The 61,122-nt window shown below is 40.1% G+C and overlaps 6 protein-coding genes across 9 annotated transcripts; 3 read left to right on the top strand and 3 right to left on the bottom strand.

The window, feature by feature from the left end:
* Positions 1–4,597: 4,597 nt before the first annotated feature.
* LOC125556740 (poly(A) polymerase type 3-like) lies at positions 4,598–16,753 on the bottom strand. The gene is made up of 23 exons (XM_048729808.1): positions 16,578–16,753; positions 16,375–16,453; positions 16,151–16,230; positions 16,007–16,073; positions 14,890–14,971; positions 14,544–14,653; positions 14,400–14,453; positions 13,953–14,064; positions 13,562–13,651; positions 13,030–13,168; positions 12,645–12,726; positions 10,739–10,859; positions 10,520–10,604; positions 10,381–10,434; positions 9,695–9,808; positions 9,289–9,338; positions 8,945–8,995; positions 8,049–8,118; positions 7,825–7,882; positions 7,283–7,415; positions 6,568–6,824; positions 5,936–6,052; positions 4,598–5,543 (listed from the first exon to the last, which is right to left on the bottom strand). Exons 1-23 carry the CDS (start codon positions 16,586–16,588, stop codon positions 5,448–5,450), a joined length of 2,112 nt encoding a protein of 703 aa, XP_048585765.1. The 5' UTR covers positions 16,589–16,753; the 3' UTR covers positions 4,598–5,447.
* Positions 16,754–16,854: 101 nt separating this feature from the next.
* Positions 16,855–18,960, top strand: LOC5520856 (N-acylneuraminate-9-phosphatase). Its single transcript, XM_001640624.3, has 2 exons — positions 16,855–17,497; positions 17,921–18,960. Exons 1-2 carry the CDS (start codon positions 16,886–16,888, stop codon positions 17,996–17,998), a joined length of 690 nt encoding a protein of 229 aa, XP_001640674.3. The 5' UTR covers positions 16,855–16,885; the 3' UTR covers positions 17,999–18,960.
* Positions 18,961–19,080: 120 nt separating this feature from the next.
* Positions 19,081–20,548, top strand: LOC116604073. The gene has a single exon (XM_032365940.2). The coding sequence runs from the start codon at positions 19,297–19,299 to the stop codon at positions 20,173–20,175; it is 879 nt and encodes a 292-aa protein (XP_032221831.1). The 5' UTR covers positions 19,081–19,296; the 3' UTR covers positions 20,176–20,548.
* Positions 20,549–24,040: 3,492 nt separating this feature from the next.
* Positions 24,041–40,014, bottom strand: LOC116604069. Of its 2 annotated transcripts, none has more exons than XM_032365930.2 (23): positions 39,826–40,014; positions 39,662–39,715; positions 38,249–38,395; positions 37,461–37,654; positions 36,680–36,795; positions 35,722–35,937; positions 34,581–34,627; positions 34,086–34,138; positions 33,823–33,912; positions 32,992–33,146; positions 31,938–32,083; positions 31,262–31,302; positions 30,505–30,599; positions 29,962–30,384; positions 29,524–29,585; positions 28,532–28,608; positions 27,950–28,015; positions 27,770–27,866; positions 27,237–27,279; positions 26,811–26,890; positions 25,828–25,905; positions 25,439–25,516; positions 24,041–24,863 (listed from the first exon to the last, which is right to left on the bottom strand). In XM_032365930.2, exons 1-23 carry the CDS (start codon positions 39,922–39,924, stop codon positions 24,750–24,752), a joined length of 2,571 nt encoding a protein of 856 aa, XP_032221821.2. In that variant the 5' UTR covers positions 39,925–40,014; the 3' UTR covers positions 24,041–24,749. The 2 variants fall into 2 exon arrangements, with proteins under 2 accessions (XP_032221821.2, XP_048585764.1); XM_048729807.1 differs by having other exon boundaries at positions 39,883–40,013.
* A 445-nt stretch (positions 40,015–40,459) lies between these two features.
* On the top strand, positions 40,460–55,186 carry LOC5520748 (HHIP-like protein 2). Of its 3 annotated transcripts, none has more exons than XM_032365812.2 (6): positions 40,460–41,702; positions 46,239–46,564; positions 47,003–47,132; positions 47,606–47,748; positions 50,286–50,367; positions 53,456–54,090. In XM_032365812.2, exons 1-6 carry the CDS (start codon positions 40,546–40,548, stop codon positions 53,661–53,663), a joined length of 2,046 nt encoding a protein of 681 aa, XP_032221703.1. In that variant the 5' UTR covers positions 40,460–40,545; the 3' UTR covers positions 53,664–54,090. The 3 variants fall into 3 exon arrangements, with proteins under 3 accessions (XP_032221703.1, XP_032221702.1, XP_032221701.1); XM_032365811.2 differs by lacking the exon at positions 53,456–54,090 and adding an exon at positions 54,590–55,186 and having other exon boundaries at positions 40,461–41,702; XM_032365810.2 differs by lacking the exon at positions 53,456–54,090 and adding an exon at positions 51,318–52,018 and having other exon boundaries at positions 40,461–41,702.
* A 613-nt stretch (positions 55,187–55,799) lies between these two features.
* Positions 55,800–59,914, bottom strand: LOC5520747 (ubiquitin-40S ribosomal protein S27a). Its single transcript, XM_001640516.3, has 5 exons — positions 59,815–59,914; positions 59,656–59,722; positions 59,366–59,420; positions 57,247–57,434; positions 55,800–56,009 (listed from the first exon to the last, which is right to left on the bottom strand). The coding sequence occupies exons 2-5, from the start codon at positions 59,701–59,703 to the stop codon at positions 55,827–55,829; spliced, it is 474 nt and encodes a 157-aa protein (XP_001640566.1). The 5' UTR covers positions 59,704–59,722; positions 59,815–59,914; the 3' UTR covers positions 55,800–55,826.
* Between the last annotated feature and the right edge of the window lie 1,208 nt (positions 59,915–61,122).

Raw genomic sequence — 61,122 nt, 5'->3', positions numbered from 1 at the left:
AAAGGTTAGAAATATCGAACAATCATTCCCAAAAGGGGAGATGAATATTGAACAATTATTCCCCAAAGGGAAGATGAATATCCACGAAAATTCCGAGATACAAGAGCCAATCAGAGCGCGTAAAAATCGCTATCCACTGGTTTGGGGAAAACTAATGGTGGATATATCCTGCCGCTGTTCATCGACCCTGAGGCTAAGTTCAAACGTCGTATTATCCATGAGCCGTATTAAATGCAAATGCATGAAGATGAAACAATCGATTCGATTCATTTGCATGCATTTGCATTTAATACGGCTCACTGATAATACGACGTTTGAACTTAGGCTGAGGGGAATAATTGTTTTAGTATTCCCCAACTCAGTTAGATTAAATAAGAATTTGTTTTTAATATTACCGAAAAATGTCTTAGATTGGCATTGAATCTTGCGCGCGACACGAAACTCGGATATCCCAAGATAAAGGAGCAAATCAAAGCTATCTACTGGTTTTGGGAATCCCTAAAGCTGGTTATTTACCGGCTTGAAGGTCCGTATAGTTAAATTGTGACCGAGGTTCTGAATAGGTGCTGACCGAGGCCATTTTGAGAGCAGTGAATTTTCAGAGATGAAAAATACGACAAGCATCCCTATCAGTTCGATTAAAGCTTTGGATTGCCGTGTATAGTGTGGATAGCTGCGTATGGTGTAGATAGTTATGTATGGTGTGGATAGCTGTGGATGATGTGGATTGGTGTAGATAGCTGTAGATAATTGTGTATGGTGTGGATAGCTGTAGATGGTGTAGATAGGTGTGTGCGGTGTACATAATTGTGGATGGTGTGTATGGCTGTGGATGGTGTAGATTGTTGTGGATGGTGTGCATAGCTGTGGATGGTGTAGATAGCTGTGGATGGTGTGGATAGCTGTGTATGGTGTAGATAGCTGTGTATGGCTGTGTATGGTGTGGATAGCTGTGTATGGTGTGGATAGCTGTGTATAGTGTGGATAGCTGTTTGTTGTAGCCTACGACGCTTTGCGTGTTTATCACCAGATCGCTCGGCATCAGCCACACTCCTGGTGCGACCGCAAGACTCAGTCTCACCTTGGCCTCCTGCACGGCTAACTGGTACCTTTGCACGCTTTGAGCGATGTCGTTTTCTATGATCGCGTCTTCAAGCAGCTTCGTGAACTCCGCCTGCGCATCCATGGCCTGCCTACCGGCCCCTGCGATGGAGGAACGGACGTTTACCTGCGCGCCAAGCACTGTGTAGACGAACGCCTCGACCGAGCGGTCGAGTCTTCCTAGCCCTGCTTTTGTCAGCCCCTCACCTTTGGGAGGCGCAAACCAGCTATATTGCACGCCCCCGTGGTCGTCGTTGCGTATGTAACCCACCTGCTTCCCACTATTGTACGTCCCACCTTCGTCGCTAAACAGATTGAGGTGGCTCGGGTACTCGTCCGCCGCCGTGTCGTAGCCACGGATCACGTGCACGTTGCGATACCCCTCCCCCGGGTAGAACACAAACACATCGCCTAGCCCGTGGTTCCGCCCGCCTTTCCATCGGAAGTCCGGCTTACGCGGCAAACCGAACTCTATACATAGACGCTCGAAAGCGGCCTTCTTGTAGGGGTTACCTTTTTGCGTGAACGGGCTTTCGCCAGACAGGGGGGCGCCGAGCTCGTAGAGTATCCTTCGGGTGGTAAAGTAGACGTGAAACCTTAGAAATCCCATGATGACAGAGGGGAGCGTGGCGAAAGTGGGGTCAGTTAGGGACACCCCACATCCGGCGGTTGCGCACCAGACCGCAAAGTTGAGTTGCTGTGGCCAGTACCCATAGGAAGGCTCCGATAGCCACCGGCGAGACTCCTTGGCGGACTTGTGCGTGACTACTGTCTCTTAATAATAATAATAATATATGTTTATTTCTACACCATTGCAGCTATCATGGCTGAATTACAAGTGAGAGGTCGTCACACAGAAACTAACAATAGCGCATAGTCACAAAATCTCTAAACCTACAAGTTTTAGCTTGCGGTCCTATTATTTTCTCATTTCCTGATCTCAAATTATATCCATGTTGGACAGTTGTCATGTTATTAACCACAGATTTTAAGGGTTCAACAGTTTTAGCTCTTGCCATAAATTTCCGACATGCTTCATCCCTTCTCTCAGACAAAAATTGGAGAGACGTTGAGGCAAGGGCACTACTATAGCTCGTATATTCGTGCCTTAGAATGATTTTTAAAGCTCTTTGAATATGTCTCGGACCCTAGTCGTGAATGATTTGTCCTAAGCCACGTGTATCTCTAGCTGCGTGAGTAGTGGGGTGATGTCTGAGGCCGTGCTCTCCACGGGGGTCGCGGGCACGGCGTAGAGCAGCCTTTGGCCGAGGGTTAGAGACCTAGGGAAACCGGATTTTGCGTGTTTGATTTGTTCGGCTATAGCGTGTTTGATATGTTTGGCTATAGAGGCTCCCGCCGCAGTTGCCGCCCTTTTCGTCTCTTCCGCCTCCTCGTTCAGCATCCGCCAGCCTTCCCAATCCATGCTCAGTCCTATTAAACACGAAGGCGGGCTGTGTTCAATACAATGGTGGTCCTACATACTGTGCTCACCAAAGGCGAACAGACGCTCTACTTCGAGCGGCCGATAAGGCGCCCACGCTTCGTGGCGCTCCGGCAGTGCTCGCTGTTTAACAGCTGGTATAATCTCGAGCGGGAGCACCAGATAACGACTATATCCGCCCTCCCGCCCATCGCTACTCTGCCAGCCGGGCACCACACGGCCGAGTCCATCGTGGAAACGATCAACCGCGCTGAAAGCAAGATTCTGACCGCGAAGCTGGATCCCCTCACCGAGAAGATCGCGCTTATGCCCAGTGGCGTTGCGTTCCTGAATGCCGAGCTTTGCGCACTGTTTGGCCTAGAGGCTAAAGACAATCAGTTGGGGGAGCGGGGCCTCGCACTTCCCTTGGGGGGGCCCCACTTAAGGTGGCTTTGCCGAAAATAGAGGCCCTCTACATCTGCTGCGATATCGTAGATCGCACGAAATGCCTCTCCTTAGGCGAGCCTTCAAACGTTCTCGCTTGCCTAGAAACCCTCGGGAGACCGCACGAGAAAGTCGTCTATGGACCCGACATCCCCGTTTGTCTCGCAGCATCTTCCTCTGAGTTTGTCTCGAGTATCCAAATATGGATCAGGGATGACTGCGGTAGACGGGTGGACTTTAAGGGCAAGCCTGTTCGCCTTGTATTAGAGCTAACCTAGCTCCGACGTAACAGACATGGCAAACAGCGACGTTAGCGATGGTGCCATATACCCCTCGCTTCCCAGTATGCACAGCGGCAGCGACGTGCAAAGCTTCCGACTCCAGAAGATATGTGACACTCAGGCGGTTCTAGACAACGAGATAACGCATCATCGACAGGTGCGGAAAAAGTATAAGCGCACCTTTGCCGTTACCCATGCTGTTTCTGTGGCATCCGGCATCGCTGCAGGGGCGCTTTCCAGCGCCGGGGTAGGGATCTCTTTGAGTGGGATAGGGGTTTTGATCGGCGGTCCGCTGGCAGGGGTCGCTCGGCTGGTCGGTGTCGTGGGCGCAGGCAAAGGGGTAGTCTCTAGGGGTCTTCCGAGCAAGGTGGCTAAACACGAAGACACGATGGTTTTAGCGGAGAGTAAGAAAAACTCGATCAGCGAGCTGGTCTCTAAGGCTCTACAAGACGAGCATATCTCAGACGAAGAGTTTCAGCTAATACTTCGGGAACGAGAGATACAACGCGCTCAAGGCCGCTATCAGAGCTCGACACGGCCTCGCATCGCGTGAGAAAAAATGCAAAAAAGGGCCCCCGAGAAAGTCCCTGGAGACACGCGAAAAGATGAAAAAGAGACTGCGAGAAATTCGCGAGGAGTTCGGGAGCGAGGTGTTCGAGTAAAGCTCAGGTTTAAACGCCACGCCAGCGGCTTTGAATTTACGGCCGAAAAACGGTCATTCCGCGCTCCGTAGGGTGGTGGTCCAATCCAACGCTCGGTATACTACAGACGGGGGTCTAATTGCAAGGTTCCCACATGTTATAACACAAGGGGGGCCAGCCATCCCCTAGCGAGGCGCTTTAAGCAAATGCTTTAAGCGACCCCTATAACACACCCCTCTCCCACGAGGCCCCCAGAAGGTATACCCCAGGCGTTGGGCATGCCCTAGGGCATACAAAAAACAACGGAGAACGGGCTGGGAGGGGCGGCGGGGCGCGGCTTATACCCATTTCTATGAAAGCCCCTGCCCGACCCTTTCTACCCGTACCCCGCCCGACGTAGATTGGCAATTGCCATTTTTTTTTTACCCGGCCATGGAAAGCGGGCTGGGGGGCGCGGCGCGGGTCCCTCTCTTTTCTATGAAAGGCCCCAGTCCCGTCGTAGAATAATGATTGCTAATTATTAATCTACGCGATCCTTGATCTGCCGTCTATGAAAAAACCAAGTCCCCCAATTCTAGACTTTGAAATTCCAACTCTTCACTTCAGACGCCCCGCCCGGGCCTTGGCAAAAGTATTGCTGGCACAATACCTTACCAGCCCCTCCTATGGGATTTCTTCACCTCAGCACCCATAAAAAGATTACACTTATAAGGGTTTTAAAAACTTTATTTCCATAAAACAATTCCCCTAAATTTGATGACATGGTACATGAAAATCCTGGTAGACCTAGTAATTTACAAAGTCTAGCAAAGACCAAATATGTAAATGTCTTGATATGTTATTTACACAGCAGCTCCAGCTAACTCATACCATTAACTCGAGTCTTTTCGCACATCACCCATAGCCAATCTTAGCCATCGCCCAAGCAGCAGACTTACAAAATTATCCACCAAGTTATGTTGGAAATAGTTGTCGTAGTCTACCACTAAAAATAGTCTAAACTACATAAAACTACTGAATATTCTACTTTAACTTCGATGGGAGCTACTGTATGGAAAGCAACCGGCCACCAAAATGCCGTTCAGAATCGCAGCTACACAGAAATATTGCTGATGATTTTGATTGCTATTTTTTATATAGCAGTTAGAACCACCAAATAAAACAGGCCAAGAAATCCTTTGGAGGAAAGCAATAATTCTGGACATTGACACCCTACATCATGGAGGATAACAATTTTATCATTAACCGAGACGATGGTTTTATCAGCGACCACAATATCCATGGCTTTGCAAAGAGTACATATAACAGGAACAAAATCATGACTTTTATTTTACACTTTTTTATATATAAAACAGTATAATGTCACCCTTCAAATCCCACCCGAACCACACTTTGTCACATGGCAAGTCAGCCTACACAATATGTCAAAACAGTCTGTGAGACTCTCTGGTTAAAGTGAAAGCGTTGAACATTTTGGCATGCCCCTGCGTTAAACATTTTGCAGATGTAAGCAGGGTAGTTGTTTTTCTCTTTAGAAATCCGCTTGGCTTAATGATATTCTCATTTCAGCTTTAACTTGATGGCGTTCTTCGTAATTGGGAGCTGGAATTGGTGAGGGCGGTCCCCGGGTGCTTCAAGCAGTTCCTTCTCGTCTTCCTGAAAAATCACACACATACACACAGGCGATGGAGGTAAATAGAAAATATTGCTAAGCTAGGAGATGGAGAATTGCCAAATACTTACTAACCGAGAGGGGAGTCATGCCGGGAAATATCAAACTGAGGCTTTGGCATATCGACGGAGGCATTGTGAACCAATTAGCCAATCACAGCGCGCATATTTTCGTTGCCATATAATGAATATTTGAGTGTTGGAGATTGGCAGTTATTATTCGAAATATTTTTTTTGCCCCAATTTTTTTTCCAAAATTGTCTCGCGAATTTTTACGGCCCTTCCCACTGGCGCCCCCCCTCCACGTTCAAATACATAATGGTCCACCATATTTTTTTCCAGATTATGGCACTATAAAATGTAGAAGTAAAGATTACCTCTTTAGCCAGCCCGTCTCTAAATTGCTTGATACCGCTACTCTCCTCGTCTATAGGGTTGGATGGTCTTTTGACCCCTCGGGTTGGGTTATCTGGCTCTGGAATCTTCTGTTCGGCCTTTATACGAAGCAGAATAGCAACAATACTAAATAACAACACACTTGAATACCAGAGGGGGCTATTGCAATGGGCTGGAAGCGACAGCTAAGTTACAGTACGGATTTGCTTTGTTCTTACACCTGGGTTTTCCCAGGTTTAAGAAACCTTTCTCTTTATATTTGGAACTGTAAATCCCTCGTCTACTTGTAAAAGAATTCGAGCAAATTTAGATCACCCACCTTAATGAATATTTCCTTGTCTAACTTTTAATTTCAATCTAAATTCATTTAATGTATTTTGGTGTTTTTATCATTGTAGGTGAAAGATCAACTGGGGCCTAGCCTGTGGACAATTTGTTTTTTTCTTTGGTGCAATTTTTGTCATTTTTGGAAATTACATTTGATAGTAAATAATTATTACTTATTGATACAAACTCAAATACACTAATCAAATCTGTACAGCATACTAGTGAATCACTATCATCTAGGACCAGAAAATTTTTTGGGCTTTTTGATACTATCATCTAGGCATACCACTTTCTCGTCTGGTTCTGTAGGTGGTTTCTCAGGGCTGTCGTCCTTGAGTCGTTTAGAAGCTGGTTGTGCAGAGTTTGGAGATAGCAGTCTTTTACTTCCTTTGCCCTTATCACTGTTCTCTGATATTTTCTCAAAAGAGATGTCAGCGGGCACGGTACAATCAGTGGGGGTAGAGGACGTTACCTCGCCCTGTGTGGCGACTGGGTTGGGTGTGGTACCGTCAGTTTGGGTTGTTGTCTTATTTCCATTGACTCCTGTGTCAACAGAATTATATGAGCTTACTATACAGAAGTTTTTCAATGTACAGTAAATAGACAGAATCGAATCCTCAGAGCCATGTGATTGCCCACAAATAAGTTGGGGTCAATGATCACGTTTGGTTTCTAAGCTGAGATCACTTACTAAACAACTGCACACGGGCTACATTAAGGCAATTATAAATATAAAGTGATACCTGTATTAAGCAGCAATTTTCAAGTCCTGAGATATGTGTCAGTAAATCATTGTTTCTATAGAACCTCTATTAAGAGGCTGTTCGATTGTTTGATTTTTGTCAGTGGGTGACTATTTTATGGAGGTACCAATAGACAACACCATAGACATTCATGTTTTTGGTCTTGGAGTTTGATTGCTTCAATTTTCTTCAGCACCATATGCAGTGTTGTAATCTAGGGTATTACTATTATGGCTGTATTTTAACTATAAAACATACCGGACTCAGCAGTAGTAGGCTTTTCAGTATCTTGCTTGCTGTCAGGAATACTATCTGTGCAGATCTCAAGATTGGAGCTGTCATCCAAACTCAGATCTATCTTGGATGTGTTTGCTTTGTCTTCTGGCTGTTGCTGTTGTAAAAAAGATTTTAAACTGCATTGTCGTTCTATTGCTTATACAGTTACTGCAAATACAGTAACTAGCGTTACAGATCTAATAAGCTCCAGAGGTTATAATGGAGAGGCTTTTTATAGAGCCTTATTTCAAAATATCATTTCTTGTTGTTGAAATAGGGTTTTTGGCCCTTAAAAAGTACAAGATGCAATAAACTACTAGTGCATACTTTGTTTGGATTTGGCGCCCTGTTTATAAAGAATCACAAACTGGGTTGTGATTGTTGTAAATGTGCTTCTTTATTTGGTACCGTATATACCCCATAATACAAAAAAATAATGTACCTTAGCACCATAAAAATAAATATAAAACTATATCCTCATCAAGGGAAAAAAGAATGGAATACAGAAGTTGTACTGTACTTACCAAACTTTTCTTCTTTAACCTGAAAACTCCAGGTGGGAGAAACTGGTTCAACTGTTTTCTAAATAAATAAATTTAGAAAATAAATATTTATTGCTCTTCCAGCCCATTTTTTGAGAAATAATAAATTATCAATTCTTGTAAACAACATCAAATAGAGTACTGATAAAGAGCAGACCAATTGCCATGGTAATTGCATACTTTTATAGCAGTCTTATTTACAGTACCTTCTAACATGCTTAGCCTCTGTAACCATTCCTTCTTTAAACATCATAATTTTCACAGCCTGTGTATGAACTGCATAGGTAATCAATAACGACCATGTGAAAAATACAAATAGAAATATGCTGCACCCTTTAAGCAGTAGACTTGCTTAAAGCTTACTTCTCTTTAGGGCTCTTATCTGCAATTCTGGCAAATAAAGCCAGTTTGCCACCAATTTGCCAGTGAGTTGAGTATGATTAAATGAAACAAAACGTCTTTAAAGGGCTTTGAGAAAGTCTATTTTTTGAGAACGTGACACGGAATTCTCTTTTGCTTGTTTTGACAAATTTACTAGTTAGTATAGTGTAGCATAATATCCCAACAATAATTCCCCCAATTTTCGATACTTGATTTTAACGGAAACCTGATTTTTGATCTTTTTGAAAAATGTGCAATTTTGGCAAATTTTCGCATGAAACCGGTGACATCTGATTATCTTATTTGCATATCACTTGTGACGTCAAGAGTTGTACAAGTGGGTGATAAACATTAGACATTCCCATACAAAATAATACAAAATAGGACGCCCCCCACCCAAAATACACATATAATTGACCGTGGAGCCCAAATCTTCCCCAGAAAATAGCTGAGTGTAACCTGAGCAAAGTATCCATAAGGAATCCTGCAGCAATTGGAGCGGTGATTTTTATTAATATTTTTTATAAGCTTTTAAACAACATTTGTGCGCGAATCACCCAACTTTTCGTCAAACTCACTCCTTTTTCAATCACAATTGTGATCAATGATACTACAAGGCAAAAAGTAATGCATCTTTATTTCTGCAAAGCAGAATGCATATTTTGAAAGCATTTGACTTAGTGTAGGCTAACATTTATACTAAGTAAATGGTTACACTCACCTGTGTTTGTAAACATCTGAATCTCGTACGTCAAATTGATATTGACATTTTCTGTAGGGAAATGACAGCAATCACCATAATAAGCAAGTCACGTAAGTTTTTTTTTCACCAGACACAAGTGCAAGAACACAAGAAATTCTACATGCAAATTACAAAAGGAAGCACAACAAGGAAATGCAACTGCTTATTGTTTCTAGCACTCAACTACTTTTGTTGGCTTTCCTCTCCAGCCTTGGTGAGAACCAGCCTTAGGTTCTTTCTAAAAGGATTTTCTTAAAATTGTGTAACTTTTATCTACACAAAAATTGACTAAAGTTATAGTGCATGAAATGTAAGATGCCCACCTAGCTTTTCAAACATGAGACCAATGAACCATCTTGTTACATGCTTTTCCCTAAAAAATAACAGCATTAATTAATGTTTTATCAACTCAATTAATACTCATAATCTAATTAAAGCCATGATCACCGCTTTCATTAGGGCAATAAAGAAAAAAGTAACCTCCAAATTCAAGGTTGCCCACATACAGTATTGTCAATCATTAAAGCACTTTTGTAATATACTGTACTATGACTAAAACAATCTGAACAACTTTATAGCAAGATATTTACAATGGAATATTGTTATCCCTGTTACTACAGTAACAGTAACTTTTTCCAAAGTATTTGGCAGCAGAAGATGCAATTAAAAGATGCCAAAATGATAGACTGATATTGTACACAGGTTGGTCTGGGAAAACAGTCGACTCACCCTTCTGAATCCAGTGGGCCAAATGACTTGGGATTGACATGTGCCAGTTTGATGTATTCATTGTTCTCCAAAAATGAAATCAGAAGACGCACCTTGGATTCCACTAAACCGATCCTAAAAAAAAACGATAGCCAGACTTCAACAGTCTGCTGCACCTTGAAAATATCTGTTTGGATATTTTTGGGCAGAAATTTTAGGGCTTTGTGCTTGATGCATCCAAATGTGCGAAAAAGGGTTTACTGTAGCTCCAAGGCGAGGTGTCGGGGGGTAGGCACTTATACAGGGAAAATGTTTTTTTAGTTAATCTGTTTATCTCTACAGATTAAAAGAGCTTTATTTACAATGTGTAAGGTGTAAACAATTCCGAAGAGCCACAAAAATACACACTTTTTAATGTTAAAAGTTTGTAGCAGGTAAAATAGTACTCTTTAGTTTTCATTACTCCCTTTTTAAGGGAGTCTGCACTTACTGTATGTACCATTAGTATCATTTGCCTAAATAAATACCATATACTGAGCTCATTTACACATAGATGCTGCAAGCTTATCATTATCATGTTCCAGTTGCAGGGGTTGGGGGAGTGGTGGCTAGAGCTATATTTCAGGGAGGCAGTCTCAATTTCAGATTGAAATTTGTCAATTTTTACCTCTACCATATTACAATGTCTGAGATTTGTTAATTCTTACCATTCTAAATGTTCTTCTTCTGTATTGGAAGAAGCACTGAGAACTATATAATGTCTGTAAAACATAATGAAATATCAGGATAAGTGTTTTAACAGACAAGGGATTGCTAGAAAAGGCATACCCAATCACCATTACTTACCTGTACTTATGAAAGAAATTAGGAGGAGTGAAAAGTCTGTCCCAGTTAGCCTTTCCACTAATCACATCTTCAGTATTCTTCAAACCTATCATAAGTTAAATTATAGCAAAATTATTATTTTGAAATTTAGTGGTAATAATAATGATTTAAAAAAAGGTGATATGGCATAAAATATAACTAAACACATTATGCTTCATTCAAATTTTAAGAAAGCCTCACCGATGAAGAATTCATCACACATAATCTTGCGGGTAGACATGGAGACGTTGAATGTAGAGTTTTGTTGTGGATATGCTGGTGTGATGATAGGCATTAGATGATAACGATCTCCAGGATTGGTCTGTTGACAGGATAAGCATACATTAGGTCATGTACACATTTTCAATAAAATTCTTTTTCATAGATCAAAATAGTGTATAGTATTATAATGATTATCAAATTAATATAAAATAAAATCATGAAATATACTGTTCAATTCTAACCAAGGTATTGCTATACGAGCAGTTCTTCGTTACAGACGTTACATTTGGAACACATTTTTCAATTTTCATCATGTCATATCTTCATTGCATTTAAGTGTTTAAATTATACTTGTGTTTTTTTAGTTAAGGCTTTATCAACCTTAGATGCCCGTGTTAAAAAATTAAGTAAAGCTATATTTTTTGATTTTTAAATTGTAGTTTTGTTAGCGTTACAGACGTTACATCAGAAAAACTGCTTTTTTCAAAAACTCTTTTTTAAATTGAAAAATCTGTGAATCTAAAATCATGTGTGTGTTATCTTTCTAATAAATCTTATGTTAGATGTTAGATGTTTTCTATGTAAGGTTGACTTTCAAGAATGCACCCATAATTCTTGAACTATAAAGGAAAACGTTCTGTTACAGACGTTACATGTTTTGTTACAGACGTTACACGTGTGAAAATGTAAATCTGTAATTAACTTTTTTGATAATATTATTGCATTTTACATATCTTTTGGCAACTTTCTCTTTTAACTACTGGTGAATTTCATGTTTTTATCTATAGATCTAGCTAAATATAATTGTTTAAAAATCCACAGGGAGCCCAATAAGGCAATTTCCATGCAGTTGATAAAACCAAACTAAATGCATATGTTTTAGTAAATTTTAGCTCCAAAATGATTGAGTATCATTCCTCTGTTATTTAACAAACAAACTATATCAGGCTTTTTTCTGATTTTATTATAAATTTTCAGCCTAAACATCAAAAAAAAATTTTTTTTGCATAGTTATCTCTTGAAGAAGTTAATCACTTGTTTTTGCCTTTGCATCTCCCAACCAGTCTAATAAGAAGTGGCCAAATCACTTAACATTTTATTTCATTTTCTTTTATGGAAGTAATAATGCATAAATGCAGCAAATAATACATAGTAATTCTTTGAACTGCTTTCACAGCACAAATTTTGCAATATGTCCTTCACAGATAATTTGGAGAAATTGGAGTGATGTATCAAACAATAAATATTAAATATTTAGTCTTTTTCTTGTTCAACAAAAGGCATTAATGTCTGTAATGTAACAAGATGTAACGTCTGTAACGCTCTTGTGTAACATCATTTTTTTTTCTTATTAAAGTACTTTCACATTTCTTTTGCCATATTTTTGTTATTCATGTTGCTACTACAGAGAATATGAAGTACCACTCAAAAAGGATCTAAATTCTGCTGTACAGTAGTACAAATAAAACCTTGTTTTGTGAGTAATCACATGAAACGTCTGTAACAAAACTCAGACCCCCAAATTAAAATTATTTTTTATGTGTACTTATTTTTTGTTATACTTTTTAAAAAAGTTACATGTATGGGTGTAAATCATTAATAGAATCATGGTTTATGATTGTAATGTTGAGTTTTATGAAAAGAATTCCACATGGTGGTTGTGAGGTCTTTTTCCCAAGTCAATAAACCTTTGGCGGACTAGTTGTTTGGTGCCCCCCCCCCTGAATGTGCATCAGGTAAAAAAAAAAATGATTTCATAAACACTAGACATAAGAGAGTACAAATGTGAAAAAATCTATCCAGAAATGTGAGTTTTGAAATTTCCATTTTTTGGTTTCTCATGTGGAATTGCTCATACATACATAATTTGCTCCAATATAATTACCCTTGGGTCCCAGATCTGAAATCCAAGTTTGTTTTCACTTGGTGTAGGAATATTTTTCAATAACACTGGGTTTGGCCACTCCCTGTTGACAGATGCAGTTAAAGGTACAAATATCAATAAGCATTAAATAAATACATACCAACAGCAGATATAAACAGGCTGGTAAAGGGGGGGGGGTATGGATCACATTTTACGGACTCTGCAAAATGGCTTTTTACTTTTAAATCATTTAATCGTGTTTCACGAACGTCGAAATGGACGATCTCATGTTTCTTGTAGGGTGAAAAATGGCCAAATCTCATTTCATGAAAAAACCCTTTACCACCCTGTATAAAATTAACCATCAATCATCTAGAAAATACAAATGATTCAAAATTGATCATACCATCTAGAAAATACCAGGAAAAACTTCTGTAAAAGTGTGGATGCCGCTGCATTTGGGTATAACTGACAGGTCCTTGCGACCAGCATTGCCCAGGAAACTCCACCCAGAAATCCAAGCACATTTGAGTACACTCCATGTTCTGTTAAAAACAAAGCAAATTGTTATTGTTATGCTCATACTACAGCAATCTGGATGTGTCCTATGCTGTATTAGTATGAATATCACCTTCTACCTTCCTATTTAGGAATCCGATTCAAAGGATTCTGTGCTAGATTTGCCCAAAACCATTACATAAAGTAGCTTGTCACCCTAACTTGCTTTCAATTTGGATAATAGTTAGAAGCAAAGAGATAACAGTATAATCAAGATAACCAGGTGGGTGGGGTAAGAAATCAAACATTGTTCTTGAAAATAGCATATTTCTAAGCATTGCAAACAACATCTTTTAGATAGTGCCAAATGCATGGATAACTAAGGCGTTATGGTACATTAACGCTCAGAATGCTTGTGTTGTATCCTGCACACTACTCACTTTTAGCCCATAATTTAACAGCTCTCAAGGTAAGTCTGAAGCTCTCAATGTTAGGAACTTGTCGGAGGATTTCATCCGTTACCCTACAACCTATCATAAAACAAGAAAACCAGAAGCACATGTGAGACTAAGGGGTTTTAAGTTTTATAGTAGGCAGTGGAAATTGATAAATTGGGGGTGGAAGTTACAGTAGTGGTTCAAATAAAACATTAATCAACTTTTTTTCAAAAAGTAGCCAGCACTCTGAAAAAAATTGCTGGCGGTTCTGCTGGCTGCCGGGCCTAAATGAAACCCCTGAGACTGTCACAATTAGTATAGAGATTAGGGAACAAGAATCCACAACCACAGTTAGTAAAAATAGTAGCCTGAAATCTCACATAATTCTACATACCATTTAAGCTCCTGACACATTTGGGGTCAAGATTTTTTAGAAGGTTTTCATCCAACAGATCCAGGTTATCTGGTATCTCTGGTGAAGCCAGCCGAGCAAACAACAGGTCAACCTGTGTGCAGAAGAATGAAGCATTATTATATTATTAGGGCCATTTAGAAAACCTGTATTCAGAAATAATTCTATACCCCCAAGTACGATGGTGAAAACCTCAGTGCAGTTGCAGTTTTGTAATTTGGTCATATTTATGGATTTTAAAAGTCAGCCAGGTCAGTCCGCCTTAGAGGGAACATGGATTGCCTTCATTTTTCAAACCTCTAAAACAAGGAAGATGGTCAACTTATTCAATTTTACTAGCTACTGTACTGACATGTTAATCTTAACCCTGAATATTATTGTAATATTATTGTATAAGTGTAAAACATACGATATCATAAAATGACATACCTCAATGTCACAAAATATCAGCTTTATCACAGGGACAAAAGCATTCTCAACGGCCTATACAAAAAAAGAAAATGTCAGTTTTTTTTTGCAAACATAAATCCAAGCTTACAGATTTCAATCATTGCATTTTATAATATGGTTTACCCTTAGCTCTCTGACATCAGGATGATTCTTGAGAAGATCATAAAATGATGAAAAGAAGTCGGAACGGTCAATGTGCCGAGGGGCCACAAGAAGAGTATCAATGTCAGCACCTGTGTATTAAGGGACCAGCTTAGAGGGTAAACAGACTGTTTTACAATGTCAGCACCTGTGTATTAAGGGACTAGCTTAGAGGGTAGACAGACTGTTTTACAATGTCAGCACCTGTGTATTAAGGGACTAGCTTCAAACAAATTCAACCTGTTTTACTAGTCCGATGAATCAAAAAGCAACATTGAGCAACATATCATTTTATACGAAAATTCTGTATCAAAATAACAGGACACACCTTTGGTATGCACTCCCAATCTGAAGGATCCAAATGTGAAGATCTTTCCACCCACTGTTTTGGCCACATTTTCTGGCATATTCTAGAATTTATGGTACAAAGACAGTTACAAGTTAAAAAATAATAATTTTTATTTCAGTTAAAGCCGCATTGTCACCAGTTTACTTCCGGTGGTCCGACGGAAACCTCAACCGTTAAAAGACAAAAGAATCTATTAAAACCCGGGATATTAAACAGGCCATCCCCTCTAAATTATCAATCACATCCTCAAAGAAACTTCAAATAAACACAATCCTTTCAATATTTTGAAATATTTTTTTGCGTTTTCCGTTAAAAATCATCGGAGATTGTTACGTAATCGACTGGAAGCAAACTGGTGACAATGCGGCTTTAATCATAAGCATTCCCACAGAGCATTAGCTGGAAATCAGGTTTATATGCATTGTAATTGTACTTTATCAAAAGTGCTTTAAAATTCCAGTCCTCAGTCACAATATCAACTGATCACAGCCAAAATATGTCAAAGTATGTCAAAGTTTCGAAAGCCAGCTTGACTTAAAGCTGAATATTCACCAGTTTATTTCCTGTCGATTACAAAACAATATCCTATGATTTTTAACGGAAAACGCCAAAATTTTTCAAAATATTGAAAGCATTGTGTCTATTGAAAGTTTCTTTGAGGATACGATTGATAATTTAGAGCGGATGGCCTGTTTAATATCTCGGATTCTAATATATTCTTTTGTCTTTTAAGGGTTGAGGTTTCCATCGGACCTCCAGAAGTAAACTGGCGACAATGCGGCTTTAAGAGAGAGTAAGAGATTTTAGAAGTAAAATATGGATGTTGTTGCTTGTAGTGTTAATTTGTGTAATTTGGAACCACAACATAAAATTTATAAACTTGCAATCAAGATAAAAATCTCAATTGTAAAATTAATGGAAGCTTTGTTGTTAACAATTTTAAGCACAGTATTGAAAAATAATACACAATAATAAATAAAAACTAATGCAACACAACTAATGTAATATTACCATTTAAGTAATAGCATCAGTACTAATGAAATTATTTGCAAGATAAAAACAAAGTGTAGGAGATCTGCAATGTTTATATACTAACTTTTTTTATGCTCACTTCTACAATCCATTCCTTTACCAACTCATTCAGCTTAGCAAGAACAATCATCCTAGATACGGTAAAAAAAGATGTAACCCAGAAAGGATTTGACTAAATAACAACTCGACAAGGTTCAAAACAACAAACCGTTGCTGAAGTTCATCCTCGCTTTCGAATACACCATAAGGAATCAAGGCTTCTTCCAGTCGTTTAGTAAGCTCCAAGTCCTGTCGTGAGAAGTTAGATACACGAGAGAATGTTTGATGTATTTACTTAAATTTTAGTATTGTATTGAGTCAAAGATGGCAGTCTTTCAATAAACACGAGCAAATGAAAAGCCACGTGCAGGAAATAACAAAATGAATTCTTACTCTAGGTTTCGGCCCAGCATGACTGATTGCCGAAGTTACACCGAACGACTTCTGAGGTGGATTAGAACCCGCAGTAGAGCTATGGGTAATTCAAAGAAATGAGAAAATGAGTCTTACAAAGTTCTGTCAAAGACTAAGCACGTTGGAGCTAAGCGACGAAAACCAAACGTTTACTTCTAGAATCGGTAAATTGTGGTCGTTACCTGGACATCATAGGGCATCCAGCGGCTATCTATGTCTCAAGTGGGCATCTGTGCGTTGAAGTGGCTATATTATAGCCCTACTGCCAAAATACCGTGAAGTGTATGTGAGAAAAAAGTCTACACACACAAAAAAAACAAAATGGCGGCAACTTCAATCTCGTTCCCAGAGCCCACGTACCTTTGTGGCAGCGGCAAGGTACCTCCGCCAGGTAAGCTGAAGCGCATGCGTATAAGTATCGCACCAGCCTTCCCGGTCAGGGAAATGCGTGACCTAGCGTGACATGTAAACAACAAAGAGAGAAGCGAGAATGGCAGTGAAAGGACTGCTGTTTGACTTCGATAACACTCTTGTACAAACTAATAAGTCGGACTTGGAGGCGCTAGAGAAGGTGAAGCAATGGCTAATGGAGACTCTATCAGAAGAGCAAGCCTTAGCCGCCACTTCTGAGTTCTCAAGGCTTTTGCATGAACATTGGGTAGACCCAGACGGGACGAAAAGTGTACACGAATGGCGGACTAGTTTATGGCTAAAAGCCATCAATATTCTTCCAGAAAACATCACAAACATAACCGCTGGAGAACTCTACTCTTTCTGGAGAGAATCCCGGGTAAAAGGACTTGGTATTCCGACAGGAGTACAGTTCCTTTTGGAGGATCTTGGACATCAATACAAAATGGCTATTATCACAAATAGCGACCCTGTAATCCAAAAAGAGAAACTGGAATTCTGCAAAGTGGAGAAATATTTTGATGCCATTATCATCAGTGGCGAACAACCAGAAGCTAAGCCTTGCGTGTCGATTTTCCAAACAGCATGTGATGCCATTGGCTTGGCCCCTGAAGACTGTGTTATGATTGGGGATAACTTAGTGGATGATATTCAGGGGGGTCGCGATGCTGGAGTCAGGGCTACTGTGTGGGTGAGGGGAGAAGATGCTAAGGGACCCAGCGAAAAGGGAATGAAACCTAACTTTGTGGTTCAATCACTTTTAGAACTGCCAGAAGTTCTCAACAAAATTGTATAACAATGTGAAACAAGTGAACAGGAGAGGGGGGGGGGGGGGGGGGTTCGCCAAACTTGACAGTATCTTGCCCCTAGTTCACCGTTTACAAACCTCTGTGCACCCTTCAAGGCATTTCTAGCATATATTGTGGGTTAAAAAATTAAGCAGTTACAAGAATTGGATGAAATCAGTACTTAGTGGCTTAGCTCACCAGCCTCTAGGCAACCTGCCTTACAAACAGATGTCTGGCAGACAATTATCGCTCCTTGATTTGCTGCAAGGACCTGGGAAGAAGGAGGGGTTATATTCGAGAGATTTGATTATAATTTTGTGTTGTAGGTTTGGTTCTCGTGCGCCGAGAGCGGGACTTCTCAATGGGTCTTTTCCCATATGACTGGTTCTCCTGTTGAACCCTGAGCGCGAAAGCGAGGCTTTGATAGGTTGTATTCACACGTCTTTTTTGTTATTGTTGCCGCTTACTTGTGACATTTCGAGCCATCAGGATGCTTCAAGCCTTATTGTTAAAAGAGCAAAACTAGAAAAATTTGCAAGACGACTGAAATGTAAACAAGCTCCATCTGAAGCCTCGCTAACATAACAAGCGCAGATTCCACAGGACTACCACTCGGATACCACAGGATTCCCATCTTCTGGAAAAGGCTCATTGCACGTGTCGTACGGGAACTTATCAGCTAATCACCCAAAGAGAGCACGCATAGCAAGGTAGCTGTTAGAATAAAGCAACAAATTATTCCCGATAATATTTCACTACAACCCACCGGTAACTTGAAGAGCAGTGACCAGACTTTGCTGATCGATTTGTGACAACAAACTCGCTAACCGGAATATAGAAAATACTACATGGAAAGTGCGCGCGTACGGTTGTTATTCACGAGTTTTTTTTTTATACAAAACGAGTGAATAAAAACTGTACAAAGCACTTTATTTCGTGCTGTATTTGGTTTATTATATACATACTGATAAATTTATATTAAGCTTATTACATAACATTTTATTAGACTTGGCTGCAGAGGCTCCGAGGTTTGTGCTGTTCGACGGTTCATTTGAAGACAGACAGAAACTTACATTGAAATGAATCTGTCTCGCTAATGTCACGCACGAGACTGTAGCTCATGTTACACAAGTGGTGCACTTTTTTGAAATCTCGACATCAATGAAATAGATAAATTACTAAATGGAAAATGCTTGTACGATTTTTTATGCACTCGTTGATGCGTTTGGATTGAAGCCATTCAGGTGCAGTAAAAACAAATTTAATTCGTCCAATCAGAACCGCGGACTTTTCTTCGCGGTGAGCATCTCTCACTATGTATATAATAAATACCTGTACGGACTGAATAAAATGTTCTTCTAACAAATACGAACCCCTTACATGTTGATACATTTTGTACTGACGGAAGTATTTTTGAAAGCGCGCTAGTACTTGTATCTTTGACTGACGGATAAGTCTAGGAAACGCCATGTACTGCGTTTACACAACCTGTGCAATCACTGTGTGTACACAAGTAGTGTCGTTGCGACTAACCTGTCATATAATTTACATTTTAACTCTCTTAGGAGCGCAGCTGGATTAGATTGATTAGGATGATACTGTTTTAGGGCAACTGTTTTATTATGTGAAGGACCGAACGACCGGTAGTTCAATGATGCACGGATACGAGGATTTAGTGTGGAGTACAAGTTAGCTCTTTTAAATGGCGGGTGTCCATCTCCCTGATATTGGAAAACTTGGAATTCGCGTAGCAACAGGGATAAGAGATCGAAAACGCGTGGCTCCAACAAACTTAGTGGAAAGTGCCAGACTAAGGGCGCTATCGAGTAGAATAGAAACCGAGCGACAAGAAAGATACAGGATTTTGAAAAAAGAGGAAAGGAGAATGAAGCGTCGTAAAAAGAGAATTGATGACCGCCTAGATGATATTGATAAATCGAGAGGAACAGACTTGAAACTACACAAAAGCAACTACGATAGAAGAAAGCGTTTTCCGTGTCTTCCTTCTATAAGACAATGTGAACCTAAAAAATCATTGAAAGAAGACTGCGGTAGTAAGTTAACAGTGTCCTCCGCTATTTTCCCGATTCAAGAAGAAATGGCGCCTAGTGATATAAATGCATCGGAATATAAACAAATTCAAGACAATAAGTCAGTACTACGATCTTTGCAAACTAGAAAGTTATCAATAGATAGAGTTTCTTTTAATAATCAAGCAAATCTACAGAAAAGAAGAAAATCTTCCTTGGAAAAAAAAGCTGCGGACAAAAACATAGAGCTCGCCGAAGAGCAATCTACAAATTCCGTTCCTCGGGTTGTTTTGGATAATAACTCCTTCGGAGTAAGCAATACTGGTAGTCGACCCAGTATTGATATATCAGAAGTGTCGGATTCTTCAAGTGAGGTTTACAACGGAAGTCGTCGGCGTAGTTCAGCTTTTCATCAAAGTCTTGAGGATGCAATGCGCGCGATCAGAACTTGCAGATATATCAGGCGACCAAGCAGACGTTCGCCACTTGAAAACGCTTATGATGCCTTTGAAAAAGATTTCTATTGCGTGGATGATGCGCTCGGTTTATAATTAGTTAATACAGCGCACTAAAACTATCAGCAAAGCCAGGTAATGACACTGCAGGCAGTAGTAAAGCTTTGACGTTAGAAATACATGATATATATCGTCAAAAATGTTTTAATGTAACCAAAAAGATAACACAAGAAAATTACCATAGCTTATAACTGCATATCGTTATCATATTAGCGCTAACAAAAAATAGTAATTATGTGAATTGTGTCGTTAGATTTCTTTCTCCAGTTTTCGTTTTCCGAGTAATAATTCGTATTGAATAAGCTTTTGTTTTTGAAAGGCTGAATATAACTGCGTCCCCATTTTGTGAATACCGCAGAAATGCGAGAACATTGAATGAATCGTTCAAATAAATCAAGTGATAGCCGAACTGTTTGTGTAGTCGATGTGAACAAAGGTTTTTAATAAAAAAAAGACAGCTACGTTGCTGTCCTTTGCTTACATTGCTATTGTTGGACACATAGTCCGGTAATGAAGGGACAAATTTGTGAAACGTCGTATTTAACAAGTTTTTCAAGCTCGCAAAATTAAACGCGAAAAAGGTAGAGGAAATGGTTATACCTGGTATAAATACGCGCGCGAACGGTTCTTCTTAGTCATCTAGCAATATAAAACGAAGCTATGACGAATGCTGCTTCCGAGTCAGATTTACCACAGGCTAAACCCATGTAAAGGCCCATTTACACAGGCAATTTTTAGTTGACAACTTTTTGTTGGCAACTGAAGTTGACCGTGTAAATAAGCCGGTAATTTTTTCATGACAATTTTTATTTTAATGCGCCAGCGCTACTTTCTTCTTTTTTGACTGTATTATTCAATTTATACAATGGCGACTTTGTGTCCCAAATGCTCTGCTTGTACTTAACGGCCTCAAGGCAGGGGAGTGGGAAGGTATTTCTCTGATAAAAATCTGACCATGCCTTTGCAGTATCTCTACCGGACGTTTTTTTTTTTGGATTTGGCTACATACCGGAGTGATCTAGCTGATGCTTAAAAGTTTTGTCTACAAATAATAGCACGTCTTATTGAGGACACAGTGGACCTTAGGCCGTTGTGGGGGGGGGGGAGGGGTGCACCCACTGCACCCCCCTGGGTCCGGGCCTGCAAGGAGTGCAGGAACAGCCCTATCAGTCCAAGTTATGGCCGCCATCTTTGTTTACGTCAGGGATACGAGACAGTGGAGACAGGAAACTATGTTATTCGTCAAAAAAATTGACAACTTTTCATTGACGCGCATCAACACGAGAAATTTTCTCGAATTATCGATTTTTTATTGCTGGGAAAAAGCTGACCTACTAGCTTTTTAACGAGCCAAGTTGTCACTTAATTTGTACTATTTACACGAGCAACTAAAAACTGTCAACTTAAAGTTGTCAAGGAAACATTGCCGGCCAATTTACACGGTCAACTTCAGTTGTCAACTAAAAGTTGTCAACTAAAAATTGCTCGCGTATATGGGCCTTAAGAATGCTACGCATGTTGGGCAATCGTACTTGCCTCAATTAACAAGTTGGCATATATTTTCAATTTTGGAAACGCCAAAATAGTGGATGGTTGTCATATCTTGCATGTGGTTTTAATAAAGTTTCTATAATCTCGTCATATCTAGAACTTCTTTCCGCCTGCCAAGTTCGGTTGACATAAGATCTTTCAGAGTAGGAGGAGCTTCTTGTAATTCCCCACCGGCACACTGTCGTAACTGTTGTATCTGTTGTCCAAGGGGTACCCTGCTCGTTTAGATCTAACCTCGTAGCTTGTCATTTGTTCAAACCTTCCCTATATTTATTTACATATGACTACAACCCTTACTCAAGAGGCTTGGGTGCTACGGCCCTAATCATTCCTGTTTGTTGTATCTACCATTCCCAACATTTTTCATAGCCCTGTGCCTTGGTTTCGGTATTTGCAGTATAGGACCACCCCTTCCCCTCACTTTTCACCATATCAACCATTCCATTCATGGTATGTCTTATTTTCTGGATCAATCAAAACACCCAAATAGTGGTGCTTGTTAGCCAGAGTTATGAATATGGTACTCATAAATTGGTACTCGACTCTGAAGATGCACTCCTCTCTTAAAGAGGACAGACTCTTTTCTGGAGTCACAACATGTAGTTGATACTATTGCATGGTATGGATTCTTTTTTTCACAAGTCACATCATGTAGTTGATACCATAGCAAGCACCTTTATTGTCGATTAGTCGTACGGAGACCATACCATAGGCAGGACCGTAGCATGCCTTGAAAGATTTGGGGGGGGAGGCACAATACAGAAACATTAAGACAATATGGGGGCACAGCCACACCCCTACTGGTCATTTCCTTATATTTTTTGGTACATATTGGGGGGCAAATGCCCCCAGTGCACCACCCCCTGCTACAGCCTGTTAGGGGATGGAAAATATTCAATGGATTGTATCACTGGTTCTTTAGCGATGATCGTCACGACAAACCAATCAATTATACGTCCTGCAAATTACAATTCCAGAAAACGACCGCGTTCTATATCAAAGGACTCCCTGTGAAACCATCAGAAGATTCTGACCTTATACGCGGAAAACGAACAAAAGCTTTCATTGTTCCCTGGAGAGAAATAAGCACAGTTAATTACAAAATGTTATCAAAGGCAATGGTGCGAGACATGTTATTTTGGTACAGTTTATTGAACTAAAGAAGTACAGTTTTTAAACAAGCTCTGCCGGCATCTGGACAATCATGGAAATATCATTATCCACAACTCAAGCTTCGAATCTGGTGAAGGGAAATTTAAAAGTCCACAAAGAAAAACTTAAGAAAAACGCCTGCATTGACCAGGAGCGCGCAAAATTTGAGAGGAAACTAAACCATGAAAAACGACTTCTAAAGGAAAAACTATTACAGGCCCAAAGAGCTGGTACACCTAGACCTCCCGATAGAGAGCAACGACTAAAGCTCCCTCCTATCTTAGTGGAAGGCAGTCCCGCCGGCTCGCCTTGCGCGTCACCTCGCCTCGGTCGAAAATCACCGAGTATCGCAGACTTAGCGACCAACAGCCCTTCAGCGAGGCGAAGAGCACAGTCCCTGAGGCCCGAATCACCGAAAATGGCACGGAGAGGGTCGATGAACGAAGCGGATTTAAGAGCTGATTCACCAGTTTCGTCGGCCTTCCTTAACTCACCAATGTCCAACAGACGTGGCACAGTTCCTGCAGTTTTGCCATCACAATTCTCAAGTTCTCTTATGCCAAGGAACTTAGCCATGAGGGACCAGGCAAGGAGAGAAAGCAAAGCGTTTGTTAATGAAGACGAGGATGGAATGAAAAGCCTCAATGAGCAATTTAAGGATCTCGAATCTTGCAGGTATCTACGTAAAGCAGATGGTGTTGACACAAACAATGAGGACAGAGCTAACGAGAAGGGCAACAAAACCCCATGATAAGAATACTTTCTTCTTTAGCACGCGTGGCGACAAAACTTTATACTACCCCAGATTTCTCGTACAAACATAAGGAATAATATACTCAAATAGATTGTTTTTTTTTTACGTAATGGGTAGCAACACTTGTAGGGGATAAGTAAGCAATCTTATATAATCTAAAAACAACTTGTAAATTCGAAATGTTTGTAATCAGATGCATTCAAGGGCCAAACAAGAATAAAGAAGAGGAAAACATTTTTTCAAAACATGACTAGTTGTGATTATAATATCAGATTGAATAAGGGCATAACAGCATGTTCTCAATGGCTGCTATGGGAACGTTAAAGCACCACGATGTTTAATAATCTTTCTTTTGAATTTCCAGATAAGAACATAATCTCGATGCTAAAGATTAAACAATAGAGACTAAAGCATCAAAAAGCATACATAAACCACAAAACCTTCTCCTTGCAATCATAAGTACTTTATTGTTGTTTTCCTTATCAGCAGAGCCGATTGCTAACCATACATTGCCACTTCCTACCATATCATTAAATCTCACTGCTAAAAAGCATAAAATCACAGAACTATATACATAAAATGTTAAAATCTGTCGATGCGTAAATCCTGTAACTAGATTTGGATAGTTATTTTAGTCAAGAGGGTACTAGATAACACCACGATAATGGAAAAAGGGGGGCTATGATGTTTTAGATAATTATTTTAAATCACCATGTGTCCGATTCAAGTCCTGTATGTGGCCGAACACACTTTTATCTTGCACATTCTCCCATAAAAGCGTCACACTGCCAAAAACAGCCTAGGTCCTAGCGGGTTTCCTGTGGTGAATAACAGTTGTGAAGTCAAGGAACCATGTGGGCGAGCTTGACTCATACCCCTCGCCCCCTCAAGGTTTAGCTACAAGCACAGGCAACCCGAAGGGACTAGAAAAAGGCGACGCCAAAGCAATAAAGCATCACTATAATCGAAATTGTAATCGTTAGTTTTCTAACATCAACAGGTATAAATTCGGCCCAATTTATAGATAATAATCTAAAGGTAAAGTCTGCATAGCCTGTGTAGCCTGCATTGCAAGTATAACCTGTATTTCTCGCATAGCTTGCATTGCAAGCTACAGACAGTCCGTAATCCCTTGTACCATAGGAATCCCGGCCTATTCGTCCTCTTTGAATTTCTCCAAATACTCGCGCAAGTAAGCTATGCAAAGCGGCTGTCTTCGCGCCACGTAGTTTACGAGACGAGCTGGCATTATCCCGCCAAAATCAATCTGTACAAAACACAGGGACATAGTTAGCTTCCGGACCATCAGCAGAAAGCTTACGCAAACGGTCAAAAGAGAGTGGAAAGTGAAGACTGAGGACATATTGAATATTTCCCTAGCCTATTAGCCACCATTTGATTCGAGCTTATCCGGAAATGTTTTGGTTTCGAATATTGGGAGTTCTGAGGCGCGCGCGAACGTCAAGGGGCGCTAGATCGTGCCACAGGATTTCCAGAATTCGACAACAATACATAGCCTCGTCCCCAGGCTACTCCCTTGCTGTCAGCTCCATGATGCTTTGCGCGTAGACCAACACTTTCCAATATGGCGGACTTGCGAGAGCAGAAAGGGCCAGTGACGTCATAGCCATGTAGAGCGTGATAGTTCCCGAGAAGCCTAGGGACGAGGCTAAACAATACATTTCCCAATAAGCCCGAATGAGGGCCGGCTAGCAGGCTAATATTTCCGTCATACTGGTCCCTTTTGTACTGCAGCGTGGGTGAAACAATGCAAAATTCTAGCGTGCACACTTGAGTGCTGGTATAAAATAGATTTAATAAATGAATGGTATGATATGCTACCTGCGAGAGATATGAGACCATAGAATACAGCTGACCGTCTTGAAGTACGGGCTCAATCACCCAGCCGCTAGCAAACACCTATTAACATATGTCATAAATAATAACATAAGTCAATTCTTTCGTTAAACAGTTCTTAATTTGTTGCAAATCGTAAGAGTGCAAGTGAAAATGTTGTTTGTTATTTATTTAGTACGGGCTCAATCACCCAGCCACTAGCAAACACCTATTAACATATGTCATAAATAATAACATAAGTCAATTCTTCTTTCGTTAAACAGTTCTTAATTCGTTGCAAATCGTGAGAGTGCAAGTGAAAATGTTGTTTATTATTTATTTTTTCTAGCCTTTGTTAACGTTTCAAACAATGTAGTGGAAAAAATATGTCTCACCTTTCCTCTGACAAGTTCTTTGACTGATGGGCAGTCCGCTGACTCCACAGATACGCCTGCGATAACATACTTTTCAGGCTGTTGAGAGGAAATCAAGCTAAGGTTATTATTTAGCCCATGCAGTAAGGTAATCTCGTGTACTAACGAGACAAGCATCTGTACGACACTACACTTGTGACCGAGCATTTCAGCGGCCAATCTCAGAACTGATTTGCCGCTTGTATGAGGAAAGCCGTTTGATACAGCGGCTCACAAGAAAAGTTACGGAACGGAAAATACAATGGACTCATTGATTTAACGATGTGCCTTGGGAGAAATAAAAACTCGTAAAAAAAATTTGTTATTGTAAAATTATATTGATATTGTTGCAAAAAGGTTATCTGGCTAATTGACGCTATGAAGCTTTACATAAATCTCAAACCCTGCGTTGCTCTAGTTCCCTTTTAGGGATACACCTATTTCACAAAAGGTTGTCAGTGCAAATGGCGAATGGCTTATCAGGCCCGTAGCCAGGGGGGGGAGGGGTTCGGAAGAACCACCTAATACGACTTGAAAATTCTGGCTACGGGCCTGATATGGATACTAATTTATTAGTAAAATTAAAGGTGCTAAATAAAATACAGCAATGTCAGAGCCAAACATTGGTAACCTTTAATGGTTAATTGTTTTGATGTATCAATATTCTTCGAGACGCTAGGTTACTTTCGGTCGTAGAATTTGCCAATCGCCTTTTGCACTGACAACCTTTATTGAAATAGGTGTATATTTAGGGTGTATCCGCCGATGACAAATATACCCTGAAGGGGAATAGATCAACACAGCACTGACAATGCACTTTAAGCATCAGTTTCTCACTAATAAAATTCTTTCACCTGAGAAACCAGAACTGGGAAATAAGGTAAACAGCCATTTGAACCCAGGCCCTAAACAGCCATTTGTACCCCGGCCCTAACAGCCATTTGTACCCAGGCCCTAACACTGACCTCAACACGCTCTACTGTTAGTAGAACGAAGTCCCTGGCTTGCTTGACAAAGCACTGGGCTGTCTCATGGTGCATGTACACTGACAAGAGTAAACCGGTAAAAGCATTACCTCTAGTGAAACAAGGGAGAGCCACGCCCAGGGATTACTGGGAGGCTCTATGTAGGTTTCTCAAGCGACTTTTTAGGGTACAAGAAAAAAATACTGGAGAGGCACACGGGGGGAGGGACAAGGGGATGGTTTGGCTGGGCTGGGCATGTACCCGTGACTATTGCGACATAAGACAACTTATTGCAAATCAGCAATTTTGATGAAGAGGGCGTACACAGATATCCACATAAAAGCCGTCCTCCACATCTCTTTTAATAATAAATTTCCGGCGCTGCCTTTAGATTTACACTTAATTCAACTACTGTTGTTTACTCACGTAGTTTTGAGCTGTCATCTATTTGTTTAATAATCTTTGTTTTCTGTAGAGTAAAACAGCGTGGGTTAGCAGACAGGTCGACAAAATTTGTCAGTGCTGATTTGTCAGTCCTCTATGCGGTGCTTATATGCCTTTAAACACGTTTGTCGATTTGTCAGTCGACAAATCGACAAAATTTGTCAGTGTTGATTTGTCAGTGCTCTGTGCAGTAGTTATATGCCTTTAAACGCGTTTGTCGATTTGTCAGTACTGACAAAGCTGACAAAACAAGACTCCATGTTTGTGCAATCTGGCGACAAACGGCGATAGTGATTTGTGTGGTGCTTTGAGAATTTGTCTGAGAACACCGATTTGGTGCTTTAGCTAGAGGTGATGAACGCCATCTTGGTGCTATGTAACACCGAGAAACTACCACATTGTGTTCATATGACAACTAATAGGTTATACCACATAATCTCTTTTCAGATTCCCCTGATTTTTTCTCATTGATTGTCGCTTTTAACCAAGCGATGGCCTCTCATCCGGGGTCTTACCTTAAGAGTTTTATCGTACACATGTCTGGTCATGTGATTCCTTGCGGCTTCCCAGACTGCAATGGGGGAAACCTTGATGATTCCTCTTCCAAGAAAACTGTGATTATCCATACAAAACACACGTCACTTCCGGTGTGCTTCAGATTTTATAAAAAAAATAAAAACAACATTTTGGGTTACCTGTGGATTTTTTGTCCTGGGCTGACTTTTCGTAAAATGACTACATCTTTTTCTACGCTCTGAAAACTAACGGCATAAAGGGGGAAAAAGTCAATAAACCACTTGTCTCGTAATTTATACATGACACATCACGTGCAACTCATGAGTTTTTATACAAATAGATTCTAGAGCCCGGACAAACAGCCCCGGCCAAAAATCGCCGCCAGCATAAGTGGCACCGCTGCTTCGGCTAAGCACAAGCAAAGAAAGTGCTAGCGAACTATTTCACAACACCTCCTAAAATGGGGCGCAAACAGCGCCAGAATCACTGGCTCAGCAATGCCGAATGTTAGTTAGTACTTCATGTAGCCATCAATATGGTTAGGGTGAGTATCTAGGACACACTACATGAAGTACCAGGCCCGAATGTTTTGGCCATGAATGTTTCACTGTTCCTAGTCTCCTGCGTGCCACAGGAATCCAAATAACCCGAAATCCCTATTTCCAGAAAAAAACTGTAGAGCCTGTATGCAGGCTTATAATGTGGGGAAGTCATTAGAGCCCAATTATTTATGCACTCCAGCTAAATGCACCTCTACTTACCTCCACTCGCCTTCCATGCCCATCTGCTGATTAGGCTCCTCAGTCACAGAAATCTCTACTTTGGAAGCTAGGACAATCTATCAAGAGGCGAACAAGGGCCAATTTAATCACAGGGCTATACGAAATGACGTCTGTCTTGTTTGTGTTGAAAAAAGCACGTATTCCTCCTCAACTGGCCGTATCGCCTTGGTTTCGCTCTTAAGGCGAGCTCTGTTTCTGCGCGCTTTTGACCTTTCAAACGACGCGCTATGTAACTGCCGCCGCCTGGTAAATGAGTTATACGACCCCGAGCGGCGCGTTTTTTTCCTTCTCCATTATAAAATAATTATTTTATAATAATTTTATAATAATAATTTTATTTTATAATGGGCAAGAAAAAAACCCGCGCCGCTGGGGGTCGTGTTACTCGTTTACCAGGTGGCGGTGGTTACATAACGCGTATTCAACACAAACAAGATATTAGACTTCATTTCAGTGTCAGATTATCCTATAGCCCATGATGTAATGATATCAAGTGTGCGAAGAAAGTGACGTCATCTTCTGGGTAATGAATCTAGAAGTAAACGACGGACATGTTGAAAACGTCTAGTTTAGGAAGGAAGTTTGATCATCCATCATGCGTACTGTTTTCCTCGCGCGCAGAGCGCAACATTATACCCTTGGACCAATGATCAAATGTTCTTAACAAATCACGTGACAAACCCCATTATAAAAAAAGAAAAAGAAAAAGGTTATTTTTTGAAATGTGTACTTTTCTGTTGCATCCTTTCGTTAATTGGTTAGGCATTCGGTGCGTTTACACCATTTGAGACACTGCTTAAGTCAAGTCAAGAACTCAAAAACGACCTCACGCTCATAGCGAGGATTTGAATTTTCGGTGATAGAAGCTTACACCATAGACCACCCAGATCGCATCCTCATTACAGATTCCCACTCACGCCTCTCCCAACTATAATTTCTATAGATATAACGGAGAGGTATTATCTACCAACCGCTCCCATAAGTGTGGCAGCGGCTTGGTTGCCTAGCGTCTTATAGTCCACAACATGTCGATCTGAAAACATGAAATTTCAAGAGACCTTTAATCAATGGTAAGGTCATTTTCCTAATAGTTTCCAGGGCCACCTCAACTCCAATAATGCACACTCATACTGGTATGGAATGCCTTTTGTTATCAGTGCAGTGTTTGTAAAGGGGAAAAAAGGAATGGCATAACAAATAAAGTGCCCAGTTTGCGCATTGAGTATGAGTCAAAACGTTTTAATTCTCCTAATATTCCAGGAAAATTACCAAGATGACCGGCGTTTGCCCGGTGTATTTCGCTTTGCGCCGAGTCCTGACCGCCATCTTGTTTTGTTCTGGTCTCGCGCAAGCTGGTGAGAGATTCTGAAAGAAGTCTATGCTGCCACGGGTTATCGGGCTTAACTCACCAAAGGGCAGCTCTATGTTATCTTCGTTGACAGGAAGAACACTACTGGTACTATCCATGCTGGTATCATCAATATCACGCGATTGCTTAACCTCCTCTGATAGAACCTCGCTATCAATAGACGTAGATTCGCTTTCATTGGTCCTTTTTCTCACTTCCGGTGATTTGCGCCTGCGAGACTTTTCTGGTGTCCTTGGCTTGCCCCTCTTCATTTCCGGTGTGTTGTTACCGCTGGCCCGCGATTCCTTGGCCTTCATGAGCTCGACCCACAAATCAACGCCAAAACTCTGCAGGTCCGACATGTTCTCGTCGCCAATTTGCTGCGCCTCTTTGCGATAGCGTGACTCTAACTTGTCACGCAACACAGCCACGGCTTGAGGCTGGGATTGCGTTACCCTATTGACTAGCCTGGGCGGGAGGTTGCCTAAAGGGAGATAAATTGTCATATGGCATGTAGAAAGATGTGGCTAATGTTTGAGAGCACCAAGGAAGTCTTGTCAGAAAAAAAAAACATTTAGTAGGTATGGTTTTTACTGGACTTTACCTTTGAGGTCGACTCTTGAGACGTACGTCACCTGGCAACAAGGTGGATCGGAGCTCATCTCGCGAACCAAAAATCCACCAAGTAATACCTCAGCTCTGAAGCAAAAACAAAAAATACCTATTACCAATTAGGTAATGACGAGCAATTGGCATTCTAATTTAACCCCCCCCCCCCCACCCCCCGTCAAATCTGGTAACACTGAGCCCACTAGGGCGATTCCACAGAAAGTCTCTGGAAGATAAAACTATTATTTTTGTTTGCTTGTTTTCACTTTGGATATAAAATAAAAAAGCTTAATAAACTACGGTCTTGCGCAGTGCACCTAAGACCAGATATCAAGTTGCCTCACGGTTAATCTCCAAGGAAACCCACTAAGAACGCCTGGGTCTAGGCTGGAAATGTACTATTCATTAGACGATAACAGTAAAAACCAGCGAGCAGGAACCCTGGAATTTAACAGCCCGTTAACTTTGTTATACACCATTTACATAAGAACCTGTTTGGCCTAACATTTTTAATAGGTGCAAAATTTTCAATAAATTATTTAAAAAAAACTAGCAACATTACAGAATCTTATGCAATTATACAACTTGATATCCATTGCTGAAGCCATGACATTATTGTCTGGGCCATAAAAAGATGAACCTGTTCGTATAAGAACCTGTAGTCTAACTTGGGAAAATGAAGGTTGTTACTCGCGGGTTTTTACTGTTCTGCAAAGGGCAGCACATATCTCTAAGATATTTGATTTGCATACCTGACAAGGTTTTTGACTGGTGGACAGTCATGGTGCTCAGTCTGTGAACACGAAAACAGGATCATGGTTTGGTTATGAATGGGGGAAACTGGTCCAGACCTTGGACTCTCTTTGCGCTCGACATTCTGGATAACGAGCCAGAATGTCGAGCGCAGAGAGAGTCCAAGGTCTGGACTAGGAGGGGAACGTTAAAGAACAATAAGGCTGAATAATCAAAATTCCTGCGGTTCTCCACCAATTCTCTATGTACTTGTTTTTAATGGTGATTCTACTTACATACACTTTTTTTCCCGTTTATGAGTATTTGGAATGAAATCAGTTTCGAGCATTTCTGTTATCTACAATTTCTTTATCGGATCTCCAAATCTGATCAGTCAAACCCTCTTTTTTTGTGAGGTCCTTTAGAGTGTTGTAGTAATTTTACTTCATTGCTATTGAAAAAAAATTAGCTTCTGACAGTTTTGAAATCGCCACCAAGCCCAACTCGTCATAAAATACTTCAATTCGAGAGTTCCTGGCGCTATCTTTTAGAGCTACCACTATGCATTCGTTTTAAGGCACTTTTTCATATTCAGGTATAATTTCTAAGATTCAACTCGGGTTTTCTGTGGTACGCCGTGATGTCACAGGAAACCTGAAACCACAGGATAACCGAATTGATTGAGCTGTTACTTACAGACTGTGCAGCGACGGCGAATAAGCCTTCAGTGACTTCCCTCATGACGACGTAGTTACAGAAGTCTCTACCGCTGGTCGGCCATATTGCTCTGTACTCCATCCAATTAAAATGGGCCAATGGATGCTTGTATTCGACCATCTTTCCTACAAAGCGGAACTTGTTAGCGCATGTGTAAAACGAAGGTTAGACAAAAGGTTAACTTCTGTCGCTTTACAAAAAGTAACAGCTTGTATCAAAATTAACAAACAACTTGTATTCGAGCATCTTTCCTACAAAGCGGAACTTGTTAGCGCATGTGTAAAACGAAGGTTAGACAGAATGTTAACTTCTGTCGCTTTGCAAAAAGTAACAGGTTTTACTTTGGGTAATAAACAACAAAACCCGAGAAGGAAATATTAGCGTTTTGCTTGATGAAATAGGGCGGATCCAGGAAAAAATTCTGACCTGTACAAACAAAAAGCGCTAAACATTGTCGCCTCAATTGACAGAATGAAGACATCCAGCTCATACTTGTTGTACTACAGTAAAAACCCGCGTATAAAAACAAACAGATTAAGAACACCCAGACCTGATTTTAGGAAATAAAGTACCATTTATATAAAAACACATTCAGCCAGAAAAATGTTATGAAAAAATATCAGAGATCAACACAACTTTTCATTGCACACATAAGACTTCAGTTATACACATTTCCTGAAAAAAGCTTATTCTATTTACTTACAGGCTGATTTTGCAGATTATTACCCTTTATATAAGAACCAAATCAGCCTGAACCGCCAAAATAGGTGTTCTTATAAGCTGGTTTTTACTGCACCTCTAATCAATTCGACCGTAAACAGGTGTAAATAGGTCTGGATCCGTTCAGTCAGTTCACAGATAATACAATGTGCTTCACGTGCAATTGACTAGCTGCTAGTATACTGCTCAATGCAGTCTTCATTCACTAGTCAGTCTGAGCACTGTAACTGAAGATTGCAAAAGAAAAACAAACCCCGATTCACTGCAGCTATTGCAACTCTTGCAGCGGAATTAATACATCCCAGTGACTCACCTTTAAGAAATAAGTCGTCCCACTCGCCTCGGAAGTCAAGGCGGAATATGTACGCCAACACATAGTGGATGGGGACATTCACGAGCCCAACCCCCTTGTACGTGTCGAAAGGCTTCTCTCCGGACTGAGCCGGCCGCTTCATTATCTCCACCTCTCTACAGGAAATCATATGCCTGTATTAGGGAACTTTCACAAGTTACCTGTGTTTTTGTACCGCAAACAAGTCTCTGGCGGATAGAAACTGGGATTGAAGTTTTTCAGAGTTTTTACAGTGACTGATCAAGGATATTTCAAAGGGTTGTTCTATTCATGATAACTGTAACAAAGCCTTTAAAGCTTTGGTCTGCCCTTAAAAAAAGCAGATCACGGACCCTTTTTACGCTCCCGTATATAATGAATCAAACAAAGAATCTTTTTCCATCGGCTAACTCAAGCAATTAGCTCAGATACTCTCAATGAAAAATTGAGAAAAAAAAGTCTTCTTGCAGATAGACCGCTGTTTTCTTTAACAAGGGAGTGATTTATTGGCATTCTGGTTTTATTGGTCCCACAGAACTTCCCCTGGATCCACCACTATCTAAGACCTTGGTCAAACTGGTTTACTGCAATGTAAAGACCTTAGACCATACCATTAATTTCAAAGCAAGTAAATATGCTCACGCCGCAGGAGTACACTATTTAAACTGTGAAAAATGCTGCCAGATAGAAGGCGTTATTCAAACAGCGCCAACATTTGCCAGCATTGGAACAAGACAAAATGTTGGCGACTACATCGAAATGTTTTCACAGAACCTAAATTTCTATAGGAAAACGTATCTAAAATGTACTCACTTGATAGTTCCTATGAGTGTCCATCCGTCTGTACCGGTTTGGGCATTGTAAACTTGCAAAAGTTCCTGCAATAGCGCGTCTGTACGAGAACTGAAAATAACAATAATAACAAAAACAAGAACAACAAGATTAAGAACAAGAACAAGAACAACAACGACAACGACAACAACAACAGACCAAGATAGTGCGCATTATGTCTAATAATGTCGGCTCGGATTAGAGATACTGTAATATCTATCTAAAAAGAAACACTTTTCACATACTTGTCATATACGACATGGCTATCATTTTCTTTTACTTCAAGAAATTCTCCGCCCTTAAAAAAAAAAAAAAGAAAACGTTAGTCTGCAAAGCCAAGGTTGGCTAATCCTCCGCAGGCGTTTTTGGGACAGTGGCTCTCTTGGCTCGCCTAAAAACGCCAATCTCCAACACAATCGGGGTCATTTATCGGGGTCATTCGGGTTGTTTTCCCCAGGGCACACAAACACTTGGCGTTTTGACGTCAACTCTTCTTGTGAACACAAAATTCAGATGCACTCTTAAAAATTAAGAATAAACAAAATAGCCATCAAAGCAGGGATGGGGTGGGGATATTTTTAGTTGTAAATTCTCGGGAATTCTCGTTAATGAACATGAAAGAATTTAAGGAATTTTCTTGAGAATTCTCGGGAACCTCCGACTCATTTTTGAGAATTCTCCGAGAATTCGTGCGTTTATAACAATTCCTATTTATGTGTTAGCATTGATAAGTGACTTACAATTCCTATATGTTCACTGGATGACCCCGATGTCAAGTCTTCTGTTTCTATGTGGAAAGCAAACACGAACCATGGTTTATATGTAACATTAAACTTTTGTTTAATAGAGTCCTTTATATTGTTGGACAATACATGGGCTAGCCATATTGCCAAACATGTGCCTCATACAGTATGTCTTTTAATCCTGTGTTTGATTCACATAAGAGCCAGACACATCTGATGATGTACTCTATACTCATCCTATTGCAACAGGATCAACCTTCCTCATACTCCAGGGGCAAGAAGATATGTCTGCAATTATCTTTCCTCCTTGCCCTGGGGTATACGAGGTTATCTTTCCTCCTTGCCCTGGGGTATACGAGGTTATCTTTCCTCCTTGCCCTGGGGTATACGAGGCTATCTTTCCTCCTTGCAATGGGGTATACGAGGTTATCTTTCCTCCTTGCCCTGGGGTATACGAGGTTATCTTGCCTCCTTGCCCTGGGGTATACGAGGCTATCTTTCCTCCTTGCCCTGGGGTATACGAGGTTATCTTTCCTTCTTGCCCTGGGGTATACGAGGTTATCTTTCCTCCTTGCCCTGGGGTATACGAGGTTATCTTTCCTCCTTGCCCTGGGGTATACGAGGTTATCTTTCCTCCTTGCCCTGGGGTATATGAGGTTATCTTTCCTCCTTGCCCTGGGGTATACAAGGTTATCTTTCCTCCTTGCCCTGGGTTATACGAGTTTATCTTTCCCCCTTGCCCTGGGGTATATAAGGTTATCTTTCCTCCTTGCCCTAGGGTATACGAGGTTATCTTTCCTCCTTGCCCTGGGGTATACGAGGTTATCTTTCCTCCTTGCCCTGGGGTATACCCTGCTGCATGAGAATACTTTATTGGCTTTACAGAAATTTAAAATTTTGTTCTATTTTGCTTAAATATGAAAAAATAAAAGAGTGAATAACAAAAAATGGGATGGGCTCCAGTCACTCTTAAGTCTATCCTCTTTATAAACTTGAAAGTTCTGATTTAAAAGAAGCAGCACCTTTTCAGGAGTGATATGAGTGATTCAACCAATCAAAATTTGCATTTGCTTTAGGTTGCACAGCTCAAAATGTTTGTTATATAGTATCAATATTCCAAAAAGGGGTCTGTTTTTACCTTGATTTCTACTAAAGTCCACAGAATCCAGCATCTCCTCAGTGGAGCACTTAATTGAGTTTGTCGACATGAGACTCTCAAGTTTCACATTGATAAAGTAGTCCTTCAGGCCAGCAAGTCTAGATGCTAGCAACTGAGGAGGACTGGGGCCGAGCAAAGGTGAGCCTGTTGGAGCTGTTGTCATAGTTACTACACATTCAGGATCATCTTGGTTTTCTAAAAAATATGATAAATGTGTTTATAGAAACACTTGTGTGCTTGTTACAAGCATCAGCCCTACTATACTTCCCCCGTTTTTTTCCAAAAAGGACTAGCTTTTAATAGACACGACAGAAAAATGTGACATGACACTTCCACTAAGCCCATTTCACATCTAATAAGGCGGAAAATTTATCTACATACTTAGTAAGTAATAGCAAACAAAAAATGAAAATGACTTTTTGTAAAGTTTCATTGAAAGTTTGAGCTTTTTCATTGAATTTTTCATTTAAATTTTGTGCTTTTTCCCTGAGCCCAGGGTAGGCTAAGGGATGAGTCTCGAGCTTCATTCGTTTACTTTTGTGATGAGGTCCAAAATCTTGTCACATAATGCAGGTGAGTTGACAGCTTTGAAAGCGCAAGGATGATCAAATCTCAGTAGTGCATTCCTTCCTAAGGATATTTGTGTTTTGAAAACCAGTCTTGAATACAAGGCATGGTGGCCATTGTAAGAAATTGTGTCTTCTTTCTCTATCTAGAATTGCGTATTTTCCAGGGTTTTTTTCATCATGTGCTTTTGATATGTCAGAAAAATAACAATGTTTTCAGAAAAGCTTTCAATTCAACATAGAACTTTAACCAACTTTCTTATCAATGGTTGTATAAACCTAAATCTCAATCAAGAATTGAAAAAAAACCCTTCAACTTGCAATTATGTAGCATTCACAGTCAGAGGCACAATGAGGTATCAAAACTTTACCTGAATCTAATTGGGAAATAAGTATGCTGTACCACAGGAACCCCACACAAGGGAAGGCATTCTGCATGCATGTGGCAAACAGCCAGCCCTCATTTGTACCTATTGTTTTCCAATACCTGGAAAAAAGTAACCATAGTAGGGTCAATAAGAGGATTGGTTATATTGGTGCTGTACAGTATATCTCCAAATAGGCACTGAGGATTATGAAATACAGTGTAAGCCTTGGTTTTAGCTTGTAAATATCATAGAGATAGTACAAAATCTATAAGGTTTGGCATTGTTTGATTATTTGAGATCCATAGAATTCTAACTTTTAAAAAAAATTTCTTGACCCTGAGATCTTGTTAAAAATTCTAGACTCCTAGACTGTGTTAAAAAAAAACAAGGCACTAAGACCCCTAAAATTTTGGAAAAAAACAAGACTTAAGAGTAAGAAATGCTGAAATTCCAAGACTTTGCGAAATTTGGAGGTACCCATCGCTACCCCTAATTAAATGGCTTTCCTGCTATCATTGCAGACATTTGCCGTTCAGGAAGCACATAATATAGATCTCACATGCATGTCCCATAAATAGTGCTACACAAGAAATTTTTATTTTTCATTACTGATAGAAAATAGGCAAAGTGTTGATTTTCTATAGAAGGATTTTTTTAAAGCAATTAAAATCGCTAAAAAGTTAGTGAGTAGGAGGGCGGGAGAAGAGGTCCAAAATTTTTATTCTTAGCCCCTTTTTTTTAAAAATAGTTAAGGTTATATTAAAGGAGACAATCATTATTTTACCTTGAATGAATAATACTTGTGTCTTGCTGGAAATACTGAAGAGCTCTTATAAATAGTTCACTTGATGATCCCTGAATTACAGGTGCTGCCGATAAGACGTCATGCCCTTGAGACACAGTAACCATGGAAACATTTTGTATAGTGGGGTCCCATTCTTGTAAGCATTTATGGTCCTCCATTGCACTCATAATATCCTAAACAAAAAGGATGCATTTAATCTATTTTTCTTCTTAATATGCTAAACAATGTGTCCATTTAAGCTGCATGGAAAGGGAATTGATGTACCCTTCTGCGACCTTCTCCCTACCTCTTCCCTCTTTCTCCACATCCAACCACCGTTTGACTTCTAAACCTCTACACAACAACCATCCTCTTACTTGTAAGCCATCTCTTCATCCCAATATATCACTCTTACTTCTAGCCCTCTACGGCCCCCCTCATCCCTCTTCTAGCCCTCGCTACAACCACCATTTTTGTCCTTTTTTAAAGTCCTCTCTACAGCCCCTTTAATCCTTCTTATTGCTAACCCTCTCTTCACCCCTCTTACTTCTAGCCCCTTAATCACTCTTATTTCTAGCTCTCTCTTCAGCCGCCACTTGCCCCACTTTTTTCTAGCCTTCTCCACCACCATACCATCAACCTGCCCTCAACCTGAAGGACCATACAAAATAGTTGAGGGGCTAAGGGATAGAGCAGAGGGAGGGGGTTGTTTGTAGTATATAACTGTACTGATTGTCTTTCCCCCTAACAACCTCTACTAAACATATATTCATATATTCATATTTTACCTGCAATGAAGCTGGAACAGTAACAGAACAGGCATACACCAAACCACTGATATGTGATACTGAGTTGTCAATAACTTTGTTCCATATTCGCACTCCATTAGCTACTGTATTTAGACTCCACCCTCTGTTATGGCATGGAGGAGAGTTCTAAAAATAAAAAGATATCTCTTCTTTTTGTTGATAGATCTATACAACTTACTGAGAATTTTGCGTGAACAATTTGGTTGCTTCCATCAGTAAAGCTTTTTAAGAATTTTAAAATTTACTCATCCATCTAGGTGTTGGCTATAAATTTCCACAATTTGGTTATGAAGAATACACAAAATTGCAGTAATGGCTCCAAAACATTTCATTATATGTACGTAAATAGAGATCCTTTTTTTTATATTTATTTTTCATAATTAAGTGAGATGCTTTGTTTTTATTTTCATATGCCACTTTTTTTTTGATCTCATAAAATTCAGAATGCTATCATTTAGTCCCTATTGCAATAAGCCATAATAGATGATATCTCATGTGCTACAAAATCAATCAAGTGGTTTTATTTTCCAGATGTTGCTTTGAGTGTATGTGAAGATCAAGGACTTTTATTTTTTAGGCGTCATTATAGGTTTGCTTATTCTAAAAATCTTTATATTTTATATTTCATACTTGTAAATTATCATTTCAGTTTAATTGTGAAACCTGCATAATGTAATTACTTGAGATACTGAAAAAAAATGAGTTTCAATTTGAAGGATTTAAAGCCTATTTTCATGATTTCCACCAACTCCTAAATAAATTACTGATTTGAGATTTGCATATCTCCAAGAAAATTGCAAAACCAATGAAAAAATATTCACAAAATTGAATTAGAAGTGGATAATTGATTTGTGAAGGAAATAACACAGACAATATTGAGTTGGTAGAATCCTAATCATTGCACTAATGAAGTTCAAATCTAGAGTATTGTGCTGCCATTGGTCAATCAGTTATGCAAATTAAGATCACTTGTTCTTGAAAACCACAACACATGGTCATTCATGTCAAAACCTCCAACCTTTGAACACAAGTCTGACGTAACTGTTGGATGTTGATCCCAAGTTAAAAAATACACTTTTTAACAGTTTGCAATCTATGCAATTAGAGTGATAGAATATGGATTTTTGCACGACATATTTTTATCGAAACTATAAACATCAATTAGGACACATTTTAAAAGAATCTCTTCTTTATTATTGCGTTTTGCTCGCGTCAGGTGTAAATTTTTAAAGCGCTTACAAATGGTTCATGTCTTTCGATCCGGAGGTCTTATGACTTGCTTTGGTTTGGGGATAGCTCAACAAGATGTTGGAAAATGAACTAATGGAAGAGATAAAATTCCATCAGACATAAGTTATTAAGTTATAAGGATCCGAATAAAACAAAACTTACTTTCTTTATAAGCTTGATTTTTTCAACTGCAGGAACAGAATCGTTGTGTTTTGGCTGTGAAAGAAGAAGAACAAAATTGCTATGCATAAAATATTATTCCGCTAAAAACCAAGCAATATTTGAAGATTTGTTAACAGTCTTCTCTGCGCCAAACCTCCACTTACCGCTTTAGACATGAAATACAGTAATGGAATGAGGAAAGCCATAAATGCCACAGTTACCACAGCTAGGAGGCCAAAGAGCCATAGAAAAGTTGATATCATTGTCTTTCCTCTTGGTGTACGGCCCAGGAAATGCGACAACCTGGATGAAAGGCGAAAGTGAGACTTCGATCTGTTGCCGGAAATAGCGCGCCCGCGATACACTTGCGGCGTTCTGTTTCCGGTTAGTAAAAATAGGAATAGATGGGAGAGTTCGCAAGTATTTTTCCGTTTTTTTTTTTTAGCAATTTTTGACTACTTCAAGGGTGGTTAGTGTGCTTTATTGTTTGGAAAGGATATGCATGGAAATAAAATTGATTCTTTTGCTGAAAGAAAAATCCTATGTCGTGTTATTCCTTTACTCGCGTTTTTTTTATAGCTCGAGAGAGGATTATGATAAATTAAAAAAAAATGTATTCTAATCATATTATCAAAAGAGAATATTTTTTTTTAGCAATTTTTGACTGCTTCAAGGGCGGTTAGTGTGCACGACTTTTGTGATTATTTTTGATAGAGGGCACATAACGAATTATTAATCAAGCTAATACCTCTTTTCCGGAAAGTGCAACCGGTAACATGTCAACAACATCGTTTCAGCACACGCTATTATATTTCTACTATTTGACAAGCGTGGGCAGCGCAATATTGCTGCGTAACTCCCTCTCTCTCTCACCGTTAGGCAACATGAAGGAATTCCAGGCTGTGGCAGTGTTGTGTTTATTGATGTGTTTGCGAGTGTGTTGTCATCCACAGTGCCTGGACTATCGGCCACCATTCAAAGCAAGAGAAGGACTTGCTTTTTGCTCTCAATACAACGCGTTCGGATGCTGCACGCGCGGCCAAGACAGCAAGATCAGTCGTAGGTATCAAAACCTAGTCACCAAGTTCAAGCTACACGCGCGGGTAAAATGCGCAAAACTTCTGGCTCAAGTGTTGTGCCTTGAATGCGATCCCTACGCTGCGCATATATTTGAAGCTGAAGGGAACAGTCGCTTCGACATCAAAACAGCAACACCAGGGTTATGTCATGAGTTTTGTTTGGATTTTCACAACTCGTGCGAGGACGTCGTTACTTTCATGGAAAGAAGGGGGAAATGGGTTCATAGGGGAAGACCTTCGCCAGTTCCTCCACTACCTGTGAATGAGACAGCACCAACACTGGTAACAACCACCTCACAGCCTCCCGCACATCGCTTTTGCCATAACATCCGGTTACAAGACACTGACTATTGCTATCCCGCAGTCAAAACGGTAGAAGAGAGGGTGCTTGCGCGCAAATTCAACAAGGAAAAGAATGAAGGGTGTTTGTGCGCAGAGGAAGTCGCGAGGGGCTTGAGGAACCCTATAGCTGCGGTCCACTCCAAGGACGGGACACATCGACTTTTCATCGCCGAACAACTTGGCGTGATTCGTGTTCTTCTGCACACAGGGCAGCTACTTGCACGGCCTTTCCTCGATATCACAGACAAGGTCTTGACCTCAGAGAACTACGCAGATGAGAGAGGACTTCTCAGCATCGAGTTTCATCCAAACTATGTGCGGAATGGGAAATTCTACGTTTACTATTCGACCTTCAAGGATAATAAGACGAGGCCAGATAATGACGAACCCTTCTGGGGGCACGGGCACAAGACAGTTCTTAGCGAATTTCTTGTCTCAAATTCAGACCCGAATAGAGCGGACGGAGGAAGCGAGCGCGTTATTCTGGAGATCCCGCAGCCTGCGCTAAACCACAATGGAGGCCAGATCATGTTTGACGACAAGGGATATTTGTATCTGAGTCTAGGAGATGGAGGGATGTCTGGAGATCCCTTTGGAACAATTGGGAATGGACAGAATATGTAAGTGCATTTTTAGAATAAAGCTTTTAAGACAAAATGGAGAGAAAGGGGGGGGGGGAGATAAAAGTGGGAGGTCCCGGGGGATGTCTCGATAGTGAAAGACGTGTCGTTTCGAGAATAAAGCTTTTAAGACAAAATGGAGAGACAGGGGGGGGGGGAGATAAAAGTGGGAGGTCCAGGGGGATGTCTAGATAGAGAAAGACGTGTCGTTTCGAGTTCCGCTAAAAACGTTAAAATTTCTGGTTTTATCTTGAAAAAAAGCGGATATACTGTGTTCAATATTGGGAAGTAAGGACATGGGAAAGTCAGCTGAGAGTAAGGAGAAGAGAAAGCGGGTCAGTAGCTCGGGTAAATCGGTAGAAGAAGACGCGGAGCCGCTAATTAGCTTAACGGTAACGGAATACAAGGACCTAATCAAAAGGTTAACTACTTTGGAAGACTCGCTAAAGGAGAGAGATGAAAAGATTCTGGAGTTGGAGGGACAGTTAGATGTGGCCTTCAATAAAATTAAAGTTGTAGAAGGAGAGCTTCAAAGAATAGATAACGACCTCATACAAAACGTAAACGACAGCGACGAGCTCCGGGAACGGACGGAAGAATGTGAACGGCAACAAGCGAACAATACGGACGAGTTGGTGAGATAAAGCTTATATAGTCGAAGGTGGAATTTGATAGTGTACAAATTGACGGAGGCCCCAGGAGAAGACTGCGAAAAATTAGTAAAAGGCGAGCTAGTAAGACATTTGAAGTTGGGAGCGAAAGAAGTTGAAGAGGTGAAGCTGTGTGGTGTTCACTAGGGAAACGAAGCCGCGGAAAGATAAGGCCAATGATAATACGTTTCACCTGCAGGTCAGACCGTGAAAAGGTATGGAAGGCGAGATACAACCTGAAGGGTCAGACGATAAGTATTGGCGAAGATGTTCCAAGGCAAATCCAAGAAATTAAGAAGAATGTTCTGGTCCCAGCATTTAAATTTTGTTAAACAGAAGGAAGGGACGAAAGCGACAATAATCGGCGATAAGCTTCTAGTAGACGGTAAGATGTATAATCACTATGATATACCGCGACACTGGAAATTAAGCCAAGAAGCTTCAGCTAACTGGTCTTTAGATTCTAATACACAAGAGCAAAATAAAGCCCAATCAGTAGATGTTTAGAAAAATTCTAGTGAAGCATTGGAGTTTTGACTTTATGACATTTCATATGTACCGGGCCATCTCATATGGCGGTTGGTCTCGTGAAAACCGTCTTTTAAAAATGTTCTGTGTAAGTTATATGCGTCTTGTGTTATGCGTTGTCAACTGTGTGTATTATCTTGTTTTGTATCATTTCATGAGTTTTGATTCACAGCACATACCCACCCCATACCCCATCCGAATATTAAGCATTTTTGTATATTTAATTGGAAATGGCTAATGAATTTGAATTTAGTGTGCTGTCACTTAACGTTAGAGGCCTAAGAGATTATAAGGAATGCAGAAAAATGTTCAATTGGCTAATTAAACACAACGGAGATTATGGTGTCAGAAACACACAGCTCTCTGGATTTGGAGGAAAATTGGAAGAGGCAATTTAGAGGGGAAATTTTCATGTCTCATCGTAGTACAGAAAGTAAAGGTGTAGCAATATTATTTGGCAAAAATCTACAATATAAAATATTGGAAACAATTGTTGATAGCGGAGGTCGATTCCTTGTTTTGCATTGTGAAATTCAAGATCAAGAATTTATATTGATAAATTTTTATGCACCAAACGAAGAAAAAGACCAAGTGGAGGCAATTAAGAATTTGTATGAAAAGATACAAACAATAAATGCGTCGGTGAATGCGCCAATAATTTGGGGCGGAGATATAATGTTGTTATGAATTTGACGTTGGAAACGTTCGGTGGGAACCCTGTCCTTAAAACTCACACTATAGAAACGCTTGAAACGATATTGGTAGAGTTAGATCTTTGTGACATCTGGCGACTAAGAAATCCAACAAAGAAAAGATATACATGGCGAGGATGTGGACAAGGTAAAGCTAGTAGACCAGGTCAGTACATTCATAGACGATTAGATTATTTTTTCTTTTCTGATGGAATGCAAACCTCAGTGGAATTATGTGACATAATCCCTGCACCATCAACTGATCACTCGAACACCACGTCAGGAGAAAATGCCGTTTTGCCGTTTGGGGTATTTTATTTAAAATTGGCGAAAATGGAGTGACATTAGCTCTATTTTAGCCGAAATCAAGGGATTTTTCTGTTATACTATAAGTAACGAAATTGAAATTTACAATATTAGACAATTTCTGCAATCACAGCCTTTGTGCAGACGTACAGATATTACACAATTTGAGCGTCGGATCCTTTTCAACATAATGGATTTTGTTACTTTTTCACATGTCCGTAACTTACTCCTTTGAGAGCCCTTCAGTATTTTAATTTCCTCTACTTTTACAAAAATTTGATATTCGACCCTAACCATTCATAACAAAATGGCCATACTCGATCCTTCAACGATTCCTAAAGATACAGTAAAAATAACACTAAAGCACGATTAAGTAAAGATACTCCCGCATTTCAAGGACACTTAACACATTTTGTGTCCCTAAGGCTTTTCTTGGCGGTAGTCCTAAATTTTGAGGAGACTTTGGATTTTTTGGGCCTTTTTACATGTAAAAAGGAGCGAAACAACAATTGTCTATAAAAGAGCAAAAATACCCTTCAGTTCCAGGGAAGGTATAAATTTATACAATCCCAAACAGTCCCGGAGTTCAAATAGGAATGTATAAATTTATACAGTCCCGGAGTTCAAATAGGAATGTATAAATTTATACAGTCCCTGAGTTCAAAAAGGAATGTATAAATTTATACAGTCCCCGAGTTCAAAAAGGAATATATAAATTTATACAGTCCCGGAGTTCAAAAAGGAATGTATTATTATCTATTGACTTCTTAACGTAAAAGGACGGGGGATTCATATTTAGTGAAATTAGCAAATTTTTAAGGCGAGTCTTGAGACAATCGTATATTCTTGTCATTTCTTGCTAAACGGCAAAACGGCATTTTCTCCTGACGTGCTGTTTCGGCCATAACCTTGAAATTCAAATCATCTAAAGAAAATGCAAGGGGTCCGTCATTTTGGAAATTTAATAACTCCCTTACAGAAAACCAAGAATATATTGATATGCTAACAACTAAAATAAACGAAATAAAGTGGTATGAATTTGGTGAAAAAAGCAACGCATACTTCCTATCACTATAAAAGCGAAATAAAAATAAGACGCACATTAAGAAGCTATTAATAGATAATGAGGAGATTACGGATTTAAAAAGTATCTTGGCAAAAATTAAATTAATATTAGACACTTTCAATACAAAATTCTAAACAATGTTTTGTTTTTAAATAAGCGGTTACATAAGTTTGGCATTATTCCTGACTCTAGATGTTCTTTTTGCTTATCATTCCCTGAAATAATAGACCATTTCTTTGTAGAATGTATAGAATCCAAGAACTTATACCGAAGCAAGGCAATGGCTTGAACAGTATAATATTTCACTGCCAGAATCTAATCTTGAAAATATTTTACTCGGTATCAAGGATGAAGGCCCAGAAAATTTCATATTCCTCCTTTATAAATTGTGCCTTTTTAAACATAAAAATGACTTTAAAATCCCCTACTTAATGGTCTTCCAAAACTTTTTAAAACAATACGAAAAAATTGAATTCCTAGTTACAAAAAGAAAACGTAAGATGTCAGCACACTACCAGAAATGGGAAAATGTTATAGAGGCTTCAAAAAAGTCAAGTTGTTAATAAAATGATTGGGGATGGATTTGGAATGGGAAGGGTGAGGGCTCGTGGTCTTGTTTGTGTTGTGTTTATGTTTATGTTGTGTATATATTTGTACGAAAAATTATAATAAATGTATTAAAACAGACCGTTTATAAAAAAAATGTAAACAACAACAACAACTCTTGTAAATATTGTAAATAGTAAAAACAAGCAAAAATATAAGAATGTAAATTAAAAAAAAGTATGTAAGGAAAATGTATTAGGTACAAGGGAGTGTTTGTTTTAATAAATAACTATTAAAAAAAGTGGGAGAAAGTGAAATACTTAAGAATAAAAGGAAGAGAAAGACCAACAGCCGAAAATACGAACTACGGGATTCCAGGCTTATACTATATGTACCCAGAAATTCAGCCAATCAGAATACAGGGCAGCTTCTTCCATGATACCCAGGTGTTTCTAATAAAATTCAGCGCAACAATTTCTTCAGAATGTTATTAGTTCCAGCTGCGTGGTAGTTGCAATACAAATGCTTTCTTCCTGGCAAATCGTGGAACACACCTCTTGTGTATTGTATCATTTTTTAAAATGCATTATGCTTAAAAGGGCGCGCACAAAAAGAAAATAGCGCGCGTGGGATACCCCAGATACTAACACCAAATACATAAGTCGTGTTTTAGAATAGTGAAATATAGCCAGTGGAACCCTGTCATTTATCACAAACATTTATAACAAACTGTTTCCCCTTTTTTCAGGAGCAACATTCTTGGTACCATCATCCGCATCGACATCAACACACGTGACGGGTCTGCTTACGACATACCACGTGACAATCCATTCCGTGATATGTTTGGCGTGCGACCAGAGATATGGGCCTATGGGGTGCGCAATATGTGGCGGTGCTCCATGGACAGGGGGGACAAGATCACAGGGTATGGGAGGGGTCGGATGTTCTGTGGTGACGTCGGGCAGTTCAAGTTCGAAGAGATTGATATTATCGAGCGCGGAAGGAACTACGGCTGGAGAGGCTTTGAGGGATTTGATTGTTTTGACAGGGATTTGTGCTATACACCAATGCTAAGTACGTACAGTCTAGCTTGCCATAGTGATTTATATTATTACGACTACCTTTTAAAACAGTCGTACCCCTGGTCACCTATTTGGCGACCACCCTCTTTTAAGCGGCCGCTTTCCAATGTCTCGAATTATTTGTCACTCAATTACTGTATTTTACGACCCCATAAAGCGGCCAAGCTTCTATTTCACAGACTCAATTGTTTTTTTTTACTGTACTTTTTGCCGTCTAGAAAATCCGCATATTGGATCAAAGCACACTGTGTTGAACATTTTCTTGTAAAACACCCTTTAAAGCCAATAACGCGATATCTGATTACTCTTGTTGTAAGACACCAACCTTCACCATGCTCGGTCCCGAAGATAGACCCAGTAATGAGCTTGTCGCGATAGTGTTATCTTTAAAAAAATCCCCATTATAAAATTCACTGTATTTTTGTGACAGGTAATGCAATCTTCCCGATCCACGCGTATAACCACACCGTGGGCAAGTCTGTCCTCGGCGGTTACGTATACCGCGGATGTCAGAGCCCGAACCTGTACGGGCAGTACATATTCGCCGATACTTGGAGCAGGTGAGAGCCGCTTATACCTGCTCTATTTATATTTGTCCTAGGAAATGCCCTAGTATGTGCTTGCATCAGAAATATTACTGTTGTTAACATTAACCGTAGCTAAAAAATGTAATTGTAATTTATTTTTGCGAAAGGGACGAGGCAGGGAGAGATGAAGTTTCACACATTCCTCGGTTATGTTTTGTGGAGTTCCCACCACGGCTTGGTAGAGGAGGGGGGGATACGCCATTTTGTCCCATGTATGTCCCTCGTACAGTGGCGACATAACGTTCATGCTGACATACTACAGCTGCACCATTAACCACCACTGTAATATGAGTCACGAGGGAAGGACCTCCATCATCCATTTTTTCCATAGGCGCATTAGAAGGGGTCTTTGATGTTAGGTTTACACCGAAACGGGCCGGCTACACCTAACCTAACTTTACGGAGTAGCAATTCACATGAGTAACCTTGTCTTTGATTTATTGCAGCCGATTTTTCTCTTTGACGGAAAACAGGCGACGCAGGCGTTGGGATCATCGCGAGATATGTTTCGGAGACGATAAGTACTGCACGGATAGGATGAGAGGCGATTTTGAGCAATTTGTATTGTCTTTCGGCGAGGACGAGGCGGGTGAGTGCAGAGAACCAGTACCATTATATTCATTACCCTTATCCAACATCAAGATTCAGCGTTTATTGGTATTTCTATGCCGTATATACTGTGGGTGTAATCTGTGCCAGACACGATTTCGGACCGCGCAGCGTTTTTTGGAAACTCTTATTGGAGTGGAGCGTGCAGCGTTTCTTTTTAGTAACTCTAATTGGAGTGGAGCGTGCAGCGTTTCTTTTTGGTAACTCTAATTGGAGTGGAGCGTGCAGCGTTTCTTTTTGGTAACTCTTATTGGAGTAGAGCGTGCAGCGTTTCTTTTTAGTAACTCTAATTGGAGTGGAGCGTGCAGCGTTTCTTTTTAGTAACTCTAATTGGAGTGGAGCGTGCAGCGTTTCTTTTTGGTAACTCTTATTGGAGTGGAGCGTGCAGCGTTTCTTTTTAGTAACTCTAATTGGAGTGGAGCGTGCAGCGTTTCTTTTTGGTAACTCTAATTGGAGTGGAGCGTGCAGCGTTTCTTTTTGGTAACTCTTATTGGAGTAGAGCGTGCAGCGTTTCTTTTTAGTAACTCTAATTGGAGTGGAGCGTGCAGCGTTTCTTTTTGGTAACTCTAATTGGAGTGGAGCGTGCAGCGTTTCTTTTTAGTAACTCTAATTGGAGTGGAGCGTGCAGCGTTTCTTTTTGGTAACTCTAATTGGAGTGGAGCGTGCAGCGTTTCTTTTTAGTAACTCTAATTGGAGTGGAGCGTGCAGCGTTTCTTTTTGGTAACTCTAATTGGAGTGGAGCGTGCAGCGTTTCTTTTTGGTAACTCTTATTGGAGTGGAGCGTGCAGCGTTTCTTTTTAGTAACTCTAATTGGAGTGGAGCGTGCAGCGTTTCTTTTTGGTAACTCTAATTGGAGTGGAGCGTGCAGCGTTTCTTTTTAGTAACTCTAATTGGAGTGGAGCGTGCAGCGTTTCTTTTTGGTAACTCTAATTGGAGTGGAGCGTGCAGCGTTTCTTTTTGGTAACTCTTATTGGAGTAGAGCGTGCAGCGTTTCTTTTTAGTAACTCTAATTGGAGTGGAGCGTGCAGCGTTTCTTTTTGGTAACTCTAATTGGAGTGGAGCGTGCAGCGTTTCTTTTTAGTAACTCTAATTGGAGTGGAGCGTGCAGCGTTTCTTTTTGGTAACTCTAATTGGAGTGGAGCGTGCAGCGTTTCTTTTTGGTAACTCTAATTGGAGTGGAGCGTGCAGCGTTTCTTTTTGGTAACTCTAATTGGAGTGGAGCGTGCAGCGTTTCTTTTTGGTAATTCTAATTGGAGTGGAGCGTGCAGCGTTTCTTTTTGGTAATTCTAATTGGAGTTGAGCGTGCAGCGTTTCTTTTTGGTAACTCTAATTGGAGTGGAGCGTGCAGCGTTTCTTTTTAGTAACTCTAATTGGAGTGGAGCGTGCAGCGTTTCTTTTTGGTAACTCTAATTGGAGTGGAGCGTGCAGCGTTTCTTTTTAGTAACTCTAATTGGAGTGGAGCGTGCAGCGTTTCTTTTTGGTAACTCTAATTGGAGTGGAGCGTGCAGCGTTTCTTTTTGGTAACTCTAATTGGAGTGGAGCGTGCAGCGTTTCTTTTTAGTAACTCTAATTGGAGTGGAGCGTGCAGCGTTTCTTTTTGGTAACTCTAATTGGAGTGGAGCGTGCAGCGTTTCTTTTTGGTAACTCTAATTGGAGTGGAGCGTGCAGCGTTTCTTTTTGGTAACTCTAATTGGAGTGGAGCGTGCAGCGTTTCTTTTTGGTAATTCTAATTGGAGTGGAGCGTGCAGCGTTTCTTTTTGGTAACTCTAATTGGAGTGGAGCGTGCAGCGTTTTTTTTTGGTAATTTTTATTGGAGTGGAGCGTGCAGCGTTTCTTTTTGGTAACTCTAATTGGAGTAGAGCGTGCAGCGTTTCTTTTTGGTAACTCTAATTGGAGTGGAGCGTGCAGCGTTTCTTTTTGGTAATTCTAATTGGAGTGGAGCGTGCAGCGTTTCTTTTTGGTAACTCTTATTGGAGTGGAGTGTGAAAGTGTCTGGGTCTAGAGTGGAGCACAGACTGCATGTTCCTGCGTTCCCATCTCGTCGAATTTGAATAAGGGTAGCATCCTGAGGGTGGCAATGGAAAGATATTAAAGGGGCTCCAAATAAATAACCTCCCAGGTTAAGGCGGGGCTACGGAAAAAAAACTGGTCCCTCTAATCGATTATCTTGTGTGTTGTTAGGGGAAGCTGTTTTTAGGGGCTTCGCCCTGTATGGGGTCATCCTGTCGTCGGACGAGTAGGGCCCCCGAATGGTCTTTTGCGAGCACCCCGTTTTTTATGCGAGACCGAGCATTTTTAGGCGTAAAAAAAATTGCGCGAGCATGCGAGCACGGCGGAAACAATTGCGCGAGCATCGAGCCCTACGAGTCATGTAGAAAAAAGTAATAAAAATAATAATAAAAAAGTTCAGCTGTGTGTGGAAGTTCAGGTGTGGGCAAAACTAGACACCCTGGAGAGTTTTTGCCGCGGCGCGCAGCGTTCATTTAATTGCCTCTTTTTTTATTGGCTCCACTGCAGGCGAATTGTACCTGCTGGCGGTCCCTACCCCTAAGGCATATGAACGTGAAGGCAAGATCTACAGGCTGATAGACCCAGAGAGGTAAGGAAACCAGTGGAACCCTGGCAGTTTTACAGGTAACGGGGGTCCTGTAAAAAGTTTTAACTATCAAAGTTTGAAGCTAAGCTAAATGGGCTTGAAATGTGGTAAATTGTTAAAAAGTAAGTTGCAAATTAAGCTGAAAGACAGCAGTGAACAAAGTCCAACCAACCAAACCCTTGCTTTCGCGCATAGAATCTAATAGAATTCCATTATCTACAAAACGGCCAATTGATTTACAGTTGACTCATGATATACGCAAACCCTCAATAACTCGAATTTCCCGCCAACACATTTCGAACTGTTGCAATTATTTAGGTACATATTTAGCATTTTCTATTCAGGAGGAATACACCAGTAACGCTTCATTAGTCCTTAGATACCTCGATCTCATTTTGATTTTCCTTCTTGACATTCCTAGTTATCAACCTGTATATTTTGGGAGAGGTACTTGTTTTAGTTTGGTACGTGAATAAGAAGGGCGTACTTATTGACAAGGAAGAACAGCTCCACATCAGAGTGCATCTAGAGGAGTGTCTCCCTTCTCTAGATGCTATAAAAATAAAGTTCTATTCACGTTTTTTTTCCGTGTTGCAACCCCCTGTTTTCATCTGCAATCCTACCCCACACCCCACCCCTCCCAACTAACACCACCCCCCTGATTGGATCCGCCCCTGCTAATTTATATAACGAACACGCGGGCGCTTTTTAAAGTCCTAAGCAACAAAAATCATATTCTGTGAACCAAAATATTTTCTGGGTAAGGGGGAAGACCCAGTTCCAAGGAGATTGACTTTTGACGGCACTAAATTTCCGCATGAATACACAGTATTTTTTAACGCGTATTTTTAACGTGTTTCCTATTCGTACTGTGGCTTTGACCGATTCAATTTTACCTTTCAAACTGTCGAAAAGTTCATATAATACTTGTAATGTTGGGGTCTGTCTTTCAGGCGCGGGGACCCTGTGGAATGCCAAATATACCCGCAGTATCCCGTTGCACGCCGGGAAAAGAGACGTCCGACATCCGGGCCTCGTGATACAAAACCCAGCATACCTTGCGAAGATCGTTTGAGCAACTCTTATGACATTGATAATAGCATTTGTAAATCGTACAAAGCTAGAAATATGTGCCACCTTCACACATTTTATGAGAAATATTGCCGTAAAACGTGTGGCTTTTGCAACGACAAAGCCTTGCCCCCCACCTCCCCCCCTGTAGTTAAATCTACGCCATGTTTTGATCGTTTGCAAGTGGCTTACAAAGTGCTTAGACGAACCTGTAGGCAGTATAAAGCGAGAAACATGTGCCACAAAGGCGCATACTTTGAAAAATACTGTAGGAAAACTTGCGGGTTTTGCAAATCAAACTAAGATTATCACCAGTGTCACAAACAAACTTTAACTGTAGTAAAATGGTTACATCGATTCTAAGATAGAGTCGCAGCAAAGGAGAGATGACGGGGGTGGGTGTGGTAAGCTCTCCATCCTTTTTACGCAAAGTTCGTATATCTAACTTTTTCAATCCAACAGGCTTTAGGCACACCTTTCAAATCACTGTAGCTTTTCCCAGCAGAGATATAAACTTTGCTGTATATTGCAGGAATGGTGTGGCTGTATATTGCTTATACTCTGATTAAAATGAAAACAAAAATTACTAGCGAAATGTTTTCCCCGTAGGTATATCAACTCTATTGATACTGCTTGCCTCTAGCTGGCTGTCATATGGGGCTATTTGGAAGTTTTTTTTCGTGTTCGGGCACGCGTTTTACCTTATTACACTTTATTTTCGCGTCACTTTAATTTCGCTTATTTCGCGATTTTAAAAGATTGGCGAAAACTAAGTATCGTAGAGTAGATAGGGGTTGAGTCGGACTTGTATTTATAAATTTTTATGAAACTACATTTAGCTTTTACTACAAATTGTTTCAGTTTTGGTGATAACAGCACATTTAAATTCCACTTGTTTTGCTTGATTTTATTATCCCAAAATCCCAAAATCGCGAAATCAAGAAAATAAAGTGATCTGAATTTTACGAAAATAGGAAAGTCGCGAAAATGAAGTGTCGCGAAATATCGCCATCTAAAAATCACGAAATTTTGACGTAACGAGAATTAAGTGTAAGTTATCAGGCGCGTTCGGCTGTCATGGCCGCTTGACTGTTGGGAGACTCAATTCTGATTGGCATATCTTAAAATAACTGTTCCTTGAACTAAATGGACAATTACGAAACTTCCACAGCATTTTGTAATATTGAAAACATATAGTATTTTAAAAAGATCCTTCAATAAAAAAATGACCTATTTTTTTTGGTGGCGAAGGGGGGGGGGGGGGGGGGGGACCATGCGCACCTCCTTGTTGTGTACACGCCTGTACAAAGCGAATTTGTCAACCAGATCCGAAAACGACCACACTTTTCTTTTTCCGAGGTCGTCTAGGTCTTTATTTTTTTGTGGTTTTGCCAGCATGCCTAGCCGAGACATTCTTTCAAGGAGCCTACACCAAAGATCTCTGATATCAAGGAGCCTACAAAAAAGATCTCTAATCTCAAGGTGCCTACACAAAAGATCTCTGATCTCAAGGAGCCTACACAAAAGATCTCTAATCTAAAGGAGCCTACACAAAAGATCTCTGATCTCAAGGAGCCTACACAAAAGATATATCTAATCTCAAGGTGCCTACACAATAGATCTCTGATCTCTAGTTTAATTTTTGGGGTAGTCCATATTAAATAAGCCCAGGCTTTTTTTGGGCTTCCCTACCAGGAATGCCACCTTATTTTTTGTATTCATATTGTATATTAATATAACTTGTTATTATTTTGTTTTTATATGTAAATATTTATTTTCTTTCCTGGTTAAACAAATAAACTGAAACTGAAGAATCGAGGGAAGGGGTCGGGGGTAGGGTTTTGTTCTCAATATTCTAGTCCAAGGGAAAAAGACGAGGACGTGGCGTGTAGATAAAAATTAAAATGTCCAACCACCGAAGCAGTGCCTCGTGGTTACATATCATCTTGGTAATCGAATAATTTGGTGTTTAGGAGAAAATACCATTGCAGCTATATATTGATAATATTTTTTTTTTCAGGCGTGGAAGCCCGAGCGAATGCGCATTCACTCCAGTCCCTCCTCGGCGCCTCAAATTAAAACGCAAGAAGCGCAAGCAATGCCGGGATACCTTGAAGTCCATTTACCCACAATTCACCCGGGGATGCAGACAGTATAGGGCGTACTGCAATGTGTCGTTCATCAAGAAATATTGCAGGAAAAGCTGTCGTTTGTGCGACAAGAGTTAAAACGAAATCCAATCAATTGAATGAATATCAATGTGACACCCTAAGTAGCACACTAAATTATAATTTAAAGTTGATGGGGTGATATGATTTCTGTGGAAAGTTTTTTAAACTTTCTTCATAGTCGGATAACGGTTTTGAAATCGCAAGCGCGGTATAATTTAATTATTAATTTATACTGTAATCACACTTGTAATTATTAATATTAAAAATTATTATCATTTTGTTTTAATAACGATGATTTATTTGTATTTATAAAACAGTATTCTTAATGTAAACTTGCTTTTTTGTTCGCCAATGCAACTTTGGATGGTCGGCCTTCTTACATGCATTGTATACCGCTAGCAGTGATAACTGACAACCGATTGTCCAGTAGTCATGAGTGGAATGAATTAAGTTTAGTATTAAAAATAAAGCAATTTTAAATATGGTTTGTTCGCATGATTCTTTAAGGGGAAGGGGTATACAGTAACACCCAAAAACCGCATCCTTAAAGGTTTCGCGCACCCTTTAGTGTTTGGGGGATCGACACACCAGAGATAAATTACATAAATTTCTTGTCTGCTTTTTCATAAAGATAGCATGGTTCACATCAAAATTTCAAAAAGAATCGCTTTTGCGAACCAGGTTCTCTCGACGGTACAAAGCACAACTGACATATGCACCCAGAGAAAAAAAACCCGCACTCAAACTCGTGACCGAAAGGTGAAATGTTGTCAACAAAAACCTTCAGTGGCCCTCCTGGGATTCCTTAAAGTGCTGACCTGGTTAATACACCTCTTCTCTACCCTATGCTCAACCTCTTAGATAAAAGGCAGTGCCTCGTGGTTACATAACATCTTGATAATCAAATATCGAATAAGTGTGTGTGTTTTTAGAGAATGCAACTAAATCTGTTTAAAAATCATAACTGTTTTTTTTTTTTGCAGGCGTGGAAGCCCGAGCGAATGTTCGTTCACTCCAGTCCCTCCCCGGCGCCTCACAGTAAAACGCAAGAAGCACAAGCCATGCCGGGATACCTTGATGTCCGTTTACCCACAAACCACCTGGGGATGCGGACAGTATAGGGCATACTGCAACCTACCGTTTATCAAGAAGCATTGCAAGAAAAGCTGTCGCTTGTGTGACAAGAGTTAAAACAAGATCCAATCGATTGAATGATTACTTATGTGACCCTAAATAGCAGCCTCAACTAGTTTTTATATGATGGGATAAGGAGGCTATTTAGACGGTTTTGAAATGGAAAGCGCATTCTTTTAAATAAATTAATTTTAATAATTAACCTGCCCCAATGCAGTACGCATATTGTAATTCAATTTGCAATTAAAAATATTTAATGGTTTTATGTTTAGAAATCTTTTTTTTAAATGAAAACTCGAGTCCAGTTGTAACTCCTGTGCTACTTTGAATAAATCAACTCTGGGTGGCCAGGCTCCTGACAACCATTCTATCCCGCTCATCAAAAATGACTGATTAACATTGTCTAGTGGTTATCAGTAGTGTTAAGAAATAAAGCAATCACCTTATTGTTCGCATGAATCTTTATACAGTAAAACCTCTGACTAGCTAATAGGCTCGAGTTTCACTCGTTTAGTCACGCCGGTCTTGGCTATGAGGTGCAAAGACCAGCGTGACAGAAAGCGAGTGAAGCTCGAGCCTGTGGTACCAGGGGTACTGACTAGTACACAGTCGTTATTTATTGGGATATGGAGGAGAGTTGGGATCTAGGGAGGTTATAAGATGATAGTTTACACAAATGTCTGATGTGCCTTTTTGCAAAGATAGTATTATTCACAGCAAAATTTAGCGAGTGAAAAAGGGTGTTTTTTTAGAACTAGGCTCTGGCAAAAGTTCAAAACAAGATCTAATGTGGATATGTACCCAGAGATGAGAATTACATGGCTAGCACAGAGAGTTGTAAGTTGCTCCCTGATTAACACTATGCCCCGCCCCCCCAACAAGTACTATTAATACCATAGTTACAAAGACCACCGACTACACTAAGATGTTGGATGGTCGACACAAGTTATTCTGTATGTTAGCTGCCTTAGACACTGACATACCCCTTAGACACTGGCACACCAGTTGACAGCCCTACGCTCCCCATTACTTAAAAAATAATGGATCCTAGACACAAGGCATATTCAAAGATGTTTATTATTCCATCTATTTGCCCTCCTGAGGCTTGCTAAATACATAGGTAAGACAGCATTTGCCACAGTATTGCCTGTCAAAGTGGCTTGCCATGAACACACCGGCCCCGCAGGACTCAGAGGGGCATTCACGACGCAGACGAGTGATCTTGCCGTTCTCATCAACCTTGTAGTATTTGAGGACAGCAAGCTTGACCTAAAAAGGGCGAATTATAACAAGAAATGTTTTAGGAAATTTAAAGGTTTGTGGCAGGAAGGACAGGGTATGAGACTAGAAGATTTCCTGGAACACATGGTGTTGATCCAGAGGATATATTGTCAAGGACTGCTCCTGCACCTGGTCTACAGGCCCAGGCTGCTGTTTCTTTATCATGCAAACTTGAAAAAATAGAGTGTTAGCAAAGGAGACAACAAAGAGGAAATGTTGGAGCAGTGTCACACTAAGTTTTTTTAAAAAAAGCCCTAGAGATTTGTAATAATTGACAGCTTCTAAATCTTAAAACACCACAAAATTTTGCAAAAGTACAATGTGTTGGAAAAGTTGCTTTAGGCTCTAGCAATTATTAACCTGGGCAAATTATCATTTTTAAATTGAAATATAAATCCTAAGGTATATCATTCAAATTAATGACAAGTACAGTCATCCGCACTGAAATCTCACACAGCTATGTCCAAGGGCAGCTACAGCAAATGAGAGTTCTATAGCTGGGGTATGGCTGGATAAACAACCATAACAATCGTCCATGGTAGTGAACGAATGGTACTATGTAGTTTATTTTAAGCTTTTTATCACAAGTAGCAAAATCCAAAGTATGTATGTGGCCTTGTGGTCTCACAACAGCATGTATTCACCTAAGCATTTTTGAAATATAGTTTAAGGTTTAATACGCAGTTATTTATTAATTGGCCTCAAAGAGGTTGAGTCCGAGATATGCACTAGTTATTGGTAATAGCGTAGTTTCAAATTTCACTATGGAGATGGACCAAGCAAGCATAAACACAGCGCAAGCCTCAATTTGAGGCAAATTTAATGTTTATGCAAGAAGTTTCGCCTGAAACGTGCACAAAATTTAAAAGCTGCATTGTCACCAGTTTACTCTGGTTGATTCCGTAACAATCACTGATGATTTTTAACAGAAAACATGAAAAATTAGTGTGTCTATTGGAAGTATATTTGAGGATGTGATTGATAATGTAGAGTGGATGGCCTGTTTAATAGCATGGATTCAAATAGATTCTACTGTCTAAGTGGTTGAGGTTTCCATCGGCCCTCCAGAAGTAAACTGGTGACAATGTGGCTTTAAATTCAATTTTCAAGAACCTTTTCAAGACTACCTAATACTTTCCTCTATACTGACAGTAACATTAAGAGCCTTTTACATTGAGGGAGGTGGGGGCTTACTGGAGAACTAGCAACTAAGAACATTGATCACCTTCTTCTTCTTGTGCTTGATCTTCTTAGGGGTGGTGTAGTTCTTCTTCTTGCGCTTCTTCGCACCACCACGCAGCCTCAGCACCAAGTGTAGGGTTGACTCTTTTTGGATGTTGTAGTCGCTAAGGGTACGACCATCTTCAAGCTGCTTACCAGCAAAGATAAGACGTTGCTGGTCTGGAGGAATGCCTAAAGAAAAATATGATATATTATAATTCATTTGAGAGTAATGTTTTTATCTATCAAGGACTATTTATCTATTAAGGACTATTTTAGGGTAGATCGTACCATGGCACCTGGGGAGAAGGGGGACATAAAAGGGGAATAATGGTTGTGATACGGGAAGAGGTAGGTGGCAGGGGTGAGGGCGGGAGGGTCATTGTGGGGTTAATGCTATGTTGAGTGGAGTTGGACTATAAGGAGTGTATGGGATAGTGATGCAATTGTTCTTACCATGGCGTATAGGGTGAATGGGAAGATTAAGGAGGAGGCAGGGTAGGGAGGAGGTGGGTAGGGAGGTATAGACCGGAAAACAAAAAGGCTGATATAAGGGGTAAGGTGTACACGCTAGTGGAGAAAGAAGTGAGTTAAAATATAATGAAAACAACAAAAGTTCATAAACATGCACATAAAAAATCTGTAATATGTTTGTACTCTATCTTCAAATCTATTATCATAACATTAAGCCATTTGAGAGTTATAAGTATAGGAAACTGTATAGTTTAAAGTTCAGTTTGCGCATCACACAAATATTTTATTCTTTTTTTAAATTAGTAATCGCTTGCACATGTCTGTAAACAGAAAATCACCCAATTTTCATTCAAGTTTGCCTTGGAAACTATAAAATAAGGGACACCTTTTAACCCATAAGGATTTAAAGGGCATAGCTAAAAGAAATTTGCAAGCCTCAGATATTTCATTTAATTGCTTTGGGGGCAGATGCTATTTTTCATATGTCTCATGTAAAATTCCTTCTCTTCTACAGGGGTAGCTGCCCCCCTGCCCCTGTGCTAGATACAGCCCTGGACAAAATATACATCTCTTTTACCTCACGTAGACAAAATGCTTTTTAAGGCTGGACATTTCTTTAAAAAACACAATCTATTAAAGTTCTTAAAACCTTTCACTTATATCAATCTAGCCAAAAGAAAGCATAGATAAACCTTCAAATTCTGAAAAGAAAATTAAAGTTGATCTGCTAAAATTTAGAGACAGCAATACCACAAAATATTGGTGAAGTGTTTCTATTGCAATGCTATTCTATATATGAAAATATATAGAATTGACCAAATCTATCAACTCTTAAAGGTAATATGGACTTCAATAAAATGTTTTTGTAATCTTTGTTTATCAAGGGTAGCATATTTAACCGAATATACAGTTTTCTAACATATGGCCCTTGGCTAGTAAGCACTGTTACTGGGGGTGGTCACTCCCAGAGGGTTTATTGCATCCCAGTGGTTCTTTTACGTCCCTTCGGTTCAGGTAAATGTAGTGCAGCTTTGAGGAGACGGGACCTCAGATTTAGTGTCCTTATCCAAGAAGACTGGAAACACGGGAGAATAACCTCAACTCACTTGTGACACAAATTCGAATCAAGGCAGGAACCCGGAAAAAAATCCCCAGTTTGAGCCAGGATTTAAACGGCCAAAGTCCCCCCCCGAGAAGTGAAGAAGTGAAGGGGATAGACCAAATCAAATTATTATCTGGTCATCGGATGCCATTAAATTTTTTGGATGAAGAAATGCAACGGTCCGTAGAAACATTTTTAAAAATAAACCCCGATGCCTGCACTTGTCGCATGCCCGGGCGTGTGTCGGCGGCGCGATAAGTTCAAAGAGAAAGTGGCCGTAACTAGGCAGGTTTTCGAACAATGGAATCGAGCATTGTTTCACTCCCGTCCTATTTTATATAAAACCTAAATAGGTTCGAACCTGGGCCACAGCGTTGAAAGGCCAAAGTGCAACACACTAGGTCACCTGTGCTTCCATAAAAAGAGCCCTTTTAGTCTGTCAAAGCTTTGTTAGAATAGTATTTTTTATTGGTTATCCGACTGCAACTAAAAATACTATGTATAACCATTATATTCTGCATAAGTTTTGCTTCTCATGACTATTTACCTTCCTTGTCTTGGATTTTAGCCTTGACATTTTCGATTGTATCACTGGGTTCGACCTAAGAATTAAAATCGAATATCAAGGTTAAACTTTCTTCTTTATTGAGTTTTCCTACTTCGAACAAGAACAACATAACTAAACTACACATAGTGCACAATTAAAATTAAGATTACTAGTAATAAATTCTGTAAACCTAGCGAAATCAGTGATATAAGTATTTTTCGTTAAGTAAACTTGGAAGCTACTAAAATCGTAAGATATTGAGAGCACACGTGCTTCGTTCGATGTCTTACCTCAAGGGTGATGGTCTTGCCGGTCAAAGTTTTAACGAAAATCTGCATCTTACCGCCCCAAATTTACCTGAAATATAGATCATAAATTTATCTTCAATTTTGCTCAAGTAAAAGGCCGTACACAAATGTAATATTAGCGGAATTTGGGGTTTTACTCACAGCGCAGACACTAATACAAGATGGCGGAGGGCCACGAGAAAGAGGAAGACACGCGGGGTGGACACAATGGATCAGGGGCTTCGCGGGGATACCGCTGACCTAAAGCATATTTGGGATCCCTGTGCTGAGTTTTGCGAGAGGCGCATCAAGCCACTTATATCCGTAGCGCTACCTGACATATAGGTTTCGACGCGTGACATATAGGGACGTCAAAATTACCTATACGGACGAAAATTGGGGGAGGGGGGGGTTAAGGTACGGACCCCGGTCCATCAAGCAGCAGTATTCAGCCGAAAAATCTCCTCCAAAAAGGAACCAAGCTAAAAAAAAAATGCAACCAACCTTGGGTCCGTGTAAAAAACCGGGGGAGACTCTCATTTTAATATGTACATATGCTCGTCGAGAAAATTAATTTTAAAACGGCAAGATGCTTGTGGTTTCTGGACTTTTTAACCATAAAGGAGAGCAGATAAAACAAACGAATTATCAGGACTGATTGAAATTTGATTAAGCAGAAAGTCTTACAAACTGTCACAGGAACTGGAAGTGTGATTTGTATTTTCTTGGGTCGGGTCCCCTGGTTGACACCCTGAGGGAAAGCAGATTTCCAGAAGACCCTAAGGGATATCACTTTGGGCGAATTTTATACCCTAAGGGATAACGAGCATATGTACATAGGTAGTTTTGAGTTGTCCCGGAACAACGGAATTTTGCCTGTATCTTGCATAGCTGATAACATTTCATATTCGGATTTCTGGATTCACGGTGAAGCAGTGAAGTTAATAGTATAATATTCAAATTTAGATTTTAGAATATCACCTCTAAAGTAAGGCGATGTTGTGATTTTTTTTTTGTTATATTTCGTGATGTGAAACCTTCCTCGGTAAATTTTGATTCTCGCGAGTGCAAGTTTTCATGGCCATTTTTATGACATTTTTTTCCGGAGCATCTCCATATTGAATGCGTGTTTTGGCATGTATTTTGGTGAGTTAAAGTCGAGTAATTTTTTGGTTGTGAGGTTTTTTCCTTCCCTTCTCTTTAGTCCAAGATATTCAGGCGCGAACACAGGGAGGTGCGCAATAAAATGTAAGCACATTGCCATTTAGGGAATTTTTATGGTTAAAATACTAATTTTGAAATTTCGCCTTTCTTAAAAAGATGACTCCCGTCGCTGATAAGTTGGTGATATAAAAAAGCCCATAAACAGCTGTGCGAGCTATGTTTTATAATAAATTTCTTCATAACACTTTTAATACAACCTAACAGCATGAGGCAACGGTATGGAACTGTCTAACGAAACAGATTAAC

Source organism: Nematostella vectensis, chromosome 7 (genome assembly GCF_932526225.1).
Source record: "Nematostella vectensis chromosome 7, jaNemVect1.1, whole genome shotgun sequence".
Taxonomy (NCBI): Eukaryota; Metazoa; Cnidaria; class Anthozoa; order Actiniaria; family Edwardsiidae; genus Nematostella; species Nematostella vectensis.
This window is presented reverse-complemented; position numbering and strand designations above follow the sequence as displayed.

Bases quoted from the DNA above. Each gene is read 5' to 3' on its own strand.
- LOC125556740 (XM_048729808.1), bottom strand. The intron at 10,435-10,519 runs GTAAGTAATGGT...TATGTTTTACAG, and splicing joins AATTTCTTTCATAAGTACAG to ACATTATATAGTTCTCAGTG. The intron at 5,544-5,935 runs GTAATCTTTACT...GTGATTTTTCAG, and splicing joins GAGACGGGCTGGCTAAAGAG to GAAGACGAGAAGGAACTGCT.
- LOC5520856 (XM_001640624.3), top strand. From the start codon at position 16,886: ATGGCAGTGAAAGGACTGCTGTTTGACTTCGATAACACTCTTGTACAA. The intron at 17,498-17,920 runs GTGAGGGGAGAA...TTTGTGTTGTAG, and splicing joins GAGTCAGGGCTACTGTGTGG to GTTTGGTTCTCGTGCGCCGA.
- LOC116604073 (XM_032365940.2), top strand. From the start codon at position 19,297: ATGGCGGGTGTCCATCTCCCTGATATTGGAAAACTTGGAATTCGCGTA.
- LOC116604069 (XM_032365930.2), bottom strand. From the start codon at position 39,924: ATGATATCAACTTTTCTATGGCTCTTTGGCCTCCTAGCTGTGGTAACT. The intron at 28,016-28,531 runs GTAAGTAGAGGT...TTATGCCGTTAG, and splicing joins GGCATGGAAGGCGAGTGGAG to TTTTCAGAGCGTAGAAAAAG. The intron at 25,906-26,810 runs GTCAGTGTTAGG...TCCTCTCAACAG, and splicing joins TAACAGTAGAGCGTGTTGAG to CCTGAAAAGTATGTTATCGC.
- LOC5520748 (XM_032365810.2), top strand. From the start codon at position 40,546: ATGAAGGAATTCCAGGCTGTGGCAGTGTTGTGTTTATTGATGTGTTTG. The intron at 41,703-46,238 runs GTAAGTGCATTT...CCCTTTTTTCAG, and splicing joins ATTGGGAATGGACAGAATAT to GAGCAACATTCTTGGTACCA. The intron at 46,565-47,002 runs GTACGTACAGTC...TTTTTGTGACAG, and splicing joins GTGCTATACACCAATGCTAA to GTAATGCAATCTTCCCGATC.
- LOC5520747 (XM_001640516.3), bottom strand. From the start codon at position 59,703: ATGCAGATTTTCGTTAAAACTTTGACCGGCAAGACCATCACCCTTGAG. The intron at 59,421-59,655 runs GTAAGACATCGA...TTTAATTCTTAG, and splicing joins GCAAGACCATCACCCTTGAG to GTCGAACCCAGTGATACAAT. The intron at 56,010-57,246 runs GTGATCAATGTT...CGCCCTTTTTAG, and splicing joins TCAAGCACAAGAAGAAGAAG to GTCAAGCTTGCTGTCCTCAA.